This window comes from Alosa sapidissima, chromosome 9, assembly GCF_018492685.1.
Source record: "Alosa sapidissima isolate fAloSap1 chromosome 9, fAloSap1.pri, whole genome shotgun sequence".
Lineage (NCBI taxonomy): Eukaryota > Metazoa > Chordata > Actinopteri > Clupeiformes > Clupeidae > Alosa > Alosa sapidissima.
The window spans coordinates 36345980-36418068 of NC_055965.1; the positions used below are offsets into that span (position 1 = coordinate 36345980).

General features: G+C 41.5%; 2 protein-coding genes across 4 annotated transcripts; both read left to right on the plus strand.

Annotated features, from left to right (window-relative positions):
• The first annotated feature begins 4159 nt into the window (after window positions 1-4159).
• On the plus strand, window positions 4160-32584 carry LOC121718888 (zinc finger protein 2 homolog). 3 transcript variants are annotated; one of them, XM_042104298.1, is made up of 5 exons: window positions 4160-4680; window positions 12980-13334; window positions 20495-20656; window positions 21087-21199; window positions 32466-32584. In XM_042104298.1, exons 2-5 carry the CDS (start codon window positions 13091-13093, stop codon window positions 32469-32471), a joined length of 525 nt encoding a protein of 174 aa, XP_041960232.1. In that variant the 5' UTR covers window positions 4160-4680; window positions 12980-13090; the 3' UTR covers window positions 32472-32584. The 3 variants fall into 3 exon arrangements, with proteins under 3 accessions (XP_041960232.1, XP_041960230.1, XP_041960231.1); XM_042104296.1 differs by lacking the exon at window positions 32466-32584 and having other exon boundaries at window positions 21087-22632; XM_042104297.1 differs by lacking the exons at window positions 4160-4680; window positions 32466-32584 and adding an exon at window positions 6678-6763 and having other exon boundaries at window positions 21087-22632.
• Window positions 32585-41025: 8441 nt separating this feature from the next.
• LOC121718521 (gastrula zinc finger protein XlCGF57.1-like) lies at window positions 41026-59510 on the plus strand. Its single transcript, XM_042103530.1, has 3 exons — window positions 41026-41266; window positions 57357-57545; window positions 57969-59510. The coding sequence occupies exons 1-3, from the start codon at window positions 41026-41028 to the stop codon at window positions 59324-59326; spliced, it is 1788 nt and encodes a 595-aa protein (XP_041959464.1). The 3' UTR covers window positions 59327-59510.
• The last annotated feature ends 12579 nt before the right edge of the window (window positions 59511-72089 follow it).

Sequence of the window (72089 nt, forward strand, 5' to 3'; positions counted from 1 at the left end):
CAGGGCTGGGGTTGATTTCTGTGGGGCTCGGGTCTTGTCGGGCCTAACTTTTAAGGCCCGATTACAGCTCTACTTCACTGACCAACAATGGGTGGAGACCTTTAGATTCAGCAAGTCAGGGTTTGAAGAATTATGCCGAATGATAGACCCGGCTGTTGCCCCGAGTAGGCTACTCGTTGTCGGACGCCTATCCCAACAAACAAGCCATCGCATCGTGTCTGTCTGTCTGTCTATGTCTGTCGTTCGTCCGTTTGATTTAAAACTTGGCAGGTGTCTTGCTACTGGCATTAGTAAGTGCAGTGCAGTTGACATTGTTTGGATAAGAAAAGCAAAATATATCGTTATATATCGGTAAAAGAAGCACACGTTGGCTTTCTCCGCTCTACCATAGCCACCCCTCTCACACAGCACTGCGCAGGACCAGAGAGAGGATAAGCCAGGGTTACTCATTGCGGCTCGTCAAGCTATAATTGGTGGCTCGCATGGTAGCTTTGGCGACATTTAGCCAAATTTGGTTTTACTCATTTTGAGTAGGCATAAACGGTTCGCCAAAGGCCATCATCTCTGGCCCCAGCTTGATAAAAACAAAAGTAGGCTCTGATTTAGCCTAGTCTACTGTGTGACTTCAACGAGGTGATCTTTAGTTTCGTTCTGCTTACAGTATCTCACTGCCACTTGCAACGCCTTTCAATGCAGTCCGCTGCCCTGTTTACCGGCAACGCTACAGCGGACTTAAACTGCCACCTTGTGGCGATAAGTTATTTCACAAAGCTGCGTGAATCACGGAAAGCGCGAATGAAGTGGCCACTTCTAAATTTATGTGGTAACACAGCCAATATTTTTTTTCAAATGTGCTTCATAAACATACAATACTGTACTACAAAAACACAAACATCTGAATTATACTTCACCCAAATAATGAAGGTGAAAGGAAGTTATTAAGCCTTAATGGTTCTTCCTAAAGGGGGTATTGTCAAACCTGCAAACAACACAGCCTGCATGCCATGTGGCATTGTTTACAAACTTGACCGCAGCGCATGTTTTGCAGGCAGGCGACGTAATTCCACTAGCGTGAAACACAAAATGGACCGGTTTTTAACTCATTGAGTGCCAAAATGTGTTGAGTGCCAAAAACGTAATATTACGTTTTTAGCTTTTTTTTTTAATTACGAAAACACACCTTATATGTGATTTTGGGAACTCCTGAGCCGTCCTGCTCTGCTCCCAGCCCGTTCCACTCCCTCGCGGCCTCAGCGAAGGCATGACCCCCGAGATGGCCATGCTATTGAACTCCACACAACAAACTTTTTTTTTTTTAAAGGCGCCGGCCAACAGGCCAACTAGAACGGGCGCCCACACAGCACGGTGCCTCTCACACGCACCCAAAAGTTTTAAAGTTCAGAGGGCCTTTCCGTCAAAGCTGCCCCACCGTCGTGAGTTCGCTGCCCCCAGTGTCTCTGCCAACCGTCCGTCGTCCAGGAACCTCTTCCTCGCCGCTCTCCCTTGGCTCTGCTCACGCGTCGCGGCCACCGCCAGCTCCAGCCTCGAACCGCTCGGCGCGGAGTCACTGCCCAGCGTCGGCTTCTCCGTGAACGCTTCTTCAGGCCCCTCTTCTGGCAAGATCTCCTCCCATGGCAGCAGGCAAGTCCAGACGACAGCAGAGGGCAGCTCATCCCGGACAGACAGGCTACCTGACGTGACTCGCAGAGACATCGGGAGATATCGCGGAATGTTGTTTGCAATAAACACAGCAGAACTTTCATTCCTACTCATTAAAATGAGCATGATGACTGACGAAATAAATTCTTATGATGTAGTTTAAATAAACCACTGTTGTCATACAGTTAACAGGCCTGCATTGTAGCACATACATTCAATATCAAGTGTTTTCCCTATATGTGTGTCTATCTACTTAACCAACAGCAGAAAATAACAGAATATCCAAACGTTTTCAGTAGGCTAGCCTACCATTGTTGCAGAAATCACGTATAAGAAGGTATCCCTTCGATTTCTGTTTATTTTCGCATATTCCAACATAAGGAAGCACCATGAGACTGCCGTCAAAATCGTCATGAGGACATTCCTCCCAAATGGCCCTATCACGTCTTTGAACTGACGTCATGAGGGCGTGTTTTAGCTCGTGCAGCTGGTGGAAGGCAACTGCAAGATCTGTCTGCAGGCTAAGACTCCCGCGATATTTTAAGGTCATGTGACATGGTGTCACGGTGGTAAGTCCCTCCCCGGCTGACAGAAGTCGGACAGAATTTTTAACCAGCAAGCATTGCGTCCATCCCAGCATGCATCACATCAAGTCAGATCTGCACAGATCTGCCCCAAGTCGAACACGCCTAATGTCTGTGAAACATTTCGTGACACAATGCTATCCTTAACTTTCACCAGCAGAGGTCATCATAGTGTTCTTGAGTAGCGTTTCTCAACGGGGGCGGTACCCCCCCTGGGGGCGTTTGAACACCGTCGGGGGGCGTTGTGAATGAGATAGCTGAGAGGGGGGCGATCAGGCACAAATCATTGATCACTGATATTTATTATAATGTTTAAGCATTATATTTGTTTGTTTTGACACAAAATGGAATGATTTGTGCCTGGTGGCTCCGTCTAGTTTCCTCCTTAGAGCGCTCTGCTCTAGAATCTTTGTTACTAACCTACCGTCTTTGCCGGCCAAAGATTCTACAGTGGAGCGCTCTAGGCTACTTGCATGTCATTTCCATGGCAACATCTATAAACAAATTCAGCAAACTGACCGCCGCAGAGCGGGTTAAAATTACATATCCAATCAAAATGTACACAAGCACAATTACGTATACATATTTTTTTAATATCAAAACTTAAAAAACATGGCGGCAAACAAGAAGAAATGCAGACAGTATAGTGTCGATTACATAAACTTTGACTTTATTCCCTCACCTACAAATGTTCAGCTCTCGATGTGCCTGCTTTGCGAGCAGGTTTTCTCTAATGAGGCGATGAAACCCTCACGTTTAAAGGATCACCTGAATAAAATGCATCCTGACAAGGCATCTCATGATGCGGCTTATTTCAATGCCCTCAAAAAGAAACATTCAAGACGGACCATTTCGAATCTGTTCGCACGGAAGACAAACCAGACAGAGAACGGGTTAGTGGCGTCCTACAATATTTCTTTACTGATAGCTAAGTCTGGCACACCATTTACTGTAGGAGAAAAGCTGGTTCTCCCAGCGATTAAAGAGGTTGTGGGATAATTTTTATTTTTCTCATTGAATGTTTAGTATACCTTATATACATGTAGTGAAATCTAATTGTCATCTCCTTAACTCTGACCCTTGTGTTTTCTGAAACTCCTATGTTGGAATGTTTAGTTAGATTAACCCCTGTGTCACCGAACTGTGGGTAACCCTCAGGATGGGGGGTCGTAAACATTTCTTATCTCTGTGTTAAAATACCAGATGGTTAAGTGAATAATGGAGGGTGACAACTTGTGATTTTCCATGGGTGTGGGGTAAGGGTATAAGAGTCGGCTTCACCCACAGATGTGTGGGCTTGTTACTTTGACATTTCATGTGTGTAACATGCTCCCGGCGTCGTGAATAAGGCCTAGTCCACACGTACCAAACCGATCTTTTTTTCCTCCGTCTTCCCTGGAACCGTATCAAGAATATTTGCGTCCAAACGGATCCATCTCAACACGACTCAACACGTTACTTCATACCCCAGGCCTATAGGTGGCACTGTTTCTTTACAGAAATTGACCAAAACTTGCACAACTTGCGCTTTAAAAACAGACAGAATAGGCTACGACGAAATGGCTAGTGCAAGGAAACCAGAATTGTTTGTGTGGACTGAGTGAACTGTCAACTGTAGTCAACACAGCTCTTCAGACAGCTGTGCCTGGCGAGGCAGTTGCCTTTGGAGAGCCAGCGCACCTCGGTGTGGAGCAACAGATGCTCGAAGGCCTCATCATTCTCGCCACACAGCTGCCTGAAGAGCCTATCATTAAGAGCATGGGCTTTGATTTTATTTATTGCTTTTACTGCTGTGTTGAGTGACTTGTGGAGAGATGGGCTGATGGCTTTGGACGCGAGGTTGTGACGGTGGAGGACACAGTGCAGATCTTGCGCATGTGCAGATTGTGGAGGACACAGTGCAGACGGTGGAGACGGTGGAGGACACAGTGCAGATCTTGCGCATGTGCAGATTGTATCGTGCAGGCAGCATCGATAGTAGGCTACTGACTCAAGCTTCAACACTCTGTCGAAACAGTTTGCTTCACCGGAGGGATACAAGTGTCGATGCCTCAGTGTCGAACGTCCTATAACTAACACATGTCTTTTAGCTTGTTGTAACGGGTGACACTACAGCAGTTATCGTGCGCGAATTTACTTGAGACGTAGGCTATAACATCGCCAAACGGAAGGAAACAAGAGATACCACGACCGCAACAACGCCGCGACTCTTGGACTTTCTCCGTGCGTCACTGTGCGAGCTAATATCGCTTGAAACAATTTGACTTCAACAGGAGGACGTGGGGATTTTAATCTTGGGGCATAGTCCCGTTTTAACTTTGGCCTACTGGGAAACGAAAGCAGATAGAACAGACGAACTAAACTCCACAAGTAGGCTACAACGACAACGGAGGGCGGAAAAAGCGTGACCAAGACCACCGTGGTTCTCCTTTGAAAAGTAAGTTGTTTCCCTGATTTGTTGCCTATGGGCTCTGTGACTGTCGTTGTCGCCGCTAGTTAGCGATTAACAACTCTCATTGACTTCCATTCAACACATCAAAACAATACTTCAAGTAGCATACAGTAGGCTAGGCTACAGGCCAAACGTTTGGACACCTTCTCATTCAATCCGTTTCCTTTATTTTCATGACTATTTACATTGTAGATTCATCAAAACTATGAACACATGTGGAATTAGGTAGGCCTACTTAACAAAAAAGTGTGAAATAACTGAAAACATGTCTTATATTCTAGTTTCTTCAAAGTTTTTATTTTTATTTTTTATATTTAATACCATATTCAGCAAGCATAACTTGACAAATATTCATCTGTGGGCCAAATAACTCCGATCAGACACCGCGGCGGTCCCTTTGCGTATCCGTACATAAATGGATACATCCGCCCCGGTTTCGCTTTGGATCCGCGAATGAGCCACAGATCCGCTGCGGGTCCGTTTTGGACCCGGTCATATGAGGGTTATCCGCCGCGGAATCATTTCGGACCCGCTAATCATCCATCCCGGTGTTACCAGATATACGGTTTCTGAGATTCTGAGTTTCCAGGGCGGAGTTTAGCGTGAATATTTATGAACGGAGGATGTCGTGCGCGAGTGCCTAGACGCCCATTGCTGAAGCGTGAATGAAATGGAACTGAAAATGTTGTCGAAGAAAGTAGAAGACCACGGCCTTTTAACACGTTTTTTGATGTTGTCATGTGTTATTAATGGAAAGTATGACTATGTTGTGTTCGAGTTTAGATGCAATTTGGCGTCAATGTTGTTATCTTGTGTCGCAGCCAGTCAAACAAAACTTTGTGTCAGATTCAGTGGGTCGCTTCCCATTAAGGATATTGGCGATTTTTACACAGTAGGCCTTGATGGTAGTCTTAGCCTAGCTAGGCTATTATGTTTTTTTATCGTTTTGATTGTAGCCTAGCCTCTGTGCATCTGTAGTGACATGTTAGCCCAGGCAGCAACATAGCCTACATCAAATTGACCCACTGTATAGCCTACAACACAAATGTCTGTGCAATAAATAGCATGTTATACATGCCTGTGTGTGTCCTAACTCTGAACAAATGGCATCCTGTCATTGCTCGCATGCACATGTGATATGTTATTCTGAGACATAATATAGTATATATTATATAGGAATTACTACACATTACTACACATAATTAAACACACAAAAAGTTAATAGATTAATCTGCACTAATTTTTTTAATCAGTTATTTTATCTCAAATTAATTAATCAGTTATTTTGACAGCCCTATATATATATATATATATATATATATATGCTTACGAGCCAAAATGGCCTTGGTTGCCATCTCACTGAATTTCTTTTTTTGGTTCATCCCTTTCCAATTAATGGAATTAGCTACACTGTCGGCAAAAATGTGTGCCAAAATGTTAAAAACAACATGTTTGGCGTCTCTTTCCCCCAATGGAGGCCAGCATCCCCACCTGTGGAAACAAGAGACTAAATTAGTGAGAAGTAAGAGATTGATAAATAAATGATAGAGAGATGATCAACATAGCAATGAGTGTGGGACATATCTCATGTCATGAATTACATCTTGATGGAATACGTTTTCAGATTGATATGGTTGAATCAGTTTTCCCTGAATGGGACAGGCTAAAATGTGTTAGCTGTAAACCTTTACCATCTAAATCCATGAAATCCCATTCATTCCAATAGGAAAATGTACTTTGATGGCAAATATATTAAATTGCCCAAGGGATATCACCGGGCACCCTCCCAAATCTTATTGATATGCCCCTTGAAAAAGCATGTCAATACTAAGTGTTCATGGACTTTGATGTTATATACCAATTGCTGTTTTTTGCTTTTGTTCCCTGGGTGTTTCAACCACCCTTCAAAGTGGTCAACCTCCTCGAGGGAGGCTAGGGGCAAGGAGATCTCCTCCGGCATCTCCACAACAGGTTCAGCAGCTGCCATTCTGGCCATGATGACACTCATGTTCATGGAAAGCTGGTTCATCTGCTGCTTCATGTTCTCCATCAATGTTAGCACGTGGAGGTCAGCAGCTACACATACGACAGTAAAGTCAGAGACGTGATATTAATGTCAGTAAATTTAGACATTAATGCTAAATGCAGCAAAAGCAGACAGCACAAACAATACTGCACAATTTAATTGAAATATTTTTTAGAAGCATAAAAATCATCCTTATTGGTTTTAATGTTTCTGAGTGAGTTTCTCAATTTAAAAATCATCCTTATTGGTTTTAATGTTTCTGAGTGAGTTTCTCAATTTAAAAATCATCCTTATTGGTTTTAATGTTTCTGAGTGAGTTTCTCAATTTAAAAATCATCCTTATTGGTTTTAATGTTTCTGAGTGAGTTTCTCAATTTAAAAATCATCCTTATTGGTTTTAATGTTTCTGAGTGAGTTTCTCAATTTAAAAATCATCCTTATTGGTTTTAATGTTTCTGAGTGAGTTTCTCAATTTAAAAATCATCCTTATTGGTTTTAATGTTTCTGAGTGAGTTTCTCAATTTAAAAATCATCCTTATTGGTTTTGTTGAATCATTGGTTTTAATGTTTCTGAGTGAGTTTCTCAATTTAAAAATCATCCTTATTGGTTTTAATGTTTCTGAGTGAGTTTCTCAATTTAAAAATCATCCTTATTGGTTTTAATGTTTCTGAGTGAGTTTCTCAATTTAAAAATCATCCTTATTGGTTTTAATGTTTCTGAGTGAGTTTCTCAATTTAAAAATCATCCTTATTGGTTTTAATGTTTCTGAGTGAGTTTCTCAATTTAAAAATCATCCTTATTGGTTTTGTTGAATCATTGGTTTTAATGTTTCTGAGTGAGTTTCTCAATTTAAAAATCATCCTTATTGGTTTTAATGTTTCTGAGTGAGTTTCTCAATTTAAAAATCATCCTTATTGGTTTTGTTGAATCATTGGTTTTAATGTTTCTGAGTGAGTTTCTCAATTTAAAAATCATCCTTATTGGTTTTAATGTTTCTGAGTGAGTTTCTCAATTTAAAAATCATCCTTATTGGTTTTAATGTTTCTGAGTGAGTTTCTCAATTTAAAAATCATCCTTATTGGTTTTAATGTTTCTGAGTGAGTTTCTCAATTTAAAAATCATCCTTATTGGTTTTAATGTTTCTGAGTGAGTTTCTCAATTTAAAAATCATCCTTATTGGTTTTAATGTTTCTGAGTGAGTTTCTCAATTTAAAAATCATCCTTATTGGTTTTAATGTTTCTGAGTGAGTTTCTCAATTTAAAAATCATCCTTATTGGTTTTAATGTTTCTGAGTGAGTTTCTCAATTTTAAAAATCATCCTTATTGGTTTTAATGTTTCTGAGTGAGTTTCTCAATTTAAAAATCATCCTTATTGGTTTTAATGTTTCTGAGTGAGTTTCTCAATTTAAAAATCATCCTTATTGGTTTTAATGTTTCTGAGTGAGTTTCTCAATTTAAAAATTATCCGTATTGGTTTTGTTGATATGGTTCATGTGATTCAACATTGTGCAAGCATATGTTAAGTCGTTAATGCTATGTCTGCGTAATAATTCACTTACGTGTACAGATGATTGGGTCTTTCCCAGAACGGCCCATATTCAGGCTGGGCATGAATTTCAGTTGCTCTCCATCTGTAACTAGACAGATCTGTGTAGTTCTGAGAGGAACAAGGAGATTGAAATAACTGCTGAGGACGAGGTGTAGAAAATGAGGATGGCACTGAAGGGGTGAGTAGTAGAGGTGGAGAACGGGAGGATGGCACTGAAGGGGTGAGTAGTGGAGGTGGAGAACGGGAGGATGGCACTGAAGGGGTGAGTAGTAGAGGTGGAGAACGGGAGGATGGCACTGAAGGGGTGAGTAGTGGAGGTGGAGAACGGGAGGATGGCACTGAAGGGGTGAGTAGTAGAGGTGGAGAACGGGAGGATGGCACTGAAGGGGTGGGAGTGGAGATGGAGAACGGGAGGATGGCACTGAAGGGGTGGGAGTGGAGGTGGAGAACGGGAGGATGGCACTGAAGGGGTGAGTAGTAGAGGTGGAGAACGGGAGGATGGTACTGAAAGGGTGGGAGTGGAGGTTGGGCGAAGTAGGATGGCCCTGGAGCTGGTTGTTTGCTGAAAAATAATCATAAATCATTTGGAAAGGGTTACATGGGAAATATTTTAGAGATATATTAGTGACATGAGGAACAGAAGAGTTCTAAAAAAACAGCAATTTAACAGCTTAACAATTGATTTCCACAATCGGACAAATACTGGTTATGGGCAATTCCATGCAAAACTGTCACATCCATCTAAATAGTCAACGCCAATTAAATACCATTGTGCTGGTGTTCTGGATGTGACAGTTTTGCGTGGAATTGCCTTTATATTTACAGTCGTGACGTAGAGGTTCCTGAAGATGGCTGATGTTGACCTGATGGTGATTGTGTTGCTGCCTTCTTGGGTGAGGCTCTCTGTCACTGTCTTCAGTGTCGTCATAATGGTGGCTAATTTTTAGGAGACAGACACATTTAATTTAGATTGACACTTGCACTTTCACATGAAACACACAAAACTACATAAATCATATCACCTGGCATTTGCACTTTCACACACTAGTACCTCTAACACTGTGGATACTTTGCACTTATACTCCCCTCTTTTGCTATTTATTAAATTACTTCCCTGATCTTTCTTTCTTTCACCCCATGTACAGACAAGTTGAACATTCAAATGCTAATTCAGTACATGTCTTACATTAGTATTTCTATGTACGGGACAAATAAAATCCTTGTATCCTTGTATTATATCCATTTAAACCTGACAAATATCATAAACATGATTCTCTTACATAGCTTTAGGCGTCTTTTTGCCTCAACCAACTCCCACATTTTCATCATCGGAGTCTAGCTCTGACGTGTCGCATGTCAGTGATTGCTTCATGCCTTGCCAGGCAGACAGGAAGTCACCTAAAAGAACATTTACATAGGTAAATCACTGGCATTAATCTTGACTCGAGATAAACTTGATAAACAAAATAGTTACTGCTGGCTATTGGGAGACACAGTACAAGGTAATTATAACAACTAGGTGACTCAAAAATGTATACCATAAGTTTTCAGCAATCGCACAGGATGTTTCGACCAGTTCAGGCCTGGGACCTCTGCAAACTTCACCGCTTTAGTGATCCGTTCGTCACTCGTATAATTTGGCCAGAAAGCAATGCCGTCTTTATACCAGGACTGGGACCTCTGCAAACTTCCCCGCTTTAGTGATCCGTTCGTCACTCGTATAATTTGGCCAGAAAGCAATGCCGTCTTTATACCAGGACTGGGGCACCACAGACATAGACTTTTTCGCATCAAAAAATTTAACAATACAGAACATTGTTTTGAGAGAAAGAGAGAGAGAAAACAATATTAGCCATTTACCGTACCTGAAAAAAGCAATCTTCAGCCCCTTAAAAATAATCAGGTTTCAAATATGAATGGTAAATAACTTGTATAAACACTATACTGCTGGTGTGTCTGGTGTGCATGCATTTTTATTAACAAAATACATTTTACTGGTGTCATGAAAGTGTACATGTACATAAAAATTGATGTAACGTAGAAGATGATGCTTAAGAAACTACATCTAACCACAACTAACAGACTATCACCTGTAATATCACCCTACCCAAAAATACTTAAAAACTAGAATTTATCAAACAACTGATCCTTCAAAAACAGCAAACTACTTTAAACTACACTACACTAAACTAAATTGCAAACTACTTCACAGAATGTAGAACTGGTATGGATGAAAAACCTCTTCTGTGGGTGAGCAGTACACATTTATATGCCCCTGCAGACACTTTGGCATACATGTATTGTTCCGATATTTGAGAGACACTGTAGATATTCAGAATGTCTGAGCTGAATGGGTATAAGATGGACTTATCAGAAAACCTTTTATATACGAATTAAATGCCATCATGACACTCCACAATGTTGTAGATCTTGCAAATGTCATCAGCAATGGCAAATACATTGTTTCCTGTTGAAACTTTGACAGTCCAATCGTCAGTAACCATTTGGCTGTACTGCCCTTTAACCTTTTTAGAAGCAAGGTCATTTGGAACTGGTCCAACAAAGTGGGGCTTTTTCAAACAGACTGATATTCTATCAGTGATTTGATGAGTATTTTGCTCAGACAATCGACGTACCATTTGGGCGAGGGGGCGTTGGGGTTTTCTGACAAGTCTTTTGAGTTTTTGTAAGTGGTTCTCGTATGGAAAGGCTGATATGTTGTCGAGACAACCATGGTGTCCTACATCTTGTGCTAAATGTATAAGTGAATGAACATTGTACACAATTGCGTCTCTGCCATATATTTCTCCGAAATGTGTAACAAACATATGGAGCAACCATTCGGCATACTGCCAGTGCATTGAGGACAAGGTTGGGCTTACTAAAATGGCAATGCTGGAAAACAGCAGCATGACATTTTTGTAAATATTAGTGTCCAAATATGAAGGCAGAATTACAGGTCCAATGTACAGCAAAAACATCCTAAATTCTGTTGCCTTCCACCTGTCAATGTCCCTCAATGTCACTGGTTTTCTCGCAAATTCCAACGGAATATAACGGTGCAAACCTGTTAAACTGTCAGACATTCGGTCAACAATTGAAGCAGGTAAACGGAATCTGAGAGCTCCTCTAAGCCAAATGTTCAAAAGCTTCCTAATGACACCTAAACAAACAGAATGCATATAATCTCCCGGAAACTGAGATATCATCCCTACGTTCAACCCCTGGAAAGGGTTAGGGCCCTGGTGATGCTCTTCATTATGTTTTTGGCCAAATGATTCATCTGTCCTGAGTGGGCAAGAGACTAAGGGAAAGGTCATTCTGCCAGATAGATACTCTCCTTTCTGGGAACATTTATCACATCCGAAATATCCATTGTGACTCTTAATGTTTTGTTATAAAAGCCCGGGCAGGGGTATCACAAATGACAGAATTTAACTTATTAACAAAATGTAACAAAAATCCAAAAAGACTTCTGCTGGCTTTGGTTTTTGTGGTCCACAAAACAATGCAATGACAACAGGTTCTTTAATTGGAAAACGTATTAAACATCCTAAAATTGGCCACACCTGAATCCCGCTACTCTTGAATAAGGGCAATCCATCGATTTTGACTTAGAGTTTTAGTGTGCAGCCATCTGCAAATGACTCAAATGCCTGTCGTAGCCTCATCACCCCGATAGGACCATCTTATTGCGGGGAAACGAGGTCATTGCTCCCCTGATTCGGTGACATGGTGAGATTCAGATTTTTCCTTATTACATTGTCGTCCCTCTGCTACGTTCCACTGCTAGCAACCTGCCGATTCAGGCTGAAGATCAGCACTCATATGCAGGATTTTTTTTAACCTGCGCACTTTTCTGTATTCTGCAGCTTTGAACGTATCATTATGTTATTTAACCGATATCACTGAAAATGAATTACTTGCTGCTCCCACATTTAAACCGCCTATGTCATTATTTGACAATCAGTGTGTTTTCAATGTTGTAGCCTATAGCTCGCCACGCTGTGGCGCCCCTGGTAGTTTGGCGCCCTGGGCAATTGCCCAGAATGCCCATGCCTTCCGCCGGCCCTCTATACAAGATTAAATAATGGTCCGCCCATTACATACAACATTAAAGAACGACCCGCCCATTACATACAAGATTAAAGAACGACCCGCCCATTAAGATGTATGACAGAATCCTACATGTGAGAGAACTTCGTTTTTCAAGATAATTGATTGGTCAGTGGGCGGTAGTTTTACACGATTTGAGCTACTGAGCACATAACCTGCTTCCGACCAGGTTTGGTTGACAGCATAAGACACAATGGTGATACAGCGACGCTAAAACAGAGCATCTACATCTTTTATTTGCCAGGGTAGTCACATTGAGACAAAAAACAACAACTAAAAAGACATCACATACAAAACTAAAAGGCACAAGTTGGGGCAGGCGTGGCCTACTAGGGCTTCGGACTTGTGACCCTTGTGTAGGGAAATGAGAGCGCAGGGATGTGGACTGAAAAACCGAGGCAGGCTCAGAATTAACAGTAAACTAAAATATTACTGATTGTATTTTCATTTATTTGAAAATAGTTAGGCCTTCAGAGAAGTCCTAGTAGGCCCTGTCTGTCTGCTACTGGCACAAATGAACCTGTAGTATGTAGCAACTTACCATCGGCAACTACTACAGTAATCAGAATGAGACATGTCTTTTTATTTTAGGTGGAGATCTTAAGACATAAGTACGGAGGCACCGAAGAGAAGCCTAATCTACGATCATCGCTCCCTGTTATTACAAAGTCAAGTCTGAAACAGAGTTTTCATACAGCAGAGATGCCGTACCCCTGTCCTCAGTGTGGCCAGTATTATATTGAAGAAGAAAAGCTTAAACGACACCAGCTTAAACGACACCAGCACACCCCCACCACAGACCAGCCGTGTGGTGGAGAAGAAAGAAACGTTTCCAGTGTCCAGTTAAAGACGGAACCAGTGGTGCAGGAGGACTGCAGTAGGTCAACTCGAGGACAACGAGGGACACAGGAAGAGGACGAGAAAGAGGAGGAACAGCCTGAGACCGGTAAGATATTACTCACTTATTCATTTGGCGCTTTTATCCAAAACCACTGAAGCCAGGGCTCGAAATTAACTTTTTTTCTCGGTGTCCCGCAGCTGTCCCGAATTATACTTGGCGCTGTCCCGGACTTAAACACCAGTGTCCCAAATTCAAGTTATTGTTTTTTCCCCATTCTACATAATAAACAGCATAATAATCCAAGGATTAAAGTTCTCCGTCGTAGGACGGATTTCCGTGAATTTGATTTTAGAAATGTCATATTTGAGATTAGGGCTGGGATAAACGATTATTTTTTAAACGATTAATCTAGCGATTATTTTTTCGATGCATCGATTAATCTAACGATTAATTTTTTCAGTCCGATTCGATTTCGATTCTCGATTATCTCCCCATTAATTGACTAATATCAATGTATACATGTTGATTTACATATCTGAATGAAAAAACATGAATTCCTTAACAAAATATATTTATTGCTAAAATTAGTCAGAGGTAGCATAAAACCTTGGAGCCTTGAAAATATATCTAGCTTACTGAAAAAAGTGCATCTTATTATTCTTCTTTCAGATGAAAATAACTCTTGATGTTTAGCATTCAATAAAAAAAATAAAATGTTCACCCAAAATACTTGTATAGAGCAACTGAAAGAATACAGTAACCAATGTAAACATGAGGGCTTTAAGCTAAACAGAGAGTGCTTTTCCAGCAAAAAATAAATACAAATTAACAGCCACAGTGGGAGCCAGCAGCCTGTCATGGCGTCCTTCCTGAACCAACAGAGAACATTTATGTTGAAAACACATAGGCCTAGCTTACTGAAGTGCATTAATTAAAGTGCATCTCTTAAATTCTCTTAAACTCTACCACTCACCTTTTTCTTAAACTCAAAATTCAAAAATAAAATTCATGTAAGAGTGTACAAGAGCAAAATAATGCATTCTGATGTCTAGCAAAATAATGCATTCTGATGTCTAGCAAATAAAAAGGTCACCCAGCCACCCTTTCTTAGAGCTACTGAAAGAATACAGTAACTATTGTAAACTTGGGGGCTTTAAGCTAATACAGAAAGTGCTTTTACTACAAAAAATAAATAATGAAAATAAACATTTAGAATTCAACAGTTATGTTGAACATAGGCCTAGCTTACTGAAAAAATCATCTTCATTCACAAATAACAACTTAGACTCGAACACTCTCCTTTCCCCTTAAGAATACTGTCTGTCTCTGTGTGTGTGTGTGTGTGTGTGTGTCATTGAAAACAAAATAGTCATATATTGGAGTGGAGGAATGTGAGCATTTCGACATGCTCTGGAGTCAGCCTTTTTTTAGTAACAATGTTCCCAGCAACTGAGAAAAGCCTTTCAGATGGCGTTGATGTGGCTGGTATGGACAAATAGGATTTGGCTACTGCAGCTAGGGCGGGGAACCTTATGGCGTTATCCTTCCACCATGTCAGGGGGTTGTTATCCCTTGGGATAGGGTTTTCCCCAAAATACATAAGCACCTCTTTCCTGACTGTCTCACTGTCCCCGGCCCCATCACCATTCTCCTGTCCCCGGCCCCGTCACCATTCTCCTGTCCCCGGCCCCGTCACCATTCTCCTGTCCCCGGCCCCATCATTATTCTCCTGTCCCCGGCCCAATCACCATTCTCCTGGTCCATGTTTTCTTCATTGCCGTCTTCCCCCTCAGAATCTGTGCTCAACAAAGTGTCCAACAAAGAGCAGGACCTCTTCTTTGGTGGGGAGCTTGCTGAGGCTTCCTGCCCCACAGCTGCCTGTAACAATTTCTGCTTCCTTTTGATTTCAAGAGCAACAGTCTGGATTTGTACTTGTAGTTTGAGTGCATCATCTACTGGTTTTGTACTTGTAGTTTGAGTTACTTGTAGTACTTGTAGTTTGAGTGCATCATCTAATTTCCGAAAACGGGGATCAAGAGCAGCAGCAATGAGAGACACATTTTTCCCATCCTCTTGAAATACAAACACCTCCTGCCACCTTGACATTATCTCCTCTTCTGCTTTGGTCTGGAAAAAGGTCATGGCAGCAGAATCAAATGACTTATTTCGGGTGGATTTCAGGAGACCCTTCAGCAGGGGGGGAGAACAGAGGCTGTGACATAAGGTTGACCACTAAGGAAAACCGTGGCTTGCTCATAGGGCTTGAGCACCTCTTCCAATTATTGATACGACACTCTCAGTAAGTATGGCAGCCTCCTGGGGGGTGCAGGGGGTTGTATTTTTCTTGCGAAAGTAATTTTCCACACTATTCTTCTTATCACTGAAAACATAAAGCACACATACACATTAAAATAAATATAATAATACACTAACAAAGAAATACAATATAAGATTTTATTATGTATCCACCTCAGCCTACAGGCTATGCCCATTGATTAAATATCAACAAGTAGGCTAATCAAATCCTATGTGTGTAAACGTCACTTGCGCAATCACGGCATGACGGTGAATACAGTTACATGTAGGGACTATTACGGGCGCCAATATTCCGTTTAAAACCGGAATAGTCCTGGCATGTAACTGCTTACTGACCCATCGACGACAATCAAGACATAACGTTACAACCGTTTGTTGACTTAGGTTGCTTAATCGTGTCATTTCACACTGTGAATACACAAATTAATTACACAGAAAACATACACTGTAGGCTAGCCTAAAACTTTAGGTGTCTACAACGTATTATAGCCTACTCCGACATCGAGTGCAAAGTGGGGAGTTGAAAAGAAACTTACGGTGCTCTGTCAACTGCTGCTGCTCCCGGGTGGTGTCTCTTCAGGTGCTGGTGCATTGCCGTAGTGCTGGAGCCATCTCCATTTTGCACAAACGACAAACCACGGAGTTGTTTCCTTTCAAATTGAAGAATTCCCAAACTTTGGATGAACGAGTGCGTGCCGCCTTGCACTTGTGAATCTCTAAGACGGCACTCGCGTTGCTACTACTGCTACTACTCGCTGGCATCTTTGTTTTGAGTCTGACGAATTGACGCGCATATTTTGCGTCGACGTCATCGATTACGTCGACGCGTTGTCCCAGCCCTATTTGAGATCGATGCAGATCCGCAGAGAAAAAAAATAGTCCCCCCCCTCCTATCACCTTTGCTTTTCCTTTTTTAAGGCAACTACAAATATTAGGTAAATGTTTAAAGACCTAATAGTGTTCTTGAGAACTTTGTGTCTCAATCAGTGACTGCTCAAGAAGATAGCCTACGTCAGCCATGAGTTTCGCTTTGTTTATGTTGTAGCTACACACTTGTCTCGGGCGTTTGCTTAAAAAAAAAAAACACGTTTTGGATATGATCCTATAGCTCTATGTGCGAATTCGGAGAATAAGCGTAGGCTGTGTTCTTTCCGTGCATCAATGTAGACAATTTCTTACTATCGCGAACTCTTGTCAGGGGAGGTCCTTCATTTTGGGTGACACCTATGACTTGAACAGATAGCCTGCTATGCCACCCGATGTAGGCTAGGCTACTATGATTGTTACAGTTTTTAATCAATGCAACTAACATTATGTGTACATTTAAGTGACGCAATATAAACCGTAGCCTATGCAATTTATTATCCCGTCTGTTATGACATGTACAACAATGTTTTTCACAATTTGTGACGGAAGGTTTTGACTGAGCTTGTTAACATAAAATAATAATATTGTCATCATCGTGAACTGTCGAGTTTGTGACGCACAGACAGCCTTGTAGCCTATTTTGCTTAGGCCTCACTTTTAACGACCGTAGGTTGTGAGTGTATGTTGACAAAAAATAACCATACAATTAAATATAGTAAAATAGTCAACTTAAAACTTTGCTATAAAATATTATTAATTTATAGCACAAAACCATAACCAGTAGGCCTACCAGAACCTCGCATATTAGCGTCATGATTTGTGTGTCTATTTGGCAAGGCCACTAGCTGTCATGGATGCGTTGTTGCTAAAGGAAGGCAGGTGTCAAAAGTTAAAAAATAAATGGAGATGGGCAGCTGTTGGAAACGGGGGAGAACTAACAAGCCATGGTGTAAAGAAATTAAAGTGCCAGGGGTTTGCTTTTGCGCGGTTCGCTGCAAGAAAATTGTTTATGGATGCAATAGGAAAACGTTTTAGCACGCCACCAATCAGAAGACCGCCATAAGGTTAACGTTCGTGCACTTCAGGACATCTTCCCTACCTGGTGCAACTAGCCACCACGACAGAGGTAGGCTACGTTTATCTATGGCTGACCGTTTTTACGTTTAGAAAGTAGGCTACGCATGTTCTTTCATAGCGCAACACGACATGTCCCTCACCATATCGCAACCTCTTGTCAACCTTATACAATCTGTTGCTGAAGACAAGTGCCGTCTCCAGATTGTCGTTATCAAATGTGCAGACCTCCTGCACGAGCACAAACAGTATTCCTGCTCATTGGAAAACTGAGTTGTCTGTAAAACTCAAAATTACCATGTTTTCATTAAATGCGGATGAGGCAACAAATGTGTTCTGATTCGTTACTTTGATGAGGAAATGGGAAGTCTTGCAAACTTGATTTTATAGATTTTACTTGGTGTTGAATTGCATATTAACAAGAAAAAAATCTCCCGTTTAAACACTTTTGGCCTGAAGTAATTGAATAAGAGTGTGTAAAAGCCTTTCTACAATATTGCTGCAGTAGAAAAGAACAGCAATGGCTAATCAGCAATGATCAGGGATGGTACTAAAATATATTTTTGTTCATCAGGAAAACTCGATCTCAATCAAGAACACTCTCAATTTGCCTTATTCACATGGCGGCCATTGGCGGCTAAAACAAGGCTACACAAACCATAGGATTGTTATGTTCTATGCATTCACCTGTAGGTGGCATTAATTATATAGTAAGTGTACCCTATAGCCTCGTTTTGGTTTAAACAATGGCCGCCGTGTGAATAAGGCGAATACTCCCTTTACTTTGCTGTTTGCATCTTTTTGTACATTAAAAACCAATAGGTCGCGACCGCAAAAGGGGTGCTATCTCTATAGGTAGATATGAACAACGTATGACTTATGGCCTGAAAAAAGTTCAGTCAAACGATTTTTTTTTTTCACTTTAATCCCTGAATAATCAGTAACTTAATTAACTCGTTCTGGTCCACCATGTCAGTTCTGAACAATTTATTAACCCTTAGAACCCGATTGACGCTAAGTGCGTCAAAAAACACACCCTTTCTTCTCTGTTACATTGCTCCGCGACTGTTCATCGCAACGAGATAAAACCTTTATTGCATGACAGAGAAGAAGTGGGGCTTTCCAAAGAGACTACGCACTTGTCTGTACGATCAAGTATGAAAATTTAAAAAAATCATGAAATTAAATCAAATTGCATCATATTTACAGTCTATACTTCTCTGCGTTCACCTGCGCACCCATTACTCTCGTTTGAATTACTCGCGAACCCGTGATCGCATAGATATGGCAAGCATATCAGATGAAAGAGGAGAAACAGGGCTATCCATTGGTACCATGGATATCGATCTTTCTGGCTTATAAAAACAGACTATTAACGTCATGTACACAAACCAACGCTGCACACCCATTGTACGTTGCTTGTTGTTTGTTGCTGAACTGCATCATAGCTCATTAGCATAAAGTTGACCAACTTTCTGCTTGATGCTCTTGTCGCTCAAGACAGCCAAAACGCAACGGCGACAGATTTGCCGCTTCTTGCAGCTGAGAGAAGCCGGCTTCCAGGCTTGACTAAAGATTCTAGAGCGAGCTCTGTTCTAGAATCTTTGGGCTCAACCGTCGTCCTACTATGGTTGTTATAGTTGCCATTCATAAGCATTAATATGGAACGGCGATTAAACTTTTTTTACCAGATCTACTTCATAGGTGTCCCGTTATTCAGAATTAAAAGCCACCCCGCCAGCCAATCAGAAAAGAGTGCTTCTTCTCTCCGGGTGATAAATAGGAATAAAAATGTAAATTTGCTTATTAAAGCACCCCCTAGGGACAGGTATTGGTAACTGCTTTTTTGTGAGATCATGCACTTATTTGGGACCTAAGGTGAAACATTTGTGTCTGTACCTGTTTTGGTAATGGCTGTAGATATGATTTTGCTGTGGAAACATTCATGTCACGAATTTCACTGAATTTCATGAAATGGTTAAAAAGCAGAACAAAAACAATAGGAGTCCCGCAGCTTCGCTTCTTGGACCCCTAATAAACACAAACTAGATGAGTTGCACTTACTTGACTAACACAAACTAGGTGAGTTGCACCTCTGTCTCCTCTTTATCTCTAATGACTTCAATGCATGCACATTTTTTTTCATATTTGGGTTATTTATTCATTTCATTTAGCAGACGATGGCCATTTCCGTAACTAAGGCTTTAAATTAAACAAACAAACAAATTTAGCAGACACTTTTATTCAAAGCAACTTATATATGTCGATTACATTACAAGGGCCATCGTCCCTGAAGAAACTTGGGGTTAAAGGTAAACTATGCAGTATTGGCAATTTCCTTATTGTTTTCTGTTTCTTCTTTTTCGCTGGCTCTGTTATGATGAATGTCTGAGAAACTCCATCGCTACCTTTTTCTAGCCGGTGCCTTACTTGTATGTGTATTTGAATGCAGTAAAGCAATTTGTTACACTCGTTATACTTCCTGACACTGAGCCTTATAGTGATGTACACTACCACACCCGTTTATTATACAGCCTTATTGTGATGTATTGCACACTACCCACACCCGTTTATTATACAGCCTTATAGTGATGTATTGTACACTACCCACACCCGTTTATTATACAGCCTTATAGTGATGTATTGCACACTACCCACACCCGTTTATTATACAGCCTTATAGTGATGTACACTACCCACACCCGTTTATTATACAGCCTTATAGTGATGTATTGCACACTACCCACACCCGTTTATTATACAGCCTTATAGTGATGTGTTGCACATTACCCACACCCGTTTATTATACAGCCTTATAGTGATGTACACTACCCACACCCGTTTATTATACAGCCTTATAGTGATGTATTGCACACTACCCACACCCGTTTATTATACAGCCTTAGAGTGATGTACACTACCCTGTTTATTATACAGCCTTATAGTGATGTATTGCACACCTTTGAGTTGTATCACAATGTAAACTCATCTTTTGTTAATAATCCCAGTTCCTGAAAGTGATCCAGACACTTCACTTCCTGAAAGTGATCCCGACACTCCACTTCTTGAAGGTGACCCCGACACCCCACATCCTGAACGAGTCCCAGACCGAGCCAGACTCCCCAGGCGTCCTGCAGCCAAGCTCTGGATGTCCGGCACCCCAAAGATAGGTCTGTACTCACACAAGAATATGTGTTTCGATTACCCCTTCACTTTCCACAATGAAAGGTTTAGACAAGAATATTCATCAGAGTGTGTTTCGATTAACCCTTCTCTTTCCTCATAGAAAGGCTTAGTTTTGGTTTGAATATATTGCGTACCTTTACACTGCTAACACAAACACACAAACACACAAAGGTTGTGACTGCTGGGCTGTACATCATAATAAAAAAAAAGACCAAGGAGCAGGACCGGAGCACACAAAGCTTTAAGTGATTTTTAAGTTGTGCAAACCGACTAACGTTTCGACGTCCATGCGTCTTCAGACTCTCAGACCAATCAATCATGCAGCCAGTTTTGCATCCTGTCAATTGACTCTTCGCTATGTCCCGCCCCCCTCAGCTACTGAAATTCTGTCTTCCTCTTTATTCTTTCTTTCAGGACTGACAGCGTTTCAGGTGTTCTCCTGTTCCCTCTGTCCAAAATCCTACACGGCTGAAATCTACCTCCACAAGCACATGAAGTTAAACCACCATGAAGAGTACACACGGATGGTGAGATCTGGAGATATCAGACCAGAGACTCTGAGCACCCCATTTTACAGAAATCCACCACAACCAATCAACAACGAAACACAGCGCGAAAACTCCACTGTAGAATCCAACTCATCGGCCAATAGGGTGCGCGTTCAGAGGGAGACACTGTTCTGCTGCTCTGAGTGTGGTAAATATTGCTGTAGTCGTGACGCTCTTAAACGACACCAGCTCATCCACACTGGAGAGAGACCATACCACTGCACTCACTGTGGCAAAAGTTTCACTTCTCGGACAGAACTTAAGGTGCATGTGCGAGTTCACACAGGAGAAAAACCATACCACTGCACTGAGTGTGGCGAGAGTTTCACCCAAATATCGAATCTTAAAACCCACCAACGCAGTCACTCAGGGGAGAAGCCATACCACTGCACAAAGTGTGGCAAGAGTTTCACTAATATGTTTGGCTACAAAACACATAAGGAACTCCACACTGGAGAGAGGCCATACCACTGCTCCCAATGTCGCAAAGGTTTCACCACATTGGGAGGTCTCAAACAGCACATGCGTATACATGCAGGAGAGAGGCCATTCAATTGCACATTGTGTGAGAGGAGTTTCACCTATAAACAAGAATTGACAAGACATGAGCGTGTTCATGCAGGAGAAAAACCGTACCACTGCACTCAGTGTGGTACCAGTTTCCATTCTGGGCAGGAACTTAAGATGCACCTGCGCGTTCACACAGGGGAGAAACCATACCACTGTGTTGACTGTGACAAGAGTTTCACCCAAATATCGAATCTCAGAACTCACCAACGCAGTCACTCGGGAGAAAAGCTGCACCACTGCACTGAGTGTGGGAAGAGTTTCACTCTTGCGCAAGGTCTCAAGGTACACCAGCGCATACACACGGGAGAAAAGGTGCACCAGTGCAGCCTGTGTGACAAGAGTTTCAGTCGGGTGGATGTGCTCAAAATACACCAGCGGGTGCACACAGGAGAGAGGTTGTACCACTGCTCTCATTGCAACAAGGGTTTCACTCAAAAAGGTCACCTTCAACAACACCAACGCATTCATACCGGAGAAAGGCCTCACCCTTGTGGTCAGTGTGGAAAGGCTTTCTCTACCCCAAAAGTTCTTAAGATACACCAGCGTACTCACACAGGAGAGAAGCCATACCACTGCGCTGAATGTGGCAAGGGCTTCAGCCAATCATCAAATCTCAGAACTCACCTGCGCCGTAGTCATAGTCATAAGCAGTGAAGGACAGCGTTAGCTTGACATATGGTAGCGCATGTACTTGACTCAGTAGACAGTAGGTGAACATTTACATTAGCCTAAATTGGATCGCTGCTTACACAGTGAAAGAAAGCTAGCTAATGTTAGCTTGACATGTATTTTCCAGACTATAAGCAGATACTTTCTAATGAGGAGTCGCAGCACTCCGTTGAGTGGAGGTACTTGCCTAAAAGGACTTTGCTATAAGTCACACTTTTTTTCATAGTTTGGCTGGTATAAGTAAGTATAAATACTCTTTTGATCCCGTGAGGGAAATTTGGTCTCTGCATTTATCCCAACCTGAGAATGAATGAAACACACTCAGCACACAGTGAGGTGAAGCACACACTAATCCCGGCGCAGTGAGCTGCCTGCAACAACAGCGGCGCTCGGGGAGCAGTGAGGGTTTAAGTGCCTTGCTCCAGGGCACTTCAGCCGTGCCTACTGGTCGGGGTTCGAACCGGCAACCCTCCGGTTCCAGCGCTGAAGCGCTAACCAGTAGGCCACGGCTGCCCCATCATCATACGCCAGGCGCTTATAGGGCCAATCACAATTCTCTGTTTTACCCCTTCCCCTATCCCTTCATCTTACCCCTAGCCCTTGTCCCTCGAAACAGAGTGGCAAGACATAGGGGTGAAAATATTCCCCTTGGAAACGAGATACCACTAGCCAACCATAAGGGAGAGTGGGATGATTGAAACACTTGAATTAACGTAACAGAGATCGTACCACACTGAAAGCTAATATTTTGTCACTAGCAACCTGTCTTCTGTCAAATAGGCTATCATTGCATTTTCAGCCCGGAATAAAACCGTTCAGGAATTATTTCAACAACAGCAGAACATGCCTATGTTCGTTCGCAGCCTACCTCCTGGTCCGGGTGAATGAAACAGGGATGGGGGACAAAATAAACATGCAGTTTGCTATTTAAACATCCCACAACTCCTTCGATATTTTACAATAATATCCAAATGGTCATTACTTGACATCAGAAGTAATCGATACCTGTAATAGCCTTTGCCTATGCGAGGAGTCGGCAGCAGTAGGCCTATGCAGCATTCATATCAGACGAGCGGTAAAAAAGTTCAGCGAATATATTAGATACTGTTGGACTTCACATTTCTGACATGGTATGCTGCCAGTTCGCGGGGTAGGCTACATCAGACATGGAACTATATAAAATGCTTGGTTTTAAGGGGTATCTACCCCTTGCCCTTATCCCTACCCCTCGATCAAAATGGGAATTGAGATAGCCCTTCGTCTCACGTGCACGCGCAAAACTAAGGGGAAGGGGTAAGGAGTAAAATAGGGAATTGAGATCGGCCCCAACTTCTACGTGGATTAAGTTAATGATCGGGCTATAATAAAACCACACTTTAATAGTGGTTGGTGCAAACCGGGACATTATAGCTTCCTGACAGGCTTTTGTTGGAACTCAGGACACGCAACTCAAAATCGGGACTGGTCACCTTGTGTGCTAGCTTGGAGATTCTGGTCCTGGCCCATCTCAAGACCTGCTTACCACCCTACCCCCACTAGCCTGACGGGCCAAACCCACATCAAGATGTAGGGTCTGGGAACTCGCCATTGGCACTACTCAATCCGAGGGGCGGGATAAACGGTTGTCTTTCAAATTTCCTCTGCACGCAATAGGATAGCGCTACAACTCATGAGTCCCATGCGTTTTCCCACCAGCGGAGCTAGTTGATCAAACTTTTGCCCATTTAAAAAAGTTTAACTCTAATTGTGATTCTATGACCGCTGTTCGCCAGCAGCAGCATCCATCTTCATTGTTTTCAAGTAGCAGGGAATATGTAACCTGTGCATGTGTTTATTGTCCTGTGAATTGGAATATGTAACCTGTGCATATGTTTATTGTCCTATGAATCGAAGAATGCATAAGATGGGATAATAACAGAAATGTTTTTCATTTCCTACCTGAATATGATGTTGGTAGGAGCCTTCACTTTGAGTTGTATGATTATTACACAGAACTGAACTGTAATGAAATATTTGTTTGAAATGAAAATGTATTTTGTTTTGGCTACCTGGTACCTGTAGATGTGAGATATGCACCTGGCCTATTCCTGAGGGGAGGGAGGTTTTAAAAGGGTAGTGGGGAGGCCGGGAATTGCTTTTTGGGAGAGTAAACGTTTATCAGAGATTATTGAAATACACGCTGCATGCAGGTTATTCTCGGCACATTTCGTGCGAAAAAAGGATTAAACGCTTCTCTCGCTGGAGTGGCTACTGTCTGGGGAGAAATGAAGAAGCAGCGGGACATTTCGAACATTCAGGCCTTCGGTGTGGGCCTCCAGTTTATTTTTTGTGGATTTTTGATTACGGGACTAGTTGCGGTAGCGCTTTATATGACTTTGGGGTTGGTGCTGAAGTTTAAATGTACATGCTTGGACTGAACTACCGTATTTTCCGGACTATAAGTCACACTTTTTTTCATAGTTTGGCCGGTCCTGCGACTCAGGTGCAACATATATATATTTATATATATGTTTTTTTCCTCTTCATGAAACATTTTTTGACTGGTGCGACTTGTACTCCGGTGCGACTTATAGTCCGGAAAATACGGTATATATTTCTGTTTGGGGTAGGGGTTATTTTGTTCATTTTATGGGGTTTGTTACATGTATGAAATGAAATGAAATCAGTTAAGCGAGAGAGAAGAAGCATAACGTGACCGTGAAGTCTAAACGGCAACGAAACTTAAAATCAAATGACTGGTGTCTGAATTGTTTCCTTCTGAATTTAGTAGCGTTCATCTCTTATATAAAATATAGGGTTGAATTTACGCAGAACTGTCGCCGACTCTATACACAATGTGATTGGCCTGATTGAAGTTTCATTTTTCCAGCTCACTAGCTAACAAAGTTGCTAGACTACCCTGGCTGCGAATTATATTTGCTGCCGCTAGGGTGTGTCTAGATTTCTAGGCTACACCCTCACTGGACCCCTTCCGATTTGCCTACCGTCAGAACTTATACAGCACAGAGTTACAAGAGTTACAAATTCTGAATCTGCCTTGATAATTATTCTACCTTGTCTTTTTTTACTTTTTTTTACTACTTTTGCCTTTGTTTTTGCTTACTAATTATTCTTTATTTTTAAATGATTTTACCTTGTGTTTTATGTTTTCTTTTTATTATGATCTTTACCTTTTAACTATTCTTTGACTATATTGCCCTTCTATGCTTTTACTTGTTATTATTGTTTGGTTTGATTTATGTAAAGCACATTGAATGACCTGTGTATGAAATGTGCTATATAAATAAACTTGACTTGACAGAGGAAATAATGTGATGTACATCATAAATATGGAGTGATTATTGTGTCACTAGAAACTGAATTAATGTATGTTTGTAATTGTAAACATAAAAACAATTGCCATTAAATGTAATTTGCAAGTACCAGAAACTTTGATCAGCTCATAGGAATATGGTGAATTATGATAGAGATTACCATGTTATGCTGCTACACATTACCATATGCTAAATTATGATACCCATTACCATATTATGATAACATTATCATTTTATGCATCATGATACACAATAGTTCAGGTTAGACAGGTAGGGTCTCGTGGCAAATACTCAAGACCGTGCGGATGCGTTAGTTTTAGGCAACGTGTGTGCGCGAGTTTTCTTTCATGATACACAATACCATTTTATGAAACAATTACCATTTCATGATCAATTATGATACACATTACCATGTTATGATAGAATTAACATTTTATGAATTATGATGCACATTACCTTGTTATGCATTGTATAGTTTAAGTTATCATGTTGACCATCTGGTTGTAACTAGCTACCAATAAACACCCTATGCTACCACCATTGGTCCGTTATAAATGACCGTGACCATGGCAACAGCATATTTGGGTATAAGTTCCCACGGGGACGCAGGTTTGGGTCCAGCCCGGGTCATTTCCTGTTCCCACGGGGATGCAGGTTTGGGTCCAGCCCGGGTCATTTCCTGTTCCCACCACACACAGGGATATTTCTAAGAATTATGATACATTGATATATATATATATATATATATATATATATTTATATATTATTTATTATGATACACACCATTTTATGAATTATGATGCACTTTACCATTTTATGATTCACATTACCATGTTATGCATTGTGTAATTTATTAGTGACTACTAGTATTCACTAAATTAAACTACTTGGTGATCAGTGATGTTGACTGTGTACATCACATTGCACTTTTCGCCATTCTGGTTTCACTAGTTCGGCCGTCAGTATGATTGCTATGCTATCGTAGTGATTGCTATGAGTGTATAAGCAGAGACTTTCTAATGAGGAGACACAGCACTCAAAAAATCCTCCATAGAAATGCATGGGGCTAGTTTGTAACGTCTACATAGATCCCACCCCTTACTCAGCAAAACGTCGACATGTGAATACATTGTGCCAATCATATGGTGTGAACTCGCCACTGGAGCAAGATTGGTGTTATGAAGCCTTGCGCACACGCATTTTTTGCCAAATAGGATGCCCGATGAGTGCCCAAAAAGCGTTGCAATATGGCCGCCAAGTGGAGGGACTTTGGTATAAGCTAAACGCGTGTTTGGCATCATAGCTGGCCGTGGTCCTGGAATGCCTGAAGCAGAGATTGTGATAGAGCGATGGCCGCTTGCACTCCCTTGTGTAAGGAGGATGAGTAACTGGGCTTATCAGTGGAATAGACCTCTGAAGTTCGCCTACAAAAAAGCTGCCATCTTTGACATCCGGTATCTGGCGATTTTTCCTATGGGAAAATAACATGGGGATTTTGAATTATCACACCGGGGGCCTCATTTATAAAGCGTTCTTACACACAGATTTGCATCCAATCAAGAGCTGTACCTTGAAGACCAACTGAAGACGTTGCAGAAGTATAGAATGATCGACTGTATCAAATGCAGCACTTAGATCAAGGAGAACAAGAATCGACATTTTGTGATTGTCAGTTGCAATTCTAAGGTCATTTACAACTCTGACTAGAGCAGTTTCTGTGCTATGATTTACCTGAAACCCAAATTGATAGGCATCAAAAATAGAGTTTTGAGACAAGTAGGTGCAAAATTGCTTGTAAACAACCTTCTAAAGAATTTTGCCTAAGAAATCAAGTTAGAGATAGGCCTGTAACTCACAAGCCAGGGGGTCAAGGTTAGGTTTTTTTAGTAGAGGCATAATAATGGCATGTTTAAGGCAACCAGGGAATGTTCCAGATAGTAGGGAGGTATTGACAATTTGAAGTATGTCAGCAGCCAAGCAGCTGAAGACTTGTTTGAACAGCTTAGTAGGTACAGGGTCGAGGGAGCAAGTAGCTGAACCTAACTTTTGGACTACTTCTTCCAGCTCACTCAGATGGATTGGAGTTAGGGCTGGGACAACGCGTCGACGTAATCGATGACGTCGACGCAAAAAATACGTCGACGCAAAATATGAGCGTCGATTCGTCAAGCATAACGTGTGCTGCTAAATATTTTTAATTTTCCATATGTTGACTAATCTGTGGCTGGGCACCACGAAATCAAAACCGGCCACCACACATTGATGTTCTATGTTGTAGGCCTACTATTTAAATTAAGATAAGATAAAATAATTTCATTGAGCTGCACTTTTTACTCACACAGCCCGCTCTCTCTCGTAACGAGCCCGCTGCTCCTCCTCATACGCTCCTCCTCTGCATGTGCATTTAACAAAATATTCACGATTGTTGATGCCACATAGAAGCACTGCATAGAACACAGTGGGCTAAATTGCTATTAAATCCGCTTAGCATCGTGACCATGCTGCACAAATTTGTTCAAAACTGCTGCATTAAAGTTAAAGTAAATTCTGCTAAGGTCTTATCACAACATAGTACATTGAGGAGACTAAACTAAGTTAAGTTACAGTATGCAATCAAGCAGTATCTCAAAGCTAACGTTAGAATACTGTTTGGATGTCAAGTTTTGCATGCTTACTGCTTGCTGCTTGTATTCGTTACTCATGCAGGGCTCATTTTATTGACTCTGAATGTTTGCAAAATCCCAATGTAAATGGGAAAGTGTTTTCCAAGACTCAAAAGTGCTTGTCCAAAGGAGGAGAACAAACCGTTATTTGAACTAACTACGTTATGAATTGCATCCACACATCAGCAGCCTTTTAACTGTGTTAAACGTCTTAAAATGACAGGCACTCAATTAGACATACACTACTGAACTTTATTGAATGCTACCTCTGACTAAGAATGCATTACTTTGCACTTGTATAGTCTTTTATTTTGGAATCTTAAGAGCAATAAACATATATTGCAATGTTAAAGAATTCATGTTTTTTCATTCAGATATAATTTAAAGAATTCATGTTTTTTCATTCAGATCTATAGTTGCTATTAGTGAATTAATGGGGAGATAAACAAATCGAAATCGACTGAAAAAATGAATCGTTAGATTAATCGATGCATCGAAAAAATAATCGCTAGATTAATAGTTTAAAAAATAATCTTTTATCCCAGCCCTAATTGGAGTGAAGTTGTGGAGAGTCGCCTTACTATTGGGCAGAGGTTGGTGAGGAGGATGAAGAATGAAGAGATACTGCTCCGGATAGTTGAAATTTTTTCACTGAAAAACGTAGCAAACTGATTGCACTTCTCTTCAGTGTGGAGCTCATAGGGTATCAAACGAGGAGGATTGATTAGTCTGTCAATGGTATTGAACAGGACTTTAGAATTATTTGAACTATCTGATATAATCTGGGAGAAATACTGTCGTCAAGCTTTTTTTATTTCACAGTTGTACAATACATAAGCAATTGACTCTTATAGTTCATGAGGTCAACCTGTGATTTAGTCTTACGCCATTTGCGTTTATATTTGCAGCAGGTGCTTATTCTCTTAGAAGTCCTCCAGGGTGGCTTTTGTTTTCTTGAGACAGACTTAAGTTGCATTGGTGCGATGTTATCCATGATTTGTGTAACACAAGCATTAAAATACTTGACTAATTCATCACAGTCTGAGGATGGACCTATACTATCACAAATAAAATCAGAGAAATTCAAATTTGGGTTTGCAACAGAGACCTGACTCAGCTCATACTGTGACCCAGCAGCATTAATATAAGCGGTGATGAAATCCTTCGGAGTGACTTCCCCAATGTTGCATCTAAAAAATGTTTTTTGGCCAGATGTAAGTTTAGTTGGCCAGGCAACACTGAAGAAAATACAAAGATGATCAGAGATCCCAACATCTAAAGTACCAGTTATGGAGATGTCTAGGCCTTTTGAAATAACAAGGTCTAAAGTGTGACCATGATTGTGAGTAGGTACAGAAATGTGTTGTGTAAGCTAAAACATTGACAGCTGATCAGTGAATTGCATTGCATAACAGTCTGCTGTGTTATCAATGTGAATATTAAAATCACCACAAATGAGAATACAATCGTAGTTTGTCACAATAGTAGACAAAAACTCACCAAACTCAGAGATGAAACTTAGGGCCTGTCCACACGGAGACACTTTTTAGGTTAAACGCAGAGGTTTTGCTTCGTCTTGGCCGAGCGTCCAAACGAATCCTGTAAACGCACTGCCCGAAACCGCACTTTTCTGAAACCTGGTCCCAGAGTGGAGAAATCTGAAACCGTAGCCCGTTTGAGTCTGTTTAGACAGCGAAACCGCACATCCTGCTTGCGTATCGATGATGTCATCGCCACACCTCAGCTGCCCTGGACTTATAGTATTGCCTAACAATACTAGTTTTCATACATGACATTACCTACGATTACACTCAAGTGTTAAGTTAAGATAAATATCACAACTGATGCTGCGCAGCGCTGATAGCTTATGACTTGGTGGACTGAACACTGTTTTTCCCGGTGTTTTTTATGCATTCTAGCTACTGTCAGTGACGCGAGAGAACTTAAGTTATTAGGAAAGTGCGGTGTAAGTTTAGGCTACATTAATTTGTGCGTAGTTCCAGTGTCATTCATTTATTTATTTTACATGTCTTACAACATATATACATGCATTCACAGTCGAGTGAAATCAGATATAAGCATACAAAGACGCTTAGAACTCACGTTAAGCCGATGGTAGCACACTGAATGCGAATGCACGATTTGATGCAGGCAAAAGTATTGACTGTTACTAACGAAGGTTTTATTGCAATATTATAAATGTGGCGACAGAATAGCCTAGAACTTGGGTAAGCCTTGCGTTTAGTAGCCTAATTGCGGTGAAGGCCAAAACTAATGTGAATGACGGACTATCCCACAACCAAAGAAAGTAAAGGTGATTAGTAGGCCTACCTGCGTTAGCCAAATAAAGGACGGGACTGCACCCTTCACAAACCGTAAAATAAAGTTTATTAGTTTTACAGTTGGCTACAGTTGACAGTTCACCATCAGTCCACACAAACAATTCTGGTTTCCTTGCACTAGCCATTTCGCCGTAGCCTATTCTGTCTGTTTTTAAAGCGCAAGTTTTGGTGAATTTCTGTAAAGACACAGTGCCACCTATAGGCCTGGGGTATGAAGTAACGTGTTGAGTCGTGTTGAGATGGATCCGTTTGGACGCAAATATTCTTGATACGGTTCCAGGGAAGACGGAGGAAAAAAAGATCGGTTTGGTACGTGTGGACTAGGCCTTACTCTGTTCTGCGGAGGGTGGTAAATTGTGACCATTAGACAGGAGTTTGGTGGCTTCATTGCAATAGCTAGGTATTCAAAGGTGGAGTAAGTACCAAAATAAACATCCTTACAGGGTAACACATTGGAAAAAAGAGCTGCCACGCCTGCTTTCTGATTGGAGCGAAAGCAACGTGAGAAGGAAAAGTCGGACGGTGATGCTTCAAGAAGTTTATAATTGTCTGAGGCATTAAGCCATGTTTCAGTGAGAAAGATACAGTTCAGCTTGTGGGATTGTGATAATGTCATTTACAATAAATGTCTTCTTAGAGAGCGATCTAAACTTAACATTAAAGAGTGCCATCTGTAGGCAGGGAGAAGAACTAGAATTTTCTAGGTCACTAAGACAGGGTTGAGGGTTGATAGGGTTCTCTAGGTCTATAACATGATTTTGATCTTGGGCACATAGACACAAACTTGAACCTGTTTTGTAATCTTTTAGTGATTGGTAATCATACCAGATGTGTTTTGTAGAGATGTTTGCAGTTTTATTTTCTACCCTAGATGTTAGCATGAGCTCTTACCCTCTTGGGAGTTTAGTGAATGGTAATCATACCAGATGTGTTTTGTAGAGATGTTTGCAGTTTTATTTTCTACCCTAGATGTTAGCATGAGCTCTTACCCTCTTGGGAGTTTTGGGAATGGAAAGGGTCATATCATGTGGAGTTTATTTTTTTGTTTTGTCAAATAGCCGTGTAATAAGGAGTGTACTGACTAAGTCCTAAACGAAGTCTAGGGTTGCTAATATAGCGGATTAGTTTTAGACGTGCGCCCAGTGCACTCGAACATAGCAAACGGAGAGTTCAGTAATTGTTCCAATTATCTCGCAGGTTTATTTTACATCCATATCATACAGCGGCAATAACTTTAACTCATAATACATGTAACCAAAATAACAAACCGAATTGCTCACCACAAAGGCTAGGCACAAAGGCACAGTCGAAAACTGTTTGCTTCCTAAATTAGCAACACCTGTGTCTGCGTTTCCTGTAGGTTAAATGGCCTACCTGGGCTGACCCGAGGTCGGCTGAGCCACAAAGCCCCCTAGTGGCACTGAGCTAAATTAAATAAAATAATACAAAATGAATATGGCTCATACAAGGAGGATAAAGAGGTTTTGGTTGCCAAAACCAACCAAATCTCGTTGCTACTTGTAACTGTTTGGTAGCCAAGGGCCATTAATGTCTTGCACTGCTTTGTTTTATAGCCTTGTTGACGCCAGACCCTTCTCAATTGATGTTGCTGATGTTACACAATGTTGTCCAGCGTGCTTCTTTGTCTGAACCTAAATTGTATCTTCCTCTTTATTCTTTCTTTCAGAGGTGACCGCATCTCAGGTGTTCACTTGCTCCCTGTGTCCATGTTCTTACACGGCTCAGCTCTACCTCAACGAGCACATCAAGAGGAGCCACACGGACGAGTACGTGCGCCAGCTGAGGTCTGGAGAGATCAAACCAGAGACTCTGGCACCTTCTAGTTTTACTCTTGAAGGAAGTACCAAAACCCACCAGCGCATTCACACAGGAGAGAAGCCGTACCCCTGTCGTGAGTGTGACAAGAGCTTCAGCCAATTAGACCATCTCAAAACCCACCAGCGCACTCACACAGGAGAGAAGCCGTATCACTGCACTCAGCGTGGTAAGACTTTCACTGAGAGTGGTTCCCTCAAAACACACCAGCGCACTCACACATGGGAAGAGACTTACCACTGCACTGAGCGTGGCAAGAACATTGTCATGTCGTACCTAAAACTGAAGCTGTACCTTTAATGTCATGTCATTTTTGCTCATTGCACATTAATAAATCAACATTTGTTTTGAAAAAGTTTGTTGTTTATTTACAATACAATGTAACCAAGTCCGCCACAGGACATTATCCGGCCATGGCACAGTTCCATGTGGAGACTGAAGAAAAAGCCTTCAAGTCGATGTTCAACTTCAAAGTCAAAGTCACTTCAATGTTAGCCAACTCAAGACTTCAATGTTAGCCAACTCAAGACTTCAATGTTAGCCAACTCAAGACTTCAATGCCATCGTATACAACATTTCTTTACACAACAAAAACGGAGAGGATGGAGGCAGCAAAGGTAGGGGAGTCATTTCAGATGGGAAAGAACGAATTTACGAGGCTAAATGTATCTCCACACTGCATTGGTAGACTTCCGAGGGCCCTGACATTTAAAACGAGACATTGAGAACTTTGAAAAAGCACTGGTAGTTTACTTACAAGACGATTTATACAGACAGTATCTTCACGAAGTTTAGCGTTTGCAGCCATCTTGAATTTAGTCAAGATAAGTCGAGCGACGAGTAAGAATGAACAGGTATGATAAGGGATCAGATTCCAAAAATAATTCAGTGGAAATGCATGGATTCCAGTTTCTTCCAGTAGCAGCAACTGGAATCCATGCATTTTGGAGTGCAGGGGACAAGCCGAGATGGGCTATGAGACATACGTTCACACTCGGTATCATGTTTCAATACACTTTAGGTCAATATCACACCGGAATTCTCCTTTAAAACGAAGTGGGAGATGAAATTACCCAGGATACTGTGCGAGCTCACCGAGCCGGCCACGTTTGCCATATATTTTCGCAAATAAGCATATTAAAATTTCGAAATATGTTGGAATATGTTAGTTTGATGCACATCTGATGGGCTGTTGAGTTTTGAACACTAATGTTAGAAAATATGTCACGAAGCTATCTGACGATGTTCATGATATCTGCTGAGTGCTTTGAGAGAGTCTGCCCATCAAATAACGTTATATATCTGATCTGGGTAGTTTTGTCAATATTTAAGGTGTGTGTTCTGGCATTCACATGAACACGTATATCTTTGTTGATTAACCAGTCGTAGATAAACCAGCACAGCCCACACAACAATGACCGCTGTAACGGGCATGTTCCTGAATGAAAATAGTAGCAGGCTACTACCGGTAGACACGTCGGCGCTGCGCGTGACGTAGGTGAGCACGTTCGCTACGCTAACTTGCATATAGTGGTGTCCCAATTCATAGGGAAAGATCTTCACCTCCACTTCCCTTGTCGAGGGGGCTTTAATGTTGAGGGCAATCAAAACCAAGTGGAAGTTTTAAGGGGGGAGAAATGGGACGGGCCCTTACTCTTGCATAAATGTGAGACATCATTTTCGACCAGCCGACAAAAAGTTTCAATAAACATGTTTTTATTCTTAGGGGGCATAAACTTTGACTTCCCTTTAACCTTAACTTGTGTTTTTTCTGTGTTCTGACTCTCAAGGTCAGCTGTCTGGCTGGATGTTTGCTCACTGCGTGGTCTTGCCATGGGGGGGGGGGCTGCTGTGGACAGAGTTGAAGGTGTTAAGTTCTGTTTTGGTCCAAAGAAATCTTGAATTCTTAAAGTTCTGAAACATTTCTGAAGGCTGATGTAAACATCAAAATCTTTACACTGAGATGTAGGTGCAAAAGAGAGGCCTTTACCTATAGTGCTGATATGCAGGAGTCAGTGAGTTGCTTGCTGGAGATGTTTGTCACATTCGCTTTCCCCAACTCCTTGTCTGGTACATGGGTCCTCCATTTTGAGTGTTTTACTCGCCAGATTTTCTTCCTCTTCCTCTGATTGATGTCTTTTGGCCCTTGTGGGCCCGCTCTCCTAAAAAAGAAGAAGATCTTGCTCGGTCATTATGAGTGCTTGAATCAGAATCCCGATCCAGTGAAGAGAAAGAGGACTGCCTTTGAAAATGTCCAGATGGTGGTCTTCTCTGTGGAGCATCCTGGGAATTGGTGTTCTCAAGGTATCGCCATGTGTACTTTGTTTGACTTGTAGTCTTCTGTATCCCTCTCAAAGTTTGGGCTTTTTTTTTGGGCTTTCAATTCCTTTTCCATCTGGATTTTGTACTGTTCACACTCAATTTTTAGATCATCCAGCATCTTCTGATCCATTTTTTGAGACAATTCTTCAGTGATTTGTTGGATAATTTTACTTAGCTGGCTCTTTGTCTCTTCTATCATCAAGATCATCAAATCAAAGGAACATTTGTTTGTGATTTCACACCATCGATCACAGAAGGTCTCATTGTCTATGGTAGGGGCTTTTGTGATACGAAGGCCTCTATCTTTTTTTGTCTTAAATAATCACTTAGAGTCACTGCATGAAGATAAAGACGGGTTTCCTTATCCTGGAGGTGTTTTAAATCCTTCTTAAGGTGTTCACAGTTGCTGTTCACTATGGTGCATCATCAAACAGGGAATCTTTTAAAAATGATGCGGTCGTAATCTTCAGGAATGAACTCAAAAGTCTTACCTTCTTCCCCCATTTTGCTCAGTGCTTCAATTAAAATCCAAGGTATGTATGGGAGTGCTCCAAAAAAGATTATGTTCACTTCCAAGGAGACTTTGTGCACATCCCAGGTGCTGAACAAAAAAGGGTCAAGTTTTTTAGTTTTTTATCTACAAGAGGCCACGCAACATCAGGGACTATGTAGTGAAGGCAGACTGTCCACCAGCACCAACACCACAGCATTTCCTAAGCGACATTCCAGATGGAAATTACCCTTGTGGCCGTTGTGCACAAGACAGCTTCACATACAAATGTCACTCCTTCACCCACCCAACAACAGGAAAGAATTTACATGTTAAAGGTAAAATCACATGCAGCACTACCAATGTGGTTTACTTGATCAAATGTCCCTGTGGGAAAGCCTATGTAGGTAAAACATGCCGGGCTCTGAAGATAAGAATAAGTGAACATAGGAGTAACATCAGAAACAACAATGAAAAGAGCCCTTTGGCGGTTCACTTTAACCAATCAGGACACCCACTCTCAACCTTGAGATTTATAGGGATAGAACACGTAGAACAACACCGCAGAGGAGGAGACACAGACGACCTGCTTCTACCTCTAGACAGGTGATTTAGATCATGTACCAACCTGCTTCTACCTCTAGACAGGTGATTTAGATCATGTGCCAACCTGCTTCTACCTCTAGACAGGTGATTTAGATCATGTACCAAGCCTGTGTTTGCAAGTGAATCTGAGGAAGACCGCAAGGTCGAAACGTCATGTGCCAAATGAGAAAATAAACTCAACAAAAGAATACCAAGGAGTGAGCGAACATTTTTCCTTATAAATTTAAGACATTGTTAGGTTAGGCAAGGAACCTTTGCCTATACAGGTGCAGTTCTGTGGAAAAAGTTAGACAGGCAAATTAAAGTCATCTTCAGCCGGAACTCATTTAAAAAGAGAATCAAGGCCTGGTTACTAATGAGAGTAGCTGAATATATTGTAACGTTTGAAGGTTTCAGGACGCCAAGAGTTGTTCAGTGCAAGCTTTATTGGCTGAGAACGAGGGCAGGGACACAGACTCAGAACACAATGCACACAGGGCAGGTCAAGAAGACACACACACTACACCAACAGGGGAGGTCGCAGCCCCCCACACAAAAAGGATCACACATGAGGGAAAACTAAAAGGGAAACATGTTACACTAAAGACACTAACTTTACACTTATAACTTAAGAGAATAACGACATAAACCCCCCAAATGTTCGCTCTCGCGGGAGAACGCTAACACTGTCTTTTTGCGCCGACGCTACAATATCTTATTTTTTATTTATTTATGAAAACATGTGTTTGTTATGTCTTTGTGCTATGTGTTGAGGACCACAATGGAAATAAGTCCTGGACTTTATTGTGTTTTTATCCTCGATTGTATCTGATGACATTCTTGATACAAATCAAATCAAACCAGCAGAGGTCCTCATAGAGTTCTAGAGCTTCGAGTAGGCTACTGGATTGAAAGCTTCACTGGTTCAGAAAGCTTCAGTTCGCCGTCACTACCGAATCCCCATGTTATTTTCCCATAGGAAAAATGTCTGGTACCGGATCTGGGCAAAGATGGTAGCTTTTGTAGGCGAACTTCAGAGGTCTATTTGAAGCTTCGGACATCACGTGTTTATGCCAATTTGGTACAAACTAACAGCTGTTATGACAGCTGCGCGTGCATCTTGCGCATGCGCAGATTATATCCAGGCAGCATGGATCGGGTAGCCTACTGATCAACACACTGTGTCGAAACAGTTTGCTTCACCGGAGTGATACAGAATCTTCGATGCCTCAGTGTCGAATGTCCTATAACTAACACACGTCGTTTAGCTTGGTGTAACGGGTGACATTAAACAGCAGAGACGTAGGCTATAACATCGCCAAACTGAAGAAAAAGAGAGATACCACGACCGCAACAAAGAGATTCCTCCGTGCGCAACTGTGCGAGCTAATATCGCTTGAAACATAATTTTGATATTTTGACAGGAAGAAGTTTTAATCTTGGGGCATAGTCCCGTTTTAACTTTAGCCTACTGGGAAACGAAAGCAGATAGAACAGACGAACTAAACTCCACAAGTGTTGACCAAGACCACCGTGGTTCTCTGAAAAGTAAGTTGTTTCCCTGATTTGTTGCCTATGGGCTCTGTGACTGTCGTCTGTTCTTTGGTCGCCACTAGTTAGCGATTAACAACTCTCATTGACTTCCATTCAACACATCAAAACTAGGCTACTTCAATTATGTTCAAACTAATGCCACTGATTTATGGCAACAATCATTTCACGTTGCTAATAAACTACATTTTGGTACGAAAGTTTAGGGACCGTCTACAAATTGCATTGCTGGTGACATGGACTTCTAGGATTTTTCTTTCAGGAAATAAATCAATAAACAGACCTTTTCTCATTCGAATTGCTGCAGGAGCAGCCAATGGTAGGCTGTTAGTTATAGGCCTACAGGTCATATATCATGTAGCCATAGACTAGCTAGACTATAGACTGTTACTACAGGATACATTTTTTTCTGACCTAATGAATTTTCAAACATTCAAAGTGTTATTAACTATTTACAATATTTACAATAGCATTCAACGTCTTTCTCTGGAACTGGAGTCATTCCAAGGCAAGACGCATGAAACCATCTATTGCATTTACCACATTCAATCTGTAGAAACTATTAACCAAGTCACATTAACAGTGCTTTTCATACATTGATATTTTATCACTGAAGTTGTGATACTTACCCAAAGAAAATCTTTTGTTCGGATTTGTAAGGCCAAAGGAACTTCCAGTCTGCATTGGATGTCAATTCAACCAGGTCCCACACACTTAGGTCTCAAAAAATTCTGGAAAAATTACCAGGTGTATGTATGTTACCCAGGAGATGCACTGTAAAATTACTTTTATGTAAGATAAATACTTTCCAAGATACAGCCAGTTTTAAAGGGTGAGGGGGGTGTCGATTTTGTTCGGCCTTTTTTTTTGTTTTGTCAAAGTTCACAAGCCCAAAGCACAAGAACTTAACCATGTGGGAGGCTCAAATTTTACATCAATAGGAATAGCATTATTATAGTATAGTAATAGTAAAATTGACACGTTTGGTCTGGATGATCCTGCATGGTCATAGCTGTCCCTCAAAGTTGATCAAAATGTTTTCTGGGCTCTGTTTAGGCCTTCAGAAGACACATTTGTACTCAACTTTGTATATAAAAAATATATATATATTGTTTTCTTTTTCTCCATTATCCCTTCTTCTTAAAAACACCAATTTGACTTGCCTTATGCAAATCTATCTTTTTTCTTTTCCACCCTGAACATAGGCAAAATGCACCATTGAGATCAATATGTTTTGTATAGAGTTGCCACAGGTTACTCTATACAACCACAGGTGGCACTGTGGTAACTCCACACAAAACATATTGATCTCAATGGTGCATTTTGGTCCATGTTCAGAGTGGAAAATAAAAAAAGTAAGATATCCACAGGGGTGGAGACAGGGACACAAGGAAAAGAAACACATGTAAACACAACAGCACATGGTATATAATAAGTAAACAGTCAAAAGCTACTATGAAAAAGAATACATACAAGAAAACAACCACCCAGCCATCAAAACTATAACCAATGATATCTTGGCAACCAAACGAAAACCAAACACCAAACTTTCTGGATATGTTGATTAGAGCCCGACCGATAAAGGATTTTGAAGGCCGATACCGATACAAATATGTGTTGATTTAAGCTAAAGCTAACTTTTATGCACAAGCTACGTTTTGCACAAGCTACGTTTGATACTTTTTCCCTATGTCTAAATGTTCATTCCTCGCACGTCTAACTTACATTTTACAATGCAGGGACTGTAATTACAGATATACTAGTTATAAATCATTACTTTATTTAGGCAGAATAAGTTCGTTGTGGTTTCCAAGATCATTAATGTTAACGTTAGCGGTCTTCCACTGATATTCATGGCATTAGCTAGCTTTGTGGTTAGCTAGTCTATGATGAGCCCTAATTTAGCAATGGATAACGTCATACTGCAAATTGTAAAACATACGCTTTCAAAATAACAGGCCGGGGAGAGATGATGCGTCTCACTGCTATAACTGTCACGCTATTAAAGAAATACATCTTCAGTCACATTGTCAAAAGTTAAAAGAACAGACAGTCAACTACACTGTAACAACGTAACGTAATTACTAGCTAATAATCTCGGCTTATTTAACAGCAGCAAAACTGGACATTGTTTTCACACATTTTGTCATGCTTATTTGAGTTAAGAGAACTGATGGGGATGTTCTTTTAATTGTTATTTCAAGCAATGTATGTCTCGTGACCAAATCACCATGAACACACTTCACTGATGATCTCACTCGCGGATAACTGGTTCTCTCTGCCCAACTCTGGCTGGATCAGTAGGTTGCAGGATGTGTGGCGTGTTATACACGAGTGTTGCCAGCAGGGACGCTGTAGAGTGCCCTCTGGTGGACAAACTATACAACGCCAACACTCATGACATGGTTGAAGGGTGTTTCGTCCGTTTATATTTTATTTTTAAAATATTAATTTATCGGCCATTATAAATGCTGATACCGATAGTTTATCGGATACTTAGCTGTCCACTTTCATCAGGCTGTATATCAATAATACATTTTTTATTTTTATGTAGAAAATTATGAATGTATTTCTGTACAGACATATGGTATTAATTAGTGTTTACTAGATTAGAGGACTAGATAGACTAGAGGCGATTTTTTTACTGTACACATCGTCAAATGCCAATTTAGGGGACATCGCCCAACCCTAGCGCAGGAATGTGGACTGAAAAAGCGAGGCAGGCTCAGAATTAACGACACGCCCATTAAGATATGACCGAATCCTACAAGTGAGAGAACTTTGTTTTTCAAGATAGTTTAGGTAGTTTTACACGATTTACACTATATAACTTGGCACATAACCTGCTTCCGACCAGGTTTGGTTGACCGCATAAGACACCATGGTGATACAGCGACGCTAAAACAGAGCCACTTTCGTGTCACAGCACGAAGGCCTTCAAATTTATTTATGTATTTTTTATTTATCCTTAAAGCCAGGGTAGTCACATTGAGACAACTAAAACTAAACTTAACTAAAAAGACATCACATACAAAACTAAAATGCACAATTTGGGCCAGCCGTGGCCTACTAGTTAGGGCTTCGGACTTGTGACCCGTGTGACCCTTGTGTAGGGAAATGAGAGCGCAGGGATGTGGACTGAAAAACCGAGGCAGGCTCAGAATTAACAGTAAACTAAAATATTACTGATTGTATTTTCATTTGTTTGAAAATAGTTAGGCCTTCAGAGAAGTCCTAGTAGGCCCTGTCTGTCTGCTACTGGCACAAATGAACCTGTAGTATGTAGCAACTTACCATCGGCAACTACTACAGTAATCAGAATGAGACATGTCTTTTTATGTCTTTATTTTAGGTGGAGATCTTAAAAGACATAAGTACGGAGACATCGAAGAGAGGCCTAATCTACGATCATCGCTCCCTGTTATTACAGAGTCAAGTCTGAAACAGTTTTCATACAGCAGAGATGCCGTACCCCTGTCCTCAGTGTGGCCAGTATTATATTGAAGAAGAAAAGCTTAAACGACACCAGGTTAAACGACACCAGCACACCCCCACCACAGACCAGCCGTGTAGTGGAGAAGAAGGAAACGTTTCCAGTGTCCAGTTAAAGACGGAACCAGTGGTGCAGGACTGCAGTAGGTCAACTCGAGGACAACGAGGGACACAGGAAGAGGACGAGAAAGAGGAGGAACAGCCTGAGACCGGTAAGATATTACTCACTTATTCATTTGAACAGCCTGAGACCGGTAAGATATTACTCACTTATTCTTTTGGCGCTTTTATCCAAAACCACTAAAGCCAGGGCTCGAAATTAACTTTTGTTTTCTCAGTGTCCCGCAGCTGTCCCGAATTCTACTTGCCACTGTCATTCATTCATTTTTTCAGTCCGATTTGATTTCGATTCTCGATTATCTCCCCATTAATTGACTAATATCAATGTATACATGTTGATTTACATATCTGAATGAAAAAACATGAATTCCTTAACACAATATATTTATTGCTAAAATTCAAAAATAAGACATTCTTAGTCAGAGGTAGCATAAAACCTTGAAGCCTTGAAAACATATCTAGCTTACTGAAAAAAGTGCATCTTATTATTCTTCTTTCAGATGAAAATAACACTTGATGTTTAGCATTCAATAAAAAAAAAAAATGTTCACCCAAAATACTTGTTTAGAGCAACTGAAAGAATACAGTAACCAATGTAAACATGAGGGCTTTAAGCTAAACAGAGAGTGCTTTTCCAGCAAAAAATAAATAAAAATTAACAGCCACAGTGGGAGCCAGCAGCCTGTCATGGCGTCCTTCCTGAACCAACAGAGTTGAACATTTATGTTGAAAACACATAGGCCTAGCTTACTGAAGTGCATTAATTAAAGTGCATCTCTTAAATTCTCTTAAACTCTGCCACTCACCTTATTCTTAAACTCAAAATTCCAAAATAAAATTCAATTAAGAGTGTACAAGAGCAAAATAATGCATTCTGATGTCTAGCAAAATAATGCATTCTGATGTCTAGCAAATAAAAAGGTCACCCAGCCACCCTTTCTTAGAGCTACTGAAAGAATACAGTAACTATTGTAAACTTGGGGGCTTAAAGCTAATACAGAAAGTGCTTTTCCAACAAAAAATAAATAATGAAAATAAACATTTAGAATTCAACAGTTATGTTGAACATAGGCCTAGCTTACTGAAAAAATCATCTTCATTCACAAATAACAACTTAGACTCGAACACTCTCCTTTCCCCTTAAGAATACTGTCTGTCTCTCTGTGCGTGTGTGTGTGTGTGTGTGTGTCATTGAAAACAAAATAGTCATATATTGGAGTGGAGGAATGTGAGCATTTCGACATGCTCTGGAGTCAGGCTTGCCCTTTTTTTAGTAACAATGTTCCCAGCAACTGAGAAAAGTGGCTGGTATGGACAAATAGGATTTGGCTACTGCAGCTAGGGCGGGGAACCTTATGGCGTTATCCTTCCACCATGTCAGGGGGTTGTTATCCCTTGGGATAGGGTTTTCCCCAAAATACATAAGCACCTCTTTCCTGACTGTCTCACTGTCCCCGGCCCCATCACCATTCTCCTGTCCCCGGCCCCATCACCATTCTCCTGTCCCCGGCCCCATCATTATTCTCCTGTCCCCGGCCCAATCACCATTCTCCTGGTCCATGTTTTCTTCATTGCTGTCTTCCCCCTCAGAATCTGTGCCCAACAAAGTGTCCAACAAAGAGCAGGACCTCTTCTTTGGTGGGGAGCTTGCTGAGGCTTCCTGCCCCACAGCTGCCTGTAACAATCTCTGCTTCCTTTTGATTTCAAGAGCAACAGTCTGGATTTGTAATTGTAGTTTGAGTGCATCATCTACTGGGAGGAACTTCAATTTCCGAAAACGGGGATCAAGAGCAGCAGCAATGAGAGACACATTTTTCCCATCCTCTTGAAATACAAACACCTCCTGCCACCTTGACATTATCTCCTCTTCTGCTTTGGTCTGGAAAAAGGTCATGGCAGCAGAATCAAATGACTTATTTCGGGTGGATTTCAGGAGACCCTTCAGCAGGGGGGGGGAGAACAGAGGCTGTGACATAAGGTTGACCACTAAGGAAAACCGTGGCTTGCTCATAGGGCTTGAGCACCTCTTCCAATTCCTCCAGAAGAATCCATTGATCGTTTTTCAGATCAAGATAGTGCTTTCCGCGCTGTGTGATTTCTGGATCTGATAGCGTCGCAACCACTGGCCATCGCTGCTCTAAAAGACGCTCAATCATATAGTATGTGCTATTCCAACGGACTGCTACATCCTGTATCAGTTTATGTTCAACTGTGCCCATCTGTCTTTGTTTTAGCTTCAGCTTAGTGGTAGCCGGCTCACTTTTCTTGATGTGTTTTACAAGGCACCGTGTGGCTGAGAATGCCTTGCTAATCACAGGGTTGTCCATTGCATGGTTGACTACCAGTTGTAGTGTATGCCCAGCACACCGATGGGATACGACCCCAAATCTCTCTTCCAAAATTCTGAGAGCTGCCACAATGTTACGTGCATTGTCATGGACAACAGCAAGGACATTCTCAAACGAAATGTCACATTGTTCTGCCACATTCTCTAGCCAGGAGGCAATGTTTTCCGCTGTGTGGCGTTCTTCAACAGGCAGTGTTGTCAAATTGAATGAGACAAGATCCCAACTGTCATCAATAAAATGACAAGTTACCCCTAAGTAGGCTTCTGTGACCAGACTTACAAAGAAATACAATATAAGATTTTATTATGTATCCACCTCAGCCTACAGGCTATGCCCATTGATTAAATATCAACAAGTAGGCTAATCAAATCCTATGTGTGTAACAAACGTCACTTGCGCAATCACGGCATGACAGTGAATACAGTTACATGTAGGGACTATTACGGGCGCCAATATTCCGTTTAAAACCGGAATAGTCCTGGCATATAACTGCTTACTGACCCATCGACGACAATCAAGACATAACGTTACAACCGTTTGTTGACTTAGGTTGCTTAATCGTGTCATTTCACACCGTGAATACACAAATTAATTACACAGAAAACATACACTGTAGGCTAGCCTAAAACTTTAGGTGTCTACAACGTATTATAGCCTACTCCGACATCGAGTGCAAAGTGGGGAGTTGAAAAGAAACTTACGGTGCTCTGTCAACTGCTGCTGCTCCCGGGTGGTGTCTCTTCAGGTGCTGGTGCATTGCCGTAGTGCTGGAGCCATCTCCATTTTGCACAAACGACAAACCACGGAGTTGTTTCCTTTCAAATTGAAGAATTCCCAAACTTTGGATGAACGAGTGCGTGCCGCCTTGCACTTGTGAATCTCTAAGACGGCACTCGCGTTGCTACTACTGCTACTACTCGCTGGCATCTTTGTTTTGAGTCGACGTCATCGATTACGTCGACGCGTTGTCCCAGCCCTATTTGAGATCGATGCAGATCCGCAGAGAAAAAAAATAGTCCCCCCCCTCCTATCACCTTTGCTTTATCTTTTTTAAGGCAACTACAAATATTAGGTAAATGTTTAAAGACCTAATAGTGTTCTTGAGAACTTTCTGTGTCTCAATCAGTGACCGCTCAAGAAGAGAGCCTACGTCAGCCATGAGTTTCGCTTTGTTTATGTTGTAGCTACACACTTGTCTCGGGCGTTTGCTTAAAAAAAAAAAACACGTTTTGGATATGATATTGTGAGCTCTGTGCGAATTCGGAGAATAAGCGTAGGCTGTGTTCTTTCCGTGCATCAATGTAGACAATTTCTTACTATCGCGAACTCTTGTCAGGGGAGGTCCTTCATTTTGGGTGACACCTATGACTTGAACAGATAGCCTGCTATGCCACCCGATGTAGGCTAGGCTACTATTATTGTTACAGTTTTTAATCAATGCAACTAACATTATGTCTACATTTAAATGACGCAATATAAACCGTAGCCTATGCAATTTATTATCCTGTCTGTTATGACATGTACAACAATGTTTTTCACAATTTGTGACGGAAGGTTTTGACTGAGCGTGTTAACATAATATTATTATTTTGTCATCATCGCGAATTGTCGAGTAAGGGGGTCAGTCGTGTTTGTGACGCACAGACAGCCTTGTAGCCTATTTTGCTTAGGCCTCACTTTTAACGATAGAAATAGTCAACTTAAAACTTTGCTATAAAATATTATTAATTTATAGCACAAAACCATAACCAGTAGGCCTACCAGAACCTCGCATATTAGCGTCATGATTTGTGTGTCTATTTGGCAAGGCCACTAGCTGTCATGGATGCGTTGTTGCTAAAGGAAGGCAGGTGTCAAAAGTTAAAAAATAAATGGAGATGGGCAGCTGTTGGAAACGGGGGAGAACTAACAAGCCATGGTGTAAAGAAATTAAAGTGCCAGGGGTTTGCTTTTGCGCGGTTCGCTGCAAGAAAATTGTTTATGGATGCAATAGGAAAACGTTTTAGCACGCCACCAATCAGAAGACCGCCATAAGGTTAACGTTCGTGCACTTCAGGACATCTTCCCTACCTGGTGCAACTAGCCACCACGACAGAGGTAGGCTACGTTTATCTATGGCTGACCGTTTTTACGTTTAGAAAGTAGGCTACGCATGTTCTTTCATAGCGCAACACGACATGTCCCTCACCATATCGCAACCTCTTGTCAACCTTATACAATCTGTTGCTGAAGACAAGTGCCGTCTCCAGATTGTCGTTATCAAATGCGCAGACCTCCTGCATGAGCACAAACAGTATTCCTGCTCATTGGAAAACTGAGTTGTCTGTAAAACTCAAAATTACCATGTTTTCATTAAATGCGGATGAGGCAACAAATGGAAATATGAACAATATCTAGAATGTTCTGATTCGTTACTTTGATGAGGAAATGGGAAGTCTTGCAAACTTGATTTTATAGATTTTACTTGGTGTTGAATTGCATATTAACAAGAAAAAAATCTCCCGTTTAAACACTTTTGGCCTGAAGTAATTGAATAAGAGTGTGTAAAAGCCTTTCTACAATATTGCTGCAGTAGAAAAGAACAGTAATGGCTAATCAGCAATGGCTAAGGATGGTACTAAAATATATTTTTGTTCATCAGGAAAACTCGATCTCAATCAAGAACACTCTCAATTTACCTTATTCACATGGCGGCCACTGGCGGCTAAAACAAGGCTACAGGGTACACAAACCATAGGATTTATGTTCTATGCATTCACCTGTAGGTGGCATTAATTATATAGTAAGTGTACCCTGTAGCCTCGTTTTGGTTTAAACAATGGCCGCCGTGTGAATAAGGCGAATACTCCCTTTACTTTGCTGTTTGCATCTTTTTGTACATTAAAAACCAATAGGTCGCGACCGCAAAAGGGGTGCTATCTCTATAGGTAGATATGAACAACGTATGACTTATGGCCTGAAAAAAGTTCAGTCAAATGATTTTTTTTTTTTTCACTTTAATCCCTGAATAATCAGTAACTTAATTAACTCGTTCTGGTCCACCATGTCAGTTCTGAACAATTTATTAAACACCATTTTTATAAAAGGAACATGCCACCCAATGTCAGTAGTAATACATGTTCTTACCTTAACTTTCACGAGTTGAGTCATACCTCTCCCGTGTCGGTACGTGCACTCAAACGCTCTGGTGCGCGGCGCGACTGTGTTAGCATGTTGCTATGCTAGCAGGCTCAGACGTAGCCAGACGTAGAAGTAATCAAAAACATCCACGTTTTCCCGACTTAAATGCATTGCAGGAGTAGTTGATAAAAATGTCTACGGTCACACAACAGGAAACGTGGCGATTTTCCAAGCGAATAAACAGGAGAACTACAATGTGTGGCGCAATAGCACTGGGAGTACTTCGACCTAGCGTCGTAATATTAATTAACACCTAATTGTAGATCCTATCCACCACAGAGTTTAGAATCCATGCTTGATTGACCCCTCAGCCTCCCCCTCCCCTCTGAGCGAGAGAGAGGCGCACACACACTAGAGATGCGCTGATGGGCTATTATTTCAACCATAACTGCATAGCAAAACTTATCATCCATCAGCCATCCATCAGCCCCAAAGTTTTTTGACCAATTTTCAAAACCGCACCCGCCCACCATCCGCTGGTTGTTTTAATGTAGGCTATATGGGTGTATATGGGTGATGCAGCCCTGCTGACGTGAGGCTAGAAAGCCCTTGCCTCTAGAAAGACTGATCCAATGCAGCAAATATATTAATTTAAAATCAAACATCGCAGTTTATGTTAAATTCAGCATCTCTTATAATGTGATTGGATATGTTGCTGTCAATTCCCTACTTCATATACTAACCACCAATGAGGGCATCTCTCGTATGAAAATTCCTGACACTTCCCACCTGAAGAATTAACACAAGGCTTTGTCGGGTCTTCAGCCCCGAATGTTTAAAATGTATATAGCCCTGAATATCATTTTAAAAGTAGTCTGACAAAGCTTATTGTTTTGTGACACAGCTAAACACTGGTAGATAGAACGTCTATAACATAGCCTAGGTGGTCGCAACTCACAAAAGTAAAGCAGATAGAAAGAACTCACGCAAATCTAGCCTACAACACGCAGACAGCTTCATGCGCAGGGGAGAGAGAGCGCGCACACTGTGCTTTATGATTGTTGCCTTCTGATGGTATCTTGCTAATTCACTGAACTGCATTAGGTGACACAAATGGTATTGCCTTTATCATATAACTCCTTGTCTGAGCAACTACCAGGCCTATGGTTTTTAAAAGTCAGATGTTCCCTGACAAAGACATTCGAAAATTAAGAATGCTTATTGACTTTAAAAATACACTAATTATTGCAAACTCTCTTCATTCAACCCTTGAAGACATCGCGGTCTGGTGCGCTATGTAGATCGTTTCTCGTACCATTTAATTTCTCAGAATTTAGGTCTACTAGGCCTACAATAACGTCATCACCAAATACATCTTTTATTTTTAGTTGATCAACCACAAAGAGTAGCATAGGCCTAATGTGCACAGTGCACTGACGACTGTAGCAGCCCAAGGTAACCAGTTGTTGTAGATGAGAGGCAACCCCTTGTTTCAGATAGCCTGGACAACATGTTACCTGGGTGTTGCCTACGTTATTAATTAACCCTTTAGGCGCCAGGTTTAAAAAAAAAAACATCATTCGATTTTTACATCAAAATTTCAAAAGGCCATGGCTTGAAAGTGGTCAGAGATAAAATCCTACTGTAAATGTGAAAATCATTGAGTATGAACAAAAGTTTATGAAGGGTGTAAATTTACACATCTAATTTGCATATTATGACGTTACTGGATGACAACCACCTAGAATTATGCACATTTCAGTAAATACTGGATGTTGAACATATATTTGAGCAGTTTTGCTTACTTTTTTGTCATTTCACCCACATAACACCTGAACAGGAAAGCAGTCACATGTAAACCAACAATAGTAAACTATTACTATAACCACAAACCTTATTCTACTATACAATAAAGTAGCCTGGTCAAATCAGTTCCTATCGCGGGTGACTTTGTAGTTCTTCAGAGCCCTATTTTTACAACCCCTGCTGTCTATACCACGTCCATTACGGACACTATCATCACTATTGCCACTGGCACCTCCAGCTATGTTGGGCAGAGGGTCGACATAGGCATGGCATGCTTAGTGAACACTGTCGCAAAGACGCACCTCCATTCACAGAGGTAACGTGACTAGACGATCGCTCATATTCTCCAAAAGGCAGATATTCTCCTTCAGAATCAGACTAGGTAAATAACAGACCCAAGACTTCATCACATGTGAACTTTTTCTTCAACATTTGGTGTATTGCTGCTTCAATTTGTGCGAAACTATGGTCTGCATTGCTTCCGCGTTATGGAAGAAATGCACATCTTCTTATGTGTTTCTCGTGTGTAATCGCGTGTAATACCACGTCCATTACGGACACTATCATCACTATTACCACTGGCACCTACAGCTATGTTGGGCAGAGGGTCGAAATAAGCATGGTATGTGAACACTGTCAGTGAACACTGGTAGTGAACACTGTCGCAAAGACGCCAAGACGCACCTCCATTCACAGACGCTCCGACTATCACTGCCAATAGACGATCGATCGTATCCTCCAAAATGCAGATTTTATCCTTTAGAATCAGAACAGATGAATAAAAGACCCGATACTTAATCACACGTTAATTTTTCTTTTCAACATTCGGTGTATTTCTGCTTCTATTTGTGCAAAACTATGGCCCGCATCGCTTCCGCGTTATGGAGGAAATGCACTTCTTCGTGTGTTTCTCGCGTGTTTCTCTCGTGCTTCCTCAACATTTTGAAAAAAGAAGGTTGGGCTTGAATCGAAGCTCTGGGTGTCTGCCAACTAGTGGTGGAGAGTACAAATGAGATTTGTCACCGTACTTGGATCTATCGTCTGTTTTAATCAGTGACGTTGTTTGTCGCAATTTCGCGACTTTGGCGGGTAAAGGGTTAATGGTAGCCTACAATAGTTAATTGATTCGCGTAACATATTAGTTGACTCAAAGAGTAGGGAATCAGGATGGAGAGAGTCACGCGTGTGTTGCTTTTGCGGGATCGAATCCAGTTTAATGCTAGTTTTCAAAACATATATTTTTTACATGTCTTTTGTCCGAGTGGCTGTAATGTAGCCGAGCGCTCATGGCGTATGAAAAGCGACTTCAAACCGCCTAAAACAACTTGTTTGTGAATGTCTGACAACTGCTGCAGCGCATGCACGCGCAAGGAAACCAGTAGGTGGCGAAACCAGAAGGCACACAACACCGGAACGATTTTAAGGCTATTTCGCATAGGCTACTCAATGGTGCTATTTCACACGCATTATAGCGACCCCCACTCACCGGGGTTAGGTGGAAGGTGTTATTAGACGATTGGCGTAGCCTACAGTGGACTATGGCTGTCAAAATTGCTCAAAAATGACGTTCGAATATCCCCTCTAAAATAAACACATGTATTGGAATATCTAGGCTATGTTATTTGCGCTTTATGTCAGTGACCATAAGGCATTTCCTAATTCACCCGACACTGATATTCAAAATGTTGAAACTATTTCAGCATAGCCTATAAGCAGTTTAATTAAATGTAATGTTAGTTGTAAACAAACGGGCTACTTGGTGAGGCTTGGCCTCACAGATGCGCTCGTGCCTTAAATGGCAATACAAATCTTCACGATAGGCCTATTAACTGACCGCCCGATTCACGTTGGCTGGGGGGCAGGGGGGGGCCATCAGACATTTGTTCCCAAGGGTCTATGAATTGTTAATCCGGCCCTGCCCCCAACGAACGCAACTTTCCACCTCTGAGACAGCTGAAAAGAAGTCTAGAGGACTCCTAACTCACTAAGACCTACTTACTGTAGGCTGCGCAAACCACAGGCCTTTTTGTGGGCAAGCCTGCATTCGAGGCAAGCCTTCTGTTGAAGAATTTTATATAAATCCTGCGCTAACAGTAATCCTCCTACCCCCCGCTACCACAGCTGTGGATAGTGTGGCATGCTCACGCTTTATGTCTCCTTCTTGCAAACTAGGCCTATAGCCCAACCATTTACGTCTTCAAAAAATAACAACTTGCCAGATATGCCTTCATATCTTTGGGCTTCATTCAGAATTTTGTTCTTCCACTGGAAATGACTCTTCTACATTTGCTGCCTGCTGCATCCTTTCTGTTTGTATTGTTTAGAAAATGTTTGACGTCTTGAGTTAATGCATTAAACATTGTTTGCTGGTAACCAGCCACAAATGGCCTACAGATTCTTGCGTGCGTACATTCTCTATTCTCTCCAAAATGTGCCCGTTCTATAGGCTGGCCAAGTGCGTAATTCTGCGGCATAAAGCAGATGTATTTGTTTATTGTCCAGAAAAATAAAAATAACCTGTCAAGCAGTCAATTGACTACATTGCAGTCAATAAGTAGGGCAAATTACGAGACCAAAACGTGGGTCATAGTTGTCTAAGCATCTGCTGTGAGGCCAAACCCATGAACAAAGACGCATTGATATCTGCAATAGTTTTTTTTTTGGCGAAACAAGCTCACAGCCGAACGAGTCATAGCCCTGAAGGGAGAGGCCACTGGCATGTGATCTCCCCACGGGCCAATAGATGTACAAGTTTTCTCCTGTGCCTACGATATTTAATCCAGTGTTTTGTCAAGTTACAAAATGCTATTCGTTTTAACGATTTTTTATGATAGTATGAAGTACTTTTTGTATAGGGTACTATCTTAATTGCTTTATACTCAATACTTGACCAATGGCTATTGCATCTGTCTATTGAAAGTGAGAATGTGGCAAGTGATCTACTGTGTAGGCTTCATAAAATAAAATAAACAGATTGCTAATGGCCTACAAGCTGATCTGGGGTGCGTTTCCCGTACAACTACGGAGGTTAGCTTTTTACTAACAGGATGCATCGTTCAACTAACCAACATGTAAGTTACGACTGTTTCCCAAAACTGTCGTACTTCCATAGTATTGTAAGTTTGGACCATGATAGTTTCCAAACTTCAGTAGTCTGGACTAAGGTGGTTAATGACGTTTAGTAGCACGTGAACGGGCACCTGCACATACTTCTGTGGCGCATTGCGTTAAGGCTGGCAGATGCCGTTGCACAGCAGTTACCAGTCCCCTGTCCAAGAGTTCGAATCTGGGTTAAGACAGTACCCAGATATACAATATTGACATCGTTGTTTACCTAAGTTTATCTTATGTGCAGATCATATTATCAAAATCAGAATCAGCCTTCTTGGCTTGGTTTGCGTAAACTAACAAGGACCCCCCCCCCCCCCATGAAAATCAAAGGCTACATATTATCAGCTGACTCGTCAAAAAGTGCGCACCACCTTATTATTATCTGCAGGTGTGTGACTTTTACTTATGTGCACATGGCTGCAAATTGACTTTTAATTTATGTATTTTCTGCCTTGGGCATTTTAAAATATGGATGTATGGTGGTTAGAAGTGTACATATCAATTAGAAACCTAAATATATTTATAATTATTAATTTGCAAACAAATAACTGGCGTCAGTGACGTCTTTGACATGAAGATCCCTGGAACTATGCTTCTACTAGCATTCTACCACAGGTCGAGAGGTGTAGTTGTAACTATACAACTTTACGATAGTGGTTGCGAACATTCGTTGCTACTATGGTTTTGGGAAACACTAACGTAGTGTAACGATGCATTGGACTATGTAAGTTCCAAATATGAATGTAATTCTGCGGCATAAAGCAGATGTATTTCTTTATTGTACAGAAAAATAAAAATGACATGTCAAGCATGACATTGCAGTCAAGAAGTAGGGCAAATTTAATTTACGAAACCAAAACGTGGGTCATAGTTGTCTAAGCCTCTATAGCGTAGCCTGTTAAAAACGTTGCAGAAGCCTACCCAAGGCTACAGATTAATTCTGAACAGTTATTTCTCTACTGGCTCAATTATCACACCACTGTTTTGATTTGCGTAGTTGCGTTAACCCAACACTGACAATAATGTAGACAGCATATTTCGATTTCCGTTACCACCGTGTAGTCAAGCCTTAAGCCATACCCAAGTAGCCTAAATCGAGGTAAATCGAGCTTTTTCAGAAGGGGCGGCAGGCAGAGCGATGTACAGTGGCAGAGCGACGCACAATGGCTGAAAGTGGTACTAAAGCTTCACGCAGCTTCACGCCTCGTAATGCGCGACTGAAGTGGCCATTTGAAAGCGATGCCCACTGTAGCTGCAAGCAGCAATGAGGGGGCCAAGCAGTTGAGCAGGAGTTGGGATTGGACTGGACTGGACTTGACTTGTGTTGTGTTAGATTGGATTGGACTTGATTGGATTGGACTGGACTGGATTCGAAGGTCACCGAATTTATTGTGTGTGCTCAAGACCACATACCAAGTTTGGTTTAAATCGGTGAAAGTGTTGATAATTATAGCACCCCTAGTGGTCAAAGCACACCAAATTAATTGTGGGTCCTTAGGATGTGTTCACGAATCAACGTACCAAGTTTGGTGTCGATACGAAAACGTTTTCCTAATTATAGCGCCCCTAGTGGTTAAAGTACACCAAATGTATTGTGTGTCCTCAGGATCAGGTCCTGAGGCCATATACCAAGTTTGGTTTCGATACGTACATACGTACACAAAAACATTTTAAGTCGCATAATCTTCATAAATTCTTTGGAGCAAGTGGGTGTGTAAATCCATGCTTGGTGACACTGTCAGAAAAAAACATTTCTAGGCCTACTTCTATTTTTGAAGTTGTAGGCTACATGTGACGAAAGCACAGGTTGACGAACCATCTTTTTGGACTCGTTTTCCGACTGATTGGTTTTTTGCAACACAGCTTAATTTAGCTTGAAAGTTAACCTGCTACGGAGAAGGTTAGTTCTGTGGCATAAATTCCCATAGTTACCAAGCTGGGATTCACGTTAACCTCATTAATGGAACGGAATTCTCACTAAAATTAGCGAGACTTACCGAAATAAGCCAGGTTTGGCCTTTAGCGAGGTTGATGGAATACCCCCTAGGTGAGTTATTAATAATGATAATTATCATAATAATCATAATAATAAACATACCCACAAGAGGTAATTGCCGGGGTCCAAGCAATTTCCAAGAAGCGCCCTTTAGCAGAATAAATTGTGGAGGCTGTAGCACCCCCTATGGACCGAATTGTACGGAATTTGGTGTGCATCCAGAGATTGTAGTAGTGATTGTGTGTACCAAGTTTGAATAGGAATGAACCTTTCATAATATATGATATAGGTAATCAGTGTTTCCCCTAGAAAATTTTCCAGCAGCGGTGCTATTACTGGGGGGGGGGGTTGTTGCGCATTTTTTTTTTATTTTTTTTTTTTTATATCATACCTTCGTGTTTCTTTTGTGGACATTTTCAGCTTTCTTTTACATTATTGGTTAAAAATGATAGAAGAAAAATGAAATGGCACAACCCAGAAAAAGATTTACAATTTATTTAAATTTGTCTTTAATGGCAAAGGCCACACCCAATCTGCGAGCACTTAATTTTTCTGGGCTTTTCAAAGAACATCTCTAAGGCTCTTTGGTAATTGAATTGAATTGTTGGGGGACCATTAATGCTGACACGCATGCACGTAGCCAGATGCTCTCCTTGTAGTCTATTTCTCAGTCCCAAAACAACAAACCCACGTATAAAAAAGTAAATACTCACTTTTCTTCTACAACACTCCCACAGTTACCATACAACTCACTCACAATTAACTCGAAAAGGACCTAGGCTACTTGATTGAAGTGCGACCGTTCGTCTCACCGTCAAGAGAACGCTGAAGTTATGAGAACACGTCTTTCTGATAAGAGAATGTAGGCTCCTATGTCTAATGCCGCAAACGTAGAAAAGGTCTGTTTGTGATAGCCTATTATAGCTAAGTGGACAGGCTATACGTATATGCCAACATATGCTCATATTTCCTTTAACTATCAGAAAGTTTAAACAGGCCTAGACTGTGTTCGCCTAGCTTTCCCATGCAAACATTACATGTAGCCCTACGCTAACGTTACAAGTCTAGGCTACAATTAACGTTAAGACCATACACCTTGTAGCACATTGGTTTACTCTATTGCATTACTTACGTTTTAATAATTTGTCGTTGAATGTTGATGGAGGCTCATCTTTGGGAAATCAGCTCTATGGATAAAATTGTCAGCCGGAGCAAGAGTTCTCAGAGTTGACGACACCGGACGTAAATCCAATCAGCAGAAAGAACCGCATCACAACAGTAGGCTAAATCGCAACAAACTTTTTCCCCCCATGTTAAATTAATTTCGGTAATCATGAATTGGTTTCTTTTATTTGATGTAGGCTAGGAGAGGAGGATGCATGTTTCACATTAGTGTCAATGTGTCAAAGCAGGCTTTGGATCAGAGGAATTGCTCAAGCTTAACATATGGCATAGGCTACAAGCAAATTCACGGCATACAAACAGCTTCGTGATGAAATATAACTAATATCATTTTTTATTGTCACCAGGCCTATAAGTAGGCTATTTATTGTGTAACCTACAAGTGAACGATGACACCATAGGTTACACTGTGGCGGAGCAAGACCCCATCAGTCGGATAGCTAAACAATGTAACCGTGTTCAGATCGTAGGCTAGCCATATGGGCTGCAGACTTGTCTTTGGGCTTGTAATCACCTGACACATCATGCCGCATATATGTCCTGAATAATGAGAGGCTAAGTGCGGATTTGATGCGCTTAACTTACTCAAGACTTTCAGAAAACAATTTCGAGATGACGTTGGCCGTTGTGCTTTTACAGTGTGTTAAGTGAATCTCGTGATATTATGTTGCAGCGGCGCTGAAAATCCAGCGGCGGCGCTGCGCCGCTGTTAAATACACTGTAGGGGAAACACTGGTAATAGAATCGTTACAGGCCACATCCCAAAAGTGGATTGATGTGGCCCCGGCTGTGGCACGGCTGGGAGGGGCACCTGCACCGTACGCCGGCGACCTGGGTTCGATTCCCGCCCCGTGGTCCTTTCTGGATTCCACCCTGACTCTCTCTCCCACTCGTTACCTGTCATTCTCCACTGTCCTGTTATTAAAGGCATACAAAGGCCAAATATAGATATAAATATACTTAAAATATGTGGATTGATGTGTAATTTTCAGATGGAGTGATAAATAATCGGAAAAATCCAACTTGTTAGTCTGAAGATGATGTGTACTGAAAAATCCTTATTAGTCTGAAGATGATGTGTACTGAAAAATCCAACTTGTTAGTCTTGGTCTATAGATGATGTGTACTGACGTTCATAGTAATTGGACTAGGAGGAGAGATTAGTTTCATTTTTTAGTTTTTTTTTTTTAAAATGGAAGGAAAATGTAAGTGTACATACACACCGCCGCCAACTTGAGCTGAAAAAGAAGCTCTGGCCGCCTTGTCAAGTACACTTGTCAAAAAGTACAGGGAAGCTTTTGACACTTTTGGCCACTCTGACGTTACAGCATTGTACGCTGCTTGTTGTTTGTCGCTGAACTGCATCATAGCTCATTAGCATAAAGTTGACCAACTTTCTGCTTGATGCTCTGGTCGCTCAAGACGGCCAAAACGCAACGGCGACAGATTTGCCGCTTCTTGCAGCTGAGAGAAGCCGGCTTCCAGGCTTGACTAAAGATTCTAGAGCGAGCTCTGTTCTAGAATCTTTGGGCTCAACCGTCGTCCTACTATGGTTGTTATAGTTGCCATTCATAAGCATTGATATGGAACGGCGATTAAACTTTTTTTACCAGATCTACTTCATAGGTGTCCCGTTATTCAGAATTAAAAGCCACCCCGCCAGCCAATCAGAAAAGAGTGCTTCTTCTCTCCGGGTGATAAATAGGAATAAAAATGTAAATTTGCTTATTAAAGCACCCCCTAGGGACAGGTATTGGTAACTGCTTTTTTGTGAGATCATGCACTTATTTGGGACCTAAGGTGAAACATTTGTGTCTGTACCTATTTTGGTTATGGCTGTAGATATGATTTTGCTGTGGAAACATTCATGTCACGAATTTCACTGAATTTCATGAAATGGTTAAAAAGCAGAACAAAAACAATAGGAGTCCCGCAGCTTCGCTTCTTGGACCCCTAATAAACACAAACTAGATGAGTTGCACTTACTTGACTAACACAAACTAGGTGAGTTGCACCTCTGTCTCCTCTTTATCTCTAATGACTTCAATGCATGCACATTTTTTTTCATATTTGGGTTATTTATTCATTTCATTTAGCAGACAATAGCCTTAGTTACGGAAATGGCCTTAAATTAAACAAACAAACAAATTTAGCAGACACTTTTATTCAAAGCAACTTATATATGTCGATTACATTACAAGGGCCATCGTCCCTGAAGAAACTTGGGGTTAAAGGTAAACTATGCAGTATTGGCAATTTCCTTATTGTTTTCTCTGTTTCTTCTTTTTCGCTGGCTCTTATGACGAAAGTCTGAGAAACTCCATCGCTACCTTTTTCTAGCCGGTGCCTTACTTGTATGTGTATTTGAATGCAGTAAAGCAATTTGTTACACTCGTTATACTTCCTGACACTGAGCCTTATAGTGATGTACACTACCACACCCGTTTATTATACAGCCTTATAGTGATGTACACTACCCACACCCGTTTATTATACAACCTTATAGTGATGTGTTGCACACTACCCACACCCGTTTATTATACAGCCTTATAGTGATGTATTGCACACCTTTGAGTTATATCACAATGTAAACTCATAATCTTTTGTTAATAATCCCAGTTCCTGAAAGTCACCCCGACATCTCACTTCCCGAAAGTGATCCAGACACTTCACTTCCTGAAAGTAATCCCGACACTCCACTTCTTGAAGGTGACCCCGACACCCCACATCCTGAACGAGTCCCAGACCGAGCCAGACTCCCCAGGCGTCCTGCAGCCAAGCTCTGGATGTCAGGCACCCCAAAGATAGGTCTGTACTCACACAAGAATATGTGTTTCGATTACCCCTTCACTTTCCACAATGAAAGGTTTAGACAAGAATATTCATCAGAGTGTGTTTCGATTAACCCTTCTCTTTCCTCATAGAAAGGCTTAGTTTTGGTTTGAATATATTGTGTACCTTTACACTGCTAACACAAACACACAAAGGTTGTGACTGCTGGGCTGTACATCATAATAAAAAAAAAAGACCAAGGAGCAGGACCGGAGCACACAAAGCTTTAAGTGATTTTTAAGTTGTGCAAACCGACTAACGTTTCGACGTCCATGCGTCTTCAGACTCTCAGACCAATCAATCATGCAGCCAGTTTTGCATCCTGTCAATTGACTCTTCGCTATGTCCCGCCCCCCTCAGCTACTGAAATTCTGTCTTCCTCTTTATTCTTTCTTTCAGGACTGACAGCGTTTCAGGTGTTCTCCTGTTCCCTCTGTCCAAAATCCTACACGGCTGAAATCTACCTCCACAAGCACATGAAGTTAAACCACCATGAAGAGTACACACGGATGGTGAGATCTGGAGATATCAGACCAGAGACTCTGAGCACCCCATTTTACAGAAATCCACCACAACCAATCAACAACGAAACACAGCGCGAAAACTCCACTGTAGAATCCAACTCATCGGCCAATAGGGTGCGCGTTCAGAGGGAGACACGGTTCTGCTGCTCTGAGTGTGGTAAATATTGCTGTAGTCGTGACGCTCTTAAACGACACCAGCTCATCCACACTGGAGAGAGACCATACCACTGCACTCACTGTGGCAAAAGTTTCACTTCTCGGACAGAACTTAAGGTGCATGTGCGAGTTCACACAGGAGAAAAACCATACCACTGCACTGAGTGTGGCGAGAGTTTCACCCAAATATCGAATCTTAAAACCCACCAACGCAGTCACTCAGGGGAGAAGCCATACCACTGCACAAAGTGTGGCAAGAGTTTCACTAATATGTTTGGCTACAAAACACATAAAGAACTCCACACTGGAGAGAGGCCATACCACTGCTCCCAATGTCGCAAAGGTTTCACCACATTGGGAGGTCTCAAACAGCACATGCGTATACATGCAGGAGAGAGGCCATTCAATTGCACATTGTGTGAGAGGAGTTTCACCTATAAACAAGAATTGACAAGACATGAGCGTGTTCATGCAGGAGAAAAACCGTACCACTGCACTCAGTGTGGTACCAGTTTCCATTCTGGGCAGGAACTTAAGATGCACCTGCGCGTTCACACAGGGGAGAAACCATACCACTGTGTTGACTGTGACAAGAGTTTCACCCAAATATCGAATCTCAGAACTCACCAACGCAGTCACTCGGGAGAAAAGCTGCACCACTGCACTGAGTGTGGGAAGAGTTTCACTCTTGCGCAAGGTCTCAAGGTACACCAGCGCATACACACGGGAGAAAAGGTGCACCAGTGCAGCCTGTGTGACAAGAGTTTCAGTCGGGTGGATGTGCTCAAAATACACCAGCGGGTGCACACAGGAGAGAGGTTGTACCACTGCTCTCATTGCAACAAGGGTTTCACTCAAAAAGGTCACCTTCAACTACACCAACGCATTCATACCGGAGAAAGGCCTCACCCTTGTGGTCAGTGTGGAAAGGCTTTCTCTACCCCAATAAATCTTAAGATACACCAGCGTACTCACACAGGAGAGAAGCCGTACCACTGTGCTGAATGTGGCAAGGGCTTCAGCCAATCATCAAATCTCAGAACTCACCTGCGCCGTAGTCATAGTCATAAGCAGTGAAGGACAGCGTTAGCTTGACATATGTAGCGCATGTACTTGACTCAGCAGACAGTAGGTGAACATTGGCAGTTACGTTAGCCTAAATTGGATCGCTGCTTACACAGTGAAAGAAAGCTAGCTAATGTTAGCTTGACATGTATTTTCCAGACTATAAGCAGAGACTTTCTAATGAGGTGACACAGCACTCCAGTACTTGCCTAAAAGGACTTTGCTATAAGTCACACTTTTTTTCATAGTTTGGCTGGTATAAGTAGGTATAAATACTCTTTTGATCCCGTGAGGGAAATTTTGGTCTCTGCATTTATCCCAATCTGAGAATTAGTGAAACACAAACAGCACACAGTGAACACACAGTGAGGTGAAGCACACACTAATCCCGGCGCAGTGAGCTGCCTGCAACAACAGCGGCGCTCGGGGAGCAGTGAGGGTTTAAGTGCCTTGCTCAAGGGCACTTCAGCCGTGCCTACTGGTCGGGGTTCGAACCGGCAACCCTCCGGTTCCAGGTCTGAAGCGCTAACCAGTAGGCCACGGCTGCCCCATCATCATACGCCAGGCGCTTATAGGGCCAATCACAATTCTCTGTTTTACCCCTTCCCCTATCCCTTCATCTTACCCCTAGCCCTTGTCCCTCGAAACAGAGTGGCAAGACATAGGGGTGAAAATATTCCCCTTGGAAACGAGATACCACTAGCCAACCATAAGGGAGAGTGGGATGATTGAAACACTTGAATTAACGTAACAGAGATCGTACCACACTGAAAGCTAATATTTTGTCACTAGCAACCTGTCTTCTGTCAAATAGGCTATCATTGCATTTTCAGCCTGGAATAAAACCGTTCAGGAATTATTTCAACAACAGCAGAACATGCCTATGTTCGTTCGCAGCCTACCTCCTGGTCCGGGTGAATGAAACAGGGATGGGGGACAAAATAAACATGCAGTTTGCTATTTAAACATCCCACAACTCCTTCGATATTTTACAATAATATCCAAATGGTCATTACTTGACATCAGAAGCAATCGATACCTGTAATAGCCTTGGCCTATGCGAGGAGTCGGCAGCAGTAGGCCTATGCAGCATTCATATCAGACGAGCGGTAAAAAAGTTCAGCGAATATATTAGATACTGTTGGACTTCACATTTCTGACATGGTATGCTGCCAGTTCGCGGGGTAGGCTACATCAGACATGGAACTATATAAAATGCTTGGTTTTAAGGGGTATCTACCCCTTGCCCTTATCCCTACCCCTCGATCAAAATGGGAATTGAGAGAGCCCTTTGTCTCACGTGCACGCGCAAAACTAAGGGGAAGGGGTAAGGAGTAAAATAGGGAATTGAGATCGGCCCCAACTTCTACGTGGATTAAGTTAATGATCGGGCTATAATAAAACCACACTTTAATAGTGGTTGGTGCAAACCGGGACATTTTAGCTTCCTGACAGGCTTTTGTTGGAACTCAGGACACGCAACTCAAAATCGGGACTGGTCACCTTGTGTGCTAGCTTGGAGATTCTGGTCCTGGCCCATCTCAAGACCTGCTTACCACCCAACCCCCACTAGCCTGACGGGCCAAACCCACATCAAGATGTAGGGTCTGGGAACTCGCCATTGGCACTACTCAATCCGAGGGGCGGGATAAACGGTTGTCTTTCAAATTTCCTCTGCACGCAATAGGATAGCGCTACAACTCATGAGTCCCATGCGTTTTCCCACCAGCGAAGCTAGTTGATCAAACTTTTGCCCATTTAAAAAAGTTCAACTCTAATTGTAATTCTATGACCGCTGTTCGCCAGCAGCAGCATCCATCTTCATTGTTTTCAAGTAGCAGGGAATATGTAACCTGTGCATGTGTTTATTGTCCTGTGAATTGGAATATGTAACCTGTGCATATACTGTCCTATGAATCGAAGAATGCATAAGATGGGATAATAACTGAAATGTTTTTCATTTCCTACCTGAATATGATGTTGGTAGGAGCCTTCACTTTGAGTTTTATGATTATTACACAGAACTGAACTGTAATGAAATATTTGTTTGAAATGAAAATGTATTTTGTTTTGGCTACCTGGTACCTGTACGTAGATGTGAGATATGCACCTGGCCTATTCCTGAGGGGAGGGAGGTTTTAAAAGGGTAGTGGGGAGGCCGGGAATTGCTTTTTGGGAGAGTAAACGTTTATCAGAGATTATTGAAATACACGCTGCATGCAGGTTATTCTCGGCACATTTCGTGCGAAAAAAGGATTAACGCTTCTCTCGCTGGAGTGGCTACTGTCTGGGGAGAAATGAAGAAGCAGCGGGACATTTCCAACATTCAGGCCTTCGGTGTGGTGTTTATTTTTCCTACGCTGTAGGCCTCCAGTTTATTTTTTGTGGATTTTTGATTACGTTTTTTTTTGTTGGTTGTGCGCACCTGGAGTTGCGGTAGCGCTTTATATGACTTTGGGGTTGGTGCTGAAGTTTAAATGTACATGCTTGGACTGAACTACTGTATTTTCCGGACTATAAGTCACACTTTTTTTCATAGTTTGGCCGGTCCTGCGACTCAGGTGCAACATATATATATTTATATATATGTTTTTTTCCTCTTCATGAAACATTTTTTGACTTATACTCCGGTGCGACTTATAGTCCGGAAAATACGGTATATATTTCTGTTTGGGGTAGGGGTTATTTTGTTCATTTTATGGGGTTTGTTGCATGTATGAAATGAAATGAAATCAGTTAAGCGAGAGAGAAGAAGCATAACGTGACCGTGAAGTCTAAACGGCAACGAAACTTAAAATCAAATGACTGGTGTCTGAATTGTTTCCTTCTGAATTTAGTAGCGTTCATCTCTTATATAAAATATAGGGTTGAATTGTTACAAATGTACGCAGAACTGTCGCTGACTCTATACACAATGTGATTGGCCTGATTGAAGTTTCATTTTTCCAGCTCACTAGCTAACAAAGTGGCTAGACTACCCTGGCTGCAAATTATATTTGCTGCCGCTAGGGTGTGTCTAGATTTCTAGGCTACACCCTCACTGGACCCCTTCCGATTTGCCTACCGTCAGAACTTGTACAGCACAGAGTTACAAATTCTGAATCTGCCTTGATAATTATTCTACTTTGTCTTTTATTACTTTTTTTTTACTACTTTTGCCTTTGTTTTTGCTTACTAATTATTCTTTATTTTTAAATGATTTTACCTTGTGTTTTATGTTTTCTTTTTATTATGATCTTTACCTTTTAACTATTCTTTGACTATATTGCCCTTCTATGCTTTTACTTGTTATTATTGTTTGGTTTGTTTTATGTAAAGCACATTGAATGACCTGTGTATGAAATGTGCTATATAAATAAACTTGACTTGACAGAGGAAATAATGTGATGTACATCATAAATATGGAGTGATTATTGTGTCACTAGAAACTGAATTAATGTATGTTTGTAATTGTAAACATAAAAACAATTGCCATTAAATGTAATTTACAAGTACCAGAAACTTTGATCAGCTCATAGGAATATGGTGAATTATGATAGAGATTACCATGTTATGCTGCTACACATTACCATATGCTAAATTATGATACTCATTACCATATTATGATATCCATTACCATGTTATGATAAAATTATCATTTTATGCATCATGATACACAATAGTTCAGGTAGACAGGTAGGGCCAAATACTCAAGGCCGTGCGGATGCGTTAGTTTTAGGCAACGTGTGTGCGAGTTTTCTTTCATGATACACAATACCATTTTATGAAACAATTACCATTTCATGATCAATTATGATACACATTACCATGTTATGATAGAATTAACATTTTATGAATTATGATGCACATTACCTTGTTATGCATTGTATAGTTTAAGTTATCATGTTGACCATCTGGTTGTAACTAGCTACCAATAAACACCCTATGCTACCACCATTGCTCCGTTATAAATGAGCGTGACCATGGCAACAGCATATTTGGGTCCAAGTTCCCACGGGGACGCAGGTTTGGGTCCAGCCCGGGTCATTTCCTGTTCCCACCACACACAGGGATATTTCTAAGAATTATGATAAATTATATATATATATATATATATATATATATATATATAATCAATGTATTATGATACACAACACCATTTTATGAATTATGATGCACTTTACCATTTTATGATTCACATTACCATGTTATGCATTGTGTAATTTATTAGTGACTACTAGTATTCACTAAATTAAACTACTTGGTGATCAGTGATGTTGACTGTGTACATCACATTGCACTTTTCGCCATTCTGGTTTCACTAGTTCGGCCGTCAGTATGATTGCTATGCTATCGTAGTGATTGCTATGAGTGTATAAGCAGAGACTTTCTAATGAGGAGACACAGCACTCAAAAAATCCTCCATAGAAATGCATGGGGCTAGTTTGTAACGTCTACATAGATCCCACCCCTTACTCAGCAAAACGTCGACATGTGAATACATTGAGCCAATCATATGGTGTGAACTCGCCACTGGAGCAAGATTGGTGTTATGAAGCCTTGTGCACACGCATTTTTTGCCAAATAGGATGCCCGATGAGTGCCCAAAAAGCGTTGCAATATGGCCGCCAAGTGGAGAGACTTTGGTATAAGCTAAACGCGTGTTTGGCATCATAGCTGGCCGTGGTCCTGGAATGCCTGAAGCGGAGATTGCGATAGAGCGATGGCCGCTTGCACTCCCTTGTGTAAGGAGGATGAGTAACTGGGCTTATCAGTGGAATAGACCTCTGAAGTTCGCCTACAAAAAACCTGCCATCTTTGACATCCGGTATCTGGCGATTTTTCCTATGGGAAAATAACATGGGGATTTTGAATTATCACACCGGGGGCCTCATTTATAAAGCGTTCTTACGCACAGATTTGATCTTAGACCGTGCGTACGCTCAAATCCATGCCAACGCTCAGAATGATAAAAACCGTATTTGACGTGGAAAAGTGCTCATCTCCACGTCAGGTTCATACTTGACGTACGACCATTTCCTTGTGGTAATGCCGGGGTACTGCAAGTAATCTGAGGTCTAAGTGTGATGCATTTTCAAAATTCCAAAACCAATGATCTCATGTCTTTCTTTGGCATATGCATGATCAATATCAGAAGATTTTCAGAGACGTTTTTGGACGCAGCTTAATGTTTCATGGTTTGGCATAAAACTGCTAATGAGAACTAACCTCACTTAAGAGAGTGAAAACAAACAAAAAAAAAAACCCCCCGAAGACCTATGGTAGAGTGATTGAAATATTCTTACAGGTGATATAGCATATTCGTGTTGTCATCAATGTAATATTGACCATAAAATGTCCTATCCCGTTTAGGAAAGGAAAAGTATATTGGCCTCATGCATGGTACTGTAGGCCTATTCCCAGCTCCGTAACAGAAAGGTCATATTTCAATGTAAGCTATACAATGTATTTTGCCGTTTCCACGTCGTCATCTGTATTAATAGTTATAGGTGTTATTACTGTTATCATTATTAGTAATAGTACTAGTACTATTCGTATTTTAGGTGTATTGCCAGAAGGATCACATTTTGGTCTGCACAATCAAGTTATTAAGCAATTAAGTAAACGTAAGCACAGTATAATGACACATGATCCTTCAGGAAAATTCATGTATTAGGTCCACACGTGTAAAACATTTTGGTCAATCAACATGCTATAAAATGTTCAATAGGGCCGTGATTTGCGAGAGGAACTATGGCAGCATTGGCACTGTTAGAAGATATTGCCAACCGCGCAATAAGGCGAGAGAGAATTTTTGGCGACCGAGCGGACTTCTTGGCACATAACGACGAATGGCTGATGAGCAGGTACCGCTTACCAAGAGCCATTCTGTTGGACCTCTGTGCCCAAATGGGCCCGCACTTACAGAGGCGCACCAGACGCAACCAGGCCATACCTGTTGAGGTGCAAATCTGCACAGTTCTTGGTTTCCTGGCTACAGGAACGTTCCAAAGAGAAATGGGAGACCTGTCAGGTATTTCCCAGCCATCCTTCAGCAGGATTTTGCCTGATGTTCTTCAAGGACTCATTCGTTTGTCTCCTCGGTTCATCAAGTTTCCCTATACTGTCCAAGAACAGCGAGATGTGAAGGAAGACTTCTTGCGCATTACTTCTTGCGGATTCCCCGACGTCATCGGTGCAATAGATAGCACTCACGTTGCCATACGAGCACCCCATGTGAATGAGTATGCCTATGTTAACCCTTTAGGCGCCAGAGGTTTTTTTCCTAAACAATCAATTTTGACATCTTCATTTCAAAAGGCTATATCTTAAAAGTGATGAGAGATAGAGACTTTCTGTAAATTAGAGAAATATTAAGGATGACCCAAAGTTTATGTAGAGATTAAATGTTTATATCTAATTTGCATATTATGACGTCATATGGTGGCGGCCATCTTGGATTATAGAATTTTCATGAAAAGTCGCATGTTTGAATGATAAAATGCACCACTTCTTTCCCCCCAAAATGTCCCTCACCTTCTGTATGCTATATTGCACAATACTGAATGCTCAGGTAAATAGTAAGTAGTGAACAAACTGTGTAAATCATTACTAATAAATGGCCGAAACAAACCAAATGCATGTAGCGGTAGACTGGCCTTTTGCTGTAGAGATTTTCCATTTACTACATACAGTAGGCACTCTGATTCCATGTATGGGGCACATATAGATTATTCAGATGACACACAAACACAAGTAGACAAGACCTGTTTAGTTCAAAAGCTCATTTGCCACGGCAAGGCACAGATCAGGACTGAGATGACGAGACAAGACAAGAGACAATGTTAGTATTTTTTTTCTTTTTGTTGTTTTTTTTCTTAGCTGACAAAGACACACACATCACAAGGACATGAACACACAAAAAGGAACACATAGTGTATGTCCTAAATGATCAGGTAAATAGATAGCAAATCAACAGTGTAAATCATTACTAATAAATGGCTGACATTTTTTTTTTTATGTAGCAGGCCTTTTGCTGTAGAGATAATGACTCCCTATCCATACAGGGCCGGCATTCCCATCATCTTGTGATAGACTATGCATGACCTAATGTGTGTGTGTGTGTGTGAGTGTGGGGGAGAGGGAGAGAGCGTGTCACCACCTCCACCATGCGAGCAGCATGGCCAGATCTGCCTCGCGCGCGCCGAGTGGAGAGAATTTGCGCAGCTCGGACTAGGCCTACTGTCATTCTCATTGCGACTCCCCACACTGCCACTACGTTCCCCCCTAACTCTCCTATGAGCACTTCGACCTCGTCTAACATACCCAGTCGCATTAGACAAAGGCTCCACCACGTTACTGTCGTCGCGATTGTGGAGAGGCAAAAGACAGAAGCTAGCGCTATTAGGCTACCTCCAGCCTTGTTCGCCACACCACTAACACCCTGCTAACTTCCTGATGAATGCTCCGAACCCGTGAAACATTATTCCCACCAGTGACATTGGGCAAACGATTCAACGTTTGTGCTTGGTGTAAGCTAAACTATGGAGTAAACTCTCACTTTGTCCAGCTGCATCATTGAAGGCAGGGACGCATCTGAAGCCTCACTAAACGAATCACCGTCATTTCCTGAAGGCAGATATTCCCCTTCAGAATCAGGGTCCGCGAATAGAAGACCCAACACTTCATTTCAGGTAAACTTTTTTGATGCCATTAGACGATAATCTAATGCAAATACTCGCTAACGTTGACAATATCGCTCTGACTAAGTGGCTCACACGCACACTAGCTCCGGTATTGCACACACTGATTCAGTGCGCTGTAGCTCAAAAGTTTTGTTTAAACCATGACCTTTTTCGGACTCGGGGATGACGTATGACATGTTTGCCACCTAGTGGAGTGGATGTCGAACGAAATATGACACCCTATTTGACTAAATCGGCCGTTTTATTCAGTACCGCATCTTGTCGAGTAAACTCGACAGTGGCGCCTAGAGGGTTAATAGGAAGAACGTCCATTCAATCAACGCGCAGCTCATTTGCAATGCTCGTATGGCAATTGTTAACGCTGTCGCCAGGGTCGACGCACGACTCATTCATCTTGCGCAATTCCAGTGTGGGGAACCATCTAGAGGCTGAAGCAAGCAGAGATGGCTGGCTTCTAGGTAAACACTTTTTATATTTTACTTTCTCGTTTCTTGCTTTAAAACGCATGAGATAACCAAATTACCCCTTAAATTACCCACCCATTAGGTGACAGAGGTCATCCTCTGAAGCCATGGCTTCTTATCCCCGTGGCGCACCCACAGACACCCGAAGAAGCCCACTTCAACACCGCCCATGCCCAAGCGCGGTCGGTAGTGGAACGCACTATCGGCATGCTAAAGGGAAGGTGGCTGTGTTTGGATGCATCGGGAGGGAAGTTGCTATACGAGCCCAACAAGGTGTGTCAGATCATCTTGGCATGTTGTGTGCTGCACAACATATCTCTGAGCCATGGTATGCTGATGCGACAGGAGGAGATGCACATGGACCCTGATGGAGATTATCACCCTCCCCTACCTGCTGAATTGAAAGGAGATGCGCATGGACCCTGATGGAGATGATCACCCTCCCCCACCTGCTGAATTTAACAACCCTGGAGGAGATGATCACCCTCCCCCACCTGCTGAATTTAACAACCCTGGAGGAGATGATCACCCTCCCCCACCTGCTGAATTTAACAACCCTGGAGGAGATGATCACCCTCCCCCACCTGCTGAATTTAACAACCCTGATGGAGATGATCACCCTCCCCTACCTGCTGAATTTAACAACCCTGATGGAGATGATCACCCTCCCCTACCTGCTGAATTTAACAACCCTGATGGAGATGATCACCCTCCCCTACCTGCTGAATTTAACAACCCTGATGGAGATGATCACCCTCCCCTACCTGCTGAATTTAACAACCCTGATGGAGATGATCACCCTCCCCTACCTGCTGAATTTAACAACCCTGGAGGAGATGATCACCCTCCCCTACCTGCTGAATTTAACAACCCTGATGGAGATGATCACCCTCCCCTACCTGCTGAATTTAACAACCCTGATGGAGATGATCACCCTCCCCTACATGCCACTGCCCTAATGAGAAGACGGCAGTTGATTCACCGTCTAAACCAACAGAATTATCTTTTTGTCTTTAAGGGGGTCTCTCTATTTCATAAAAGTTGGCACATCCGGCGCATAGCCTAAAGGTGATATATTATAGGCGTGAGTGGCGCTTTTGCGCAGCATGCGCATAGGCTAGGCTATAACTTTACACACGCACACAACAGACAGAGATTTTTCCATTGAAATGTATTCCTTTTAGTCAATTTCAACATATTGATTGCAATAGTCCATATTTCATTTCAATTTCACAACGTAACTCATTTGAACCAGACCACCGTCTCAGATAGGCTATCCTCAGTGTCAAACACAATAATGCATTTAGTCTTTAACTTATACACAGGGAAAATGCACTAACTGGCAGAAATGAATAAAGCCATTGCAGCCAAACTATGTTCTACAGGCTAATGTACACATTAATGTAGGCTACATTGGGTGTTCAGTCTCGTTGAACTGTGGAAATAAATAGACAAACAATTTTGGAATTTGCACTTTTGAGATTTTGTCGGGTAGCCATTGAATATTCCGCGGGGTTCACTCTTTATTACGACATCCCGTTATTACGACAACCCTCTATTACGACATACCGTTATTCCGACATGCCTCTATTTAGACATGCCCCTACTCCGATTTTTTTTAGTACCGCTATTCCAACATTAGGCTACCAATCCTCATTTTCAATTTATCTCTGCAGTTCCTGTATCCTATCAAATTCCAACATCCTAGATGCATGGATGAGCTTTAGTCATGTCATCTGCACCTGCAGCTACATCAACAATCCACCCGCCATCCACTAAACAATGTTTTTCCCAATAATTGATATCGGCACACATTTCAGTCAAAACCTTAGGTGATTTTGAACTGGCCATGTGAATAAATGTTGCACATTATGTAAAACACAGGTAGCTGTCCTCATTTTATTCTCTAAGCTCTCAGGGGAAAACGGTCAGAAACTCCATGCATCAAACAAACTCTGTGCATGCAGGCCACCTATATTAATTAATTAATGGCCGTCAATCAATGGCCAATTGCGCAAAGACGGGCGGAATTCTTACGCTCCAGTAGCCTAAACCACTTCAGTGAACGTTCAAATAACCCCCAGAGTTCAGTGTCCATCAGGGTGTTCAAACTGGATGTGCGATATAGTTACTTATATTGCATTTTAGATGACAATGATAAAGCCATGTGCAATGCATTTTGGCTTGCCAGCAGGTTGGATGAACTCAATTTACTACTCAATAATGTAGGCTAGGCCTATATATTTTATATGTCAGGCGTGCAGTTGTTGAATTGCCCATAACATGTCTGCATATTTATTTAGGCTTTCTCTCGACTTTAGGCTAGCGCATGCATTATCATGGCCCTATAATTGTGCAAAGACAGGCGGGATATCCGACGCTCCTTTTACAGTAAACCACTTCACAACGAACGTTCAAATAACCCCCAGAGTTCAGTGTCCATCAGTCCCAACATTTAGAAACATAATCGTAAAGTCCAAGCGTGAATTGGCAAAGTGGCAACCGAGTTATGATAAAATGTCCAGATAAAATGTCCAGATTGTGCGTTTTCATGAGTTTTTGATCGTCATATATTTCATTTCCATTCATCACAGAGTTCCCAAAATCACTTATAAGGTGTGTTAGAGTGTCTAGTTTCGTAATTAAAAAAAAAAGCTAAAAACGTAATATTACGTTTTTGGCACTCAACGCATGGGAAGGAAAAACGTAATATTACGTTTTTGGCACTCAATGAGTTAACATTAGAAAACCTTTTAGGTATAAGCCTGTCCAAGAAAATAGAACCTAAATATCAAAAATTGTTTAATATAGTACGTATATCTGCAATAAAACAACTAACAAGGGGATGGAAACAAGAAAAAGCCCCAGATTTGTGTAAGTGGCATAGCACAATAGAAAACATCTTGGATATGGAAAGACTTACTTTTAGAGTTAGGAACCAACTTAGTAAATGGAATAAGTTATACCCAGAAAAAATACTACATAAAATAATTATTTATTTCAATAATAGAAATGATATGCACACATCGGTCAACAACACATATAACTCCACACAGGACAAAAGACACATGTAGGCTTAAACACCCCCCTATAAATGGCCAAAAACGCTCCTATAAATATCTAAAAACAAGTACAATTGCACATAGAATAAAATACACAAGTAGGCTCAAATAGCACTCCCCTTCTCTCCCTCCCCCCTCTTTTCTGTGTGTCATGTTTTGTTTGTTTTTCTGTGTGTCATGTTTTGTTTGTTTTTCTGTGTGTCATGTTTTGTTTGTTTTTCTGTGTGTCATGTTTTGTTTGGAGTATTTTGTTTTGTATAAGTTTTCCATCATGTTTTTTTGTCATGTATTTTCTTATTTCTTTTGTTATATGTATAAAATAACAAAAAACAAAAATTGCAATGTAACATGTGAAATAAGTGAAGTGGGTACCTTACATGGATGTAGATAAATAATTGCAATAAAGTATAAAAAAACAAAAAACAACAGTTAGGGCCTTCTGTAACTTCAACTACATGGCTGCAAGTTTAGATCCCAATAAAAGGGCACTTTGTAACTCAACATTTTCCACAACTGAAAAGTACCCTACTTTTTTGTAGATTTATGTTTCATTTTAAATATGTTTGCTTCCTAGAACATTAAAGCGATGGTTCGGAGTAATTTCACCCTAGGGTCCTTTGCACCATGACCCCCAGCCAAACACCCTCCCAGAACCGGTTTTCCTTTGGTTGAACCCTGGTCGAGTAGCGCTGTCAGAAACTAATGACTTTCTGTAGGCGCTTATGGAACTTATAGAGTATCTCGTAAATTACCCGACTAATAATGCCCTGAATGGTACGAAACTTCTACAGTAGTACAACTATGTTCTGTACTCATAAAACGAGGCATTGAAAAGTTTGTAAGTACACCAGGAGTTTATTTAAATAACACTTGCCTGATGGCTTCTACTCTGCTGCTATCTACCGCTGCGTCAGAATGTAGAATGTAGAAGAATGTAGATCCAGGAATGCACTAATATTTTGTTCGTAGTACCAGTTTGCAACAATTATAAGTTAACACTAAGTTGTAAACACTTCGGAAAAAAATATTAAAAGCTGGATATACCAAAAAACTTTGATGTAATCGCTTCCTGCCAGGACTCCAACGCCCTTTTATTTAACGTGTCAACAGAATATCTGCGAATTCTGTGCAATTCCGTGTTTATAAGAGAATTCCGTTCTATTTCAAATCGGTCAACACCACAGTATGTGTCATCCTCTCCGAGAGGGTGAGGTGCTAGGAGACAGAATAGCAAATTATCCACTCCCTGCTACGTGCGTGCAATCTGCCTCAGTCTACATATACAGGTCAGGGTTCATACACATTTTCACCAGAGATTTTCCATAACTTTTCGATAAATTTCCATGACCTTATGTTCCCTAGAACATCACAATAACGGCCCCAGCAGTGGCGCAACTGGCTGGGGCACCTGCACTGTACGCCGGCGACCCCGGTTCGATTTCCCCCCCCCGTGGTCCTTTTCCGGATCCCACCCCGACTCTTATCTCCCACTCACTTCCTGTCAATCTCCACTGTCCTGTCGCATTAAAGGCATAAAAGCCCAAAAATATATACTTAAAAATAA

Coding starts and splice junctions, on each gene's coding strand:
- LOC121718521 (XM_042103530.1), top strand. CDS start 41,026: ATGCCGTACCCCTGTCCTCAGTGTGGCCAGTATTATATTGAAGAAGAA. Junction 41,267..57,356: donor GGAGGAACAGCCTGAGACCG/GTAAGATATTAC, acceptor TAATAATCCCAG/TTCCTGAAAGTCACCCCGAC. Junction 57,546..57,968: donor GTCAGGCACCCCAAAGATAG/GTCTGTACTCAC, acceptor TCTTTCTTTCAG/GACTGACAGCGTTTCAGGTG.
- LOC121718888 (XM_042104296.1), top strand. CDS start 13,091: ATGCCGTACCCCTGTCCTCAGTGTGGCCAGTATTATATTGAAGAAGAA. Junction 13,335..20,494: donor GGAGGAACAGCCTGAGACCG/GTAAGATATTAC, acceptor TAATAATCCCAG/TTCCTGAAAGTGATCCAGAC. Junction 20,657..21,086: donor GTCCGGCACCCCAAAGATAG/GTCTGTACTCAC, acceptor TCTTTCTTTCAG/GACTGACAGCGTTTCAGGTG.